The 60,948-nt window shown below is 60.6% G+C and overlaps 2 protein-coding genes across 2 annotated transcripts; both read left to right on the forward strand.

The window, feature by feature from the left end:
- The first annotated feature begins 15,468 nt into the window (after positions 1–15,468).
- On the forward strand, positions 15,469–27,489 carry AQP1 (aquaporin 1 (Colton blood group)). Its single transcript, XM_084897213.1, has 4 exons — positions 15,469–16,074; positions 24,113–24,277; positions 24,608–24,688; positions 25,657–27,489. Exons 1-4 carry the CDS (start codon positions 15,685–15,687, stop codon positions 25,834–25,836), a joined length of 816 nt encoding a protein of 271 aa, XP_084753339.1. The 5' UTR covers positions 15,469–15,684; the 3' UTR covers positions 25,837–27,489.
- A 7,273-nt stretch (positions 27,490–34,762) lies between these two features.
- GHRHR (growth hormone releasing hormone receptor) lies at positions 34,763–53,858 on the forward strand (the record flags this gene model as incomplete). Its single annotated transcript, XM_084897300.1, has 13 exons — positions 34,763–34,819; positions 43,890–43,992; positions 44,115–44,222; positions 44,851–44,948; positions 46,211–46,308; positions 47,014–47,146; positions 48,428–48,581; positions 48,790–48,850; positions 49,277–49,346; positions 50,026–50,117; positions 50,670–50,799; positions 51,502–51,543; positions 53,467–53,858. 13 exons carry the CDS (start codon positions 34,763–34,765, stop codon positions 53,590–53,592), a joined length of 1,272 nt encoding a protein of 423 aa, XP_084753426.1. The 3' UTR covers positions 53,593–53,858.
- Between the last annotated feature and the right edge of the window lie 7,090 nt (positions 53,859–60,948).

Raw genomic sequence — 60,948 nt, forward strand, 5'->3', positions numbered from 1 at the left:
CCACTGCTTCGGGGGCAGTGTGAGCAGTGAGACCATCTGACGGTAACACAACTCCATGCTCTCACCCATGGAAAGCTGGTATGGGGGACTCTTATGGTGCCTCCCCTTATGGGGCCTTTTTTTATGGGGCCTCTTCTTAACGGACCTCCTCTTAAGGGGCCTCTTCTTAAGGGACCTCCTCTTATGGGGCCTCCGCTTATGGGGCCTCCTCTTATGGGGCCTCCTCTTATGGGGCCTCCTCTTATGGGGCCTCCTCTTATGGGGCCCTCCCATTGCTGGGACCTCTCCTGAGCCAGATGATTCGTGCTGTGGCTGCTGCTTCTGGTGGGGTCCCCTGCCTGCTCCCCAGACAAGAAGACCCGAGCCTGCCTCTGCAGGATTCACGTTTGAGCCACGCAAAGCACCGACATGTCTTTGCCTCCCACTTCTGGAGGCCAGACCTTCCACCTCAGCCTGCCTGTCTGCTCAGCCACCCGTGGGGAGCAGCGGCGTCTCCTGGGAGAAGAGACCAGCCCTCCTCGCTCCACGGCTGAGGGAGAGAGACCCCGCACCCTGCCGCCTCTCCACTGCCTGCCAAGTGCTTCCTTCCCCTCGTCCGGGGGCCAGAGGGTGTGATGGGCCCATGTGGGCGGAGCCACGTGCACCCCTCTCTCTGGGAGTTCTACGGAGACAGTGCAGGTAAGAGCAATTTCCAGAACCGCAGGACTTTCCAGGGAGGGGATGTGCGGAGGCAGGGGTGCATCCAGACCCCACTCAACCCCCGGGGTCTCTGTGTCAGAGCCAGGAGGGAAGTCGGGCAGCAGAAGAGGGACCCCAGAGGAGAAGGGCCAGTCTTTGCCAGGCTCCTGGCAACAGGAGGCTTTTCCCGCCAACTAGACCCGAGTCCCGGCACAACATGCAGTCCTCAGACCAGCAGCGTCCACAAGGCCCGAGAACTTAGACTTGCAGAACCTCAGGTCCGGCCCAGCCAGACCCCCCGAGTCAGAAGCTGCTTTTAACAAGACCCTCAGGTGAGTGAGGTGACAGTTGGAGGAGCTCTGCTCCAGAGCTAGAGATGTGGGAGACAGTGGGGACGCGGACGCCGCCCCAGCGGGAGGAGATACGAAGGAGAGGCAGCGGGGCCGGAGGGCCGGGTTTGGTGCTGACCCACTGCTGCCTCCCTGGGCCTCAGTTTCCTCATCTGTAAGGTGGCCTCCTCGCAGGCTGGAGTGAGGGTTCAGTGCGTCCGTAGGTTGTGAAGTGCGTAGAGCAGGGCCTGGCCCTTCACAGGGACTCAAGTATTTGCCCTTAACCTTTGCAGGGGGCTCGGGAGGGGGGTCCCCGGGGGTGGCAGCATCTCCCCTGGGCCCGGGCGAGGGGCTGGGTTTGACAAGTGGAGAGTTGGATGGAAGCTCTTTCCAGGTAAAAAGAACGTTGAGAACCAAGAGACTGTGAACGCTCATGTCTGCAGGTGTCATGGGGGTGGTCTGGGACGGAGTCCCGGAAGGTTGGAAGAGGAGACAGCCAGTGGGCTGGGGATTGGGCGTTTTCCCCGGACAGGGGGACGGCTCAGAGCCCTGTCAGACCGCTCCCTCTGGCCCGGACCGGGAGTGGGCAGGGGGGGAGAGGGGTGGTGCACGTTGAGGCCCCCCCGCGGTGCTCCCAGTGAAGGCAGTGTGAGTGAGCGGTGAGGGGCGGATGGGGTGACAGACACAGATCCCCCCCCCCCCCCAGAGGCCCCGGGGACAATCCTCACCGGCCACCAAGCCCCTCTGGGACCCTGAAACCTGCAGGAGCGATCAGGCTGCCAAGCCCACGTGCAGGTCTCTCTCTGCCCCCACCAGAGTCCTCCCCGCTCCATAATCATGTCCTAATCCTCACGGGCTGTGGGAGCTGTAGTTACAAGGCAAAAATGCCAGGCATCTGCGATAAGGAGATTGCTTAATACAGGACGAGGGGTGGGCGGGTATGTGGGCGGGCGAGTGGACGGGTGGCTGCCTGGGGGTCGGCGGCACCCTGCCAGCGCCTGCCTGTAGCTCCGCAGACCCGCTCGGCGTGAGAGGGGTCTCTGCCCCTTGGCCGGGTGCTCCGGGCTGTGAAATCCCGAGGTGGGCCGCCCCTCTTTTCATGCATCTATGATTGCAGTGCTTCATCCCACTGTCCTGCCCAGATCCCCACAACATGCCATCCTATGTCCGCAGGAAGTCCCTGAAGGCCCTCTCCTTACAGATTGGGGAAACTGAGGCCCAGATGGTCATCCTTGGTTAAGAGCACTCCCGGGAGACTTCTCCTTCACAGGGGTCTCTTGGAGACAGACCATCAGGTGGTCTTGGGGCTAAAGGGGGTATGTCTGGTATCTGATGGGGGTGAGGCCAACCTGCCGCTCATCCCCCATCTCTCCTCCAGCTCCCCCACCCCACGCCACCGCAGCTGCTTCCTAAAGCCTTTGCTAGCGCTTTGTCGCTCCTGGTTCCTGCCCTTTGGCTCGCCCTGTCGTCTGTCCAAGTCTCCCCATCCCTCAAGGCCTGTCTCAAGGCCCCTCCCCTAGGAAGCCCTCCTGCATTGCCCAGCTGAAGGTGCGGGCCTTCCCTCTGAGTGTCCTCCAGCAGCTCCTCTTCCACGTTCCCTGTTACTGCCTGTGCCCGCACGCACACGCGCGCGTGCACACACACACACACACACACACACACACACACACCTCTACGTAGTGCTGTTTCCTTCTCCCTGGGCCTGGGTCTCCTCCTCTTCCCTTCTCTCTGTCCCATCCTGCGGGACGAAGCCCAAGGCTCCCTCCTCTCTTTGAAGAAGCCCCTCCCGAGCCCACACCTGTGCCCCCGCCGGCCCGCCCCAGGCAGAAAGCCCAGCGCTGGGTGTCGGGTGGGGAGGCCGCAGCTGCCTGTCTCTAGACCGTTGATTCCGGGTGTGGTTTTGAGATTAAACCTGGCGCCTTTCCTGTGCCCCGATAAGGGCAATCCTGGCGGCTTATCTGGCGGGCTCTGTTTTAAAGCCTGTTGACATCTGGGAGGTTGGCACAGTCCCGCCGGTCTTAGGAGTGGAGCTCAGGGTGATAAGCACCCCCTCCCTGTGCCCTGCTGGGCGCCAAGGGTAGGCACCCTGGGGCATCACCTCTGGACCCTACCCTCTGCCTCACCCCTCCCCTGTCCCAGCACAGCCACGGGGTGGGGGGGTGGTGTGTGTGCTATTAATAATGGTGTCAGGACAAGTGTGTAAACAGACTGTGCTGTGTATGGGAACCTCCATCCAAGGGAGGATTGTTCTATTATTGATTGATCTCCTGACACCATTCTGCCAACTCCTGGGCTCAGATCCTCCTTAGAATTTACTGGGGACACAGGGCTTTGAGGAGGGCAGCCTACGTAGGCTGGAGCAGCCAGGGAGGCTTCTTGGAGGAGGATTACAGCTGGATCCTGAGGGAGAGTTGGGGAGAAAGAGGGACGGAGGCATGCCAGGCAGGGTGGGCAGGGCAGAGCTGCCAGGGGAAGGGATCTGGGGGGTCTGGGGTGGTGGGAAGGTTAAAGGTATTAGGGCTGAACCCTGAGGGGCTTTGCATGGCAGGCGACGGAGCTGCCTTCTGTGAGCACTGGGGAGCCATTGGGGACAGTGGAGGTGGGGTGGGTTTGGAGCTAGGCGGTGTGGGATCCAACAGTTCTGAAAGACTGACACTCAGCAGTGTGGGCGGTGGTCTGAGGGAAGATGCCAGCTTCTGAGCTGGGCCTCGGAGAGGGGGAGGCGGGGGGAGATACCTTGTGTTGCAGTGATCTAGCCTGGGGAGCATGGTGGGGGCTGCGGGCCTGGAGTCCAGGCCCCTCTCACGTCTGCCCCCTCTGTCTGCTCCCTCTTCTGCTCCCTCTGCTCCCTCTGTCTGCCCCCTCTGTCTGCTCCCTCTGTCTGCTCCCTCTGCTCCCTCTGTCTGCTCCCTCTGCTCCCTCTGTCTGCTCCCTCTGCTCCCTCTGTCTGCTCCCCATTGGCACTGGGGCTGCCTCTCCCCCGGGCTCTGCAGAACCTCCCAGCTCCCGATGAGGCTTCCTCTGCCCCGGCCTTGGCAGACCATGAAGGAGGGGGCCTCAATGCGAGGAAGTGCCCAGTCCTTTGTTCTGGCTCCGGCCACGGCTGGACCCACTGCCCATTGTTTCAGAAGCTGGTGGTGACCTTGGGCCAGCTGGATGGAACCTGCGGGTTCCCCGGGGCCTGGCCCCCTCCAAGTGCACGTGGAGGACAGCGAGGCTGGCAGGATGGGTCTCCGTCCTCGGGGGCCCTGGGGAGGACCTCTGGCCCCAGCTGTGTTCTCAGAGTCTGGAACCCTCCCCTCTGGCCATTTGGGGGGGTCAGCGGGCATGACAGGGACTGCTCATCTGAGGGTGAGCAGACAGGCCTCCCCAGCTCTCTGGACCTGTAAGAGCAAGGTGGGGGCCGCCAAGTCTGTCTGCCGTCCTCTCGTTGGTTTTGGGGATCCTTTCTGCGTGGGGTGTGTGCGGGGAGGGGCCTGGGCAGCTCGGCAGGGTGGTGATGGGCTCAGACCTGGAGGTTGCTCCCAGGCTCTAGATCTCAGCTCTAACTTCTCCGTTGTGGAACCTAATTAAGTTACAAAACCAACAGACCAGGTAAAAACTTCTGAGGTCAGTGTCCCTGCCTGTAACACGGGAGTGATCACGTGCTGTCCCCGGTCAGGTGGGTGCGAGGGGGAAGGTGCAGGGCCTGGCACGGAGCATGCGCCCCGTCGGCACCAGGAGACAGATGTTGGCTGTTTTGCCGGGAGCCGGATGGAGGGTGCGGGATGGGGCGGACCTAAGGAGTGTGATCACGTGCAGTGCAGTGACACAGAGAAGCCATCTGGACCGTAGCCATGCCCCCTGACCTCTGACCCCTGACCCCTGTGATCGGGCCTACTTTTCAAGCCCACCTCAATGGCAGTGCGTCCTCTCTGTTCCTCTTCCCACTCTGGGCCCGGGCTGCTCCTGAGCCTTCTCCCGCTGTCCCCGCGGGGGCCCCCTCCACCCTGGGCTCCGGTCCCCGCTGGAAGGGAAGTGATTGGATGAGAGGCCCTTAGGCATCCTCATCAGTGAGCACCCCTGTGACAGACCCACAGCACAGTGGCTGGCACTGTGTGTGGCACCTGGCTAGCTAGTCACTCAAACTCCCACTTCCCAATGGGGAAACCGAGTCTCAGGCAGCAGGGCGCCCGCCTGGGGCCCGCAGGCTCCGAGATGGCCAATGCCAAGTTCTTCCTACTCGCTCCCCTGCCGCCTGGGAGCCCCCGAGCAGGACGGACAAGAGGGTGGGGCTTCCTGGAACCCCTCCTCTCCTATCTCCCCTTATTTCCTCCCGTCACAGCCCAGGCCCGAGACTTCGGGGCTCCGGGGCTCGGAGTGTCCTGGTTTCTACCCCGGGAGCTATTGTGTGGGAGCCCAGCCTTTCCTCCAATTCAGATCTCGCCTGCCAGCAGCCCGGAGAGGATGGGTCAGAGGCTGTCTGGCCAGCCCAGAGGAGCCGCTCAGCCATCCTCCCACGGCTCCGGCACCCGCTTCCAGCGCCCCCCGCCCCAGGGCCCCCCGCCCCAGCGCCCCTCCACCCCAGCGCCCCCCGCCCCAGCACCCCCCGCCCCAGCGCCCCCTGCCCCAGTGCCTCCCGCCCCAGCGCCCCCCGCCCCAGCACCCCCCGCCCCAGCGCCCCCTGCCCCAGGGCCCCCCGCCCCAGCGCCCCCCGCCTCAGCACCCTCCGCCCCAGAGGCTGTGGCAATCCCAGAAAGCACCACCCCGCAAATGCACACACACCTAGACTCATTCCTCTACTCGGATTTGGCATTTCCTCTTCTCAAAAGTCATCAGGGCCCTGTGTGTCCTTCATCAAGAAGGGGGCTGGGTCACCTGGGAAGGATGAGTGAGGGAGGCTGAGAGACCAGCACCTGAGCAACCGGCCATCTCGTCCTGCTGGGCCTGCCCCCCTTCAGGCTGGACGACTCCCCTGCCGGCCTGTCCTAGGCACGTGGCATTTAAGAGCAGTGAGTCCCAGGGTCTCTCGGCATGAGGTGGACTAAGTGTGTGCACTCTGTCCTGGCTGTGGCTGTGCTCCCGGTTCCATTCAGAGGCTTGATTGCCCGAACTCCCCTTTAACCCCAGTTCCACCCGCTGGTCCGGGCATGGAACTCCCTGAGGGCCAAGCCTCTGCACCCCCAGGCTTGTGCTCCCGGAGACGGGCCGGGCCCTGAAGGGGAGCAGAGGTTCAGGCTGTGAAGATGGTCACCCAGGGCATGCTGGGCGCGGGGAGGTAGGTGGGCAGTGTGCCATCCCATCTCCACCAGCCCTCTCTGAGGGGCTGGGCCAGCGTGGAGAGAGGGGGCGAGGGAAGCTCTCACTCCCACTCTCCTGCGTGGACCTTCCTCTCCCGCACGGCCTCCCTTCCTCCACGTAAACAAATCTGCCTGCCATGTCCCCTCCTCCAGGAAGCCTGTCCTGATTACTGGGAAGAGGTGGGGCTTTTCCGCTGCCCACAGATCCACCTCACCCCTTCCTGAGGCTCAGGCCTGGGCCTCAGCTGCCCTCCCCTGACACCCCGGGCCACGTGTGGCCCGTCAGAACTCCAGGCCTCCTTGGGTTATCAGCGGCCCTGAGCCAGCCGGTGTCTGGGCCAGTACGTGGTGGAAAAATGGGCGCTGGTGGGCGTTGGCCGCGGGGCTGGCCCAGGCTGGACACTGGGGCCCTGTGTGATACAAATGTGACTTTCCATCAGGGCTACACCCCACACAGGCCCGGCCCTCCCGGAGAAGGGCCTGCCGAGCCCCCGGAGCGGCCTGCCTCTCACAGCTCCTGTGAGTAACGTCTGCTTGACCGCCTCCCCGGCCACGGCCACGGGACTCTCTCCTGATCACAGGCAGCTGTCTGCCCTCCCGCGGAGGGAGAGCTGGTAAACACGCCTCCCTTCTCAGCACGGCTTCCCGCAAGCTCGAGGGAAAGGAGGCTCCGTCGCTCTCTCTCTGATGTCCCGAAGGCTCCTCTCTCTCGGTGTGTTCCTTTCAGTCACACGGTGACCGGTGCTTCTTCTTTAAGTTAATCTGGCCCCTGGCTGCTCATGGCCCTGAGACCAGCCCTGCGCACCGCCGGGGGCCAGTTAGAAACTCGGCGTCTAGCCTCTGCCCCAGACCCAGGAACCAGGCTCTGCAAAGTGGCGAGATCCTCGGGGATCACGTCCATCCACACCCCAGCTGAGAAGCGCTGGTGGAACCGTCTGGATAAAACAGGTACCTAAAGGGGGCCTGTAATAATTCTTCCCCTCCCGTGCCCCCCCTTCGCCCCCCTATTTCTCTACCTAAGGCCGCCGTCGGCAAACTGCGGCTCGAGAGCCACATGCGGCTCTTTGGCCCCTTGAGTGTGGCTCTTCCACAAAATACCACGGCCCGGGTGAGTCTGTTTTGAAGAAGTGGCGTTAGGAGAAGTTTAAGTTTAAAAAATGTGGCTCTCCAAAGAAATGTCAGTCGTTGTGCTGTTGATAGTTGGCTCTGTGGACTAATGAGTTTGCCGACCCCTGCCCTAAGGAACTTACTCGATGCTGCCTGCCTGGGCCTGACCCGCCCCTTCTCCCCCTTTACCCCCAGCTCTGGCTCTGCTTTGGGCGCTCGGGTCTGCTCGCCCACAGGGTCTGGTCCCCGAGGCTGGGTCACGAGAGAGCCTTCGTATGGGGATGAGGCGGGCGGTGGGCATGCGCCCAGGACAGGGGACGCTCAGGAGCCGGCTGTGTGTTCCCCCGGGGACAAGGCCATCTCCTCTGGTGCTGGGCTCTGGCCGTGGCTGCTGCTGCCCACTCCTGGAGCCCTAGGACTGCCCTGGTGTGATGGGGCTGGGCAGGGGCCTCCCACGGCCGCCAGGATGAGGTGGGAGCACAGAGGGTCTAGGAGACTTGGGGATAGTCCACCTGAGAGGTGGAAGGCCCCCAAAAAACAGGTCTTGTGTCCGTGCTTCTGCTCTGAAGAGCTGTCCCTTGGGGCTGGGGGAGGGTACACTTGGCCCTTGGCCTCCAAGGGCAGCCCTGGGGAAGGTGGCAGCATCATCGCTGAGAAGTGACAGGACGGAGCAGCTCTCTGCCCATCTGAGCTGTCCCATGGAGAGAAGATCTGAGGGCCCCCAGGGGGAGGGACTCACATCGGGGTCACGGCCCTCGGGAAGGAACAGTGCCAAGGAGATTCCTGGGTCTGATGAGGTAGAGTTTTAGACAGCCCTGTGATCCCTTCAGATCCTGAGATGATTCTATGATTCAGAGCCCTGCCTTCTCCAGGAAGGCCTCTATGACGTCTTCCACCCTCCCCGATCACACCCTCCCCCAGCTTATAGCCTTTCCCAGACATCTCTCTGAACGCCTCATCTTTGTCTGGGACCCCCAGCCAGCCTAGGAACCCAGGGCCGAGTCTCCTCCGCTTCCCACTTGTCCTCGGCCTGGTGGGTGGGTTGGGCCAGAGATGCAGGCAGGCAGCTGCTGCTCCAGGCCATTGAGTCCCCCTGTCCCCGCTGGCTCAGAAAACAGTCACTTCCAGGGCTTCTGGTCTCAGGTGCCTGCCCCTGGGCCACTGCCTGCACTATATTCATTCTCTTTCAGGCCTGGGCAGAGGCAAGATCAATGTGAGTTCCAGCCCCTCCAGCCCTGGATCTTCTGAAGTCCCAGTAGTGTCGGCCCCGGGGCGGGGGTAGTCTGCAGGGGGCGGTCCCTCCTTGCTCATGCAGTCAGTCCTTCCCTGCTGGGGGTAGTTGAGACTGGTTCACTGTGTAGGGCATTGAAGGAGCCATGTTAGCTCAGGGCCTCAGTTTACCTTTGTGCAATAGGGTCTTAAGGACGGGAGGCCTGCTGTGTTAATGCTCTGGCACCTGGGAGTCCAGAGGTGCTCAAACCTGGTGACAGGAGGCCCTGGAGGAGGTGGCGTGGGCCTGGGAGCTGACTCCCAGGACTGGTGAGCAGACCTGCAGAGCGATAGCACAGAGCAGGCGGTGTGCGGGGCTGAGCTGCTGGTGCTGGAGTCTGGGCATGGGGGCCACCAGGCCATGTCATCATCTTCTCATCAGGCAGGACAGCCATCGCTTGGGCCGTGATCTCGCACCCCGTGGACCCCAGGAATGTTGGCTTCACATGAATAGAATCCCCAGAGCGAGCCACGGAGGAGGGGTCTCTGGGGGGAGGGGGGGACCAGGGCAGTGCTGCCCACTCTTCCTCTCACCCTCCGGACTCACCCCACCAGCCGCTGTGCATGGCCTGGCGACATCCAAGGATCCATCACAGGTGGCCTCGCTGTCCCTGCTCCGTGGATGCCCGGCATACCCTCCTGACACTGGTGGGCGGGCCGGCAGGTGGCTCATTCGGCTCACCTTTGACCTTTCCTGAGCGTCCGCACACTGAGCCTGCTCCCCCTGCTGTGATCAGAGCGGGGCCAGCCCCGTCCCCAACCCCACCCATCCCTGCCTCCACCCTGACCCCTTAAAGACCCCGGGCATGTCACCTGGCCTCTCTGAGCCTCAGTTTCCCCATGAGCCAATGCTATCTGACCCCTTTCTCCAGGGCAATGTTTTGTGACCTAACAAGGCAGACTGGAGACTTTTGAGGGCCCAGGGTGGGAGGGGCTGGGGGGTGGAGAGCAGAGTGAGCAGCTATGTGGCAGCCAGGTGGGAGCAGGGGAAGTGCTGTGTGCGTGTGTGCGCGCCCACGTGCGCGCCCGGGGTGAGGAAATGATCCGAAATCACTTACACGCACAATGACTTCCCTTCCAGGGACCTGCAGCACAGAGGCCGTTGCCACCCACCCCACCCCCGGCCCCCAAGGGTGTGGCTGGCAGCCCTGCACAAATGCCACCACCAGCCGTTTCTGGAAGGGAGGGATGCCGCCTTCCTGGCCAGGCACCCTCCTCACGGGCAGGGCGGGGCTGGGAAACCGTGACCTCACTCCCCCTTGGCGTACCTCCTCTGAGCAGGCAGAGCAGCGGGAGGACAGGGCGGCCCTGAGCTCCTCATGCAGACAGAGCGGGGGAGGGGGGTGGGGGGCCTGAGCTCCCGGTGCCTGCGTGCAGGGCCAGTGCCCAGCCTGACTGTCCACCCTGTGGACACAGTGGCCAAACTCCCATAGTCCCAGCTGAGCAGGGACAAAGTTTTCCTGTTCCCTCTTTCCGGCTTCTCTTCTCGGGGCATCAGGTGGGGGTCCATTGCTGGAGAGTTGCCAAACCTCGGAATAGAAAACCCTGCCTCTCAGACGTAGGTTTGACCTCGTGTGTGTGTAGTCCCCCCCCCCCCCCCCCCCCCCGTAAGCCTCGACGTTGCTCAGGGCAGGCAGGGGGGGTGGGGAGGGCTCGGGACAAGGGAACCTGAGGCCGTGGCTTAGAAGATGACTAAGTTGTTCCCCTGGCCAATCACCGGGGGCCCACTAAATCCGGTTTTGATTGATTTAGGGGGGATCGTGTGACGCCTAAATGGCCAGGAGGTATCTGTCAGGCAGGGAGGAATGCACAGGCTTTGAGAGGTGGGTGCTGTGGCCTTGGGGGAGTCAGATGGAGAACAGATGCTTCCCAGATCGGCCCCTGCCCCCCCCCCCCCCCCACACACAGACACACACATACACACACACTCCGCCCAGCCCTGCGCTCCGCGCTGCTGGGTGCACAGCCTCGCCCCGAGGGGCCCTGAAGGGACAGCCCAGGCCTGGGTGAACTCACCCTCATGCCTGCGGTGCCCGGGAGCCTGGGGCAGGAGGACAGGAGGAGGGAGGGGCCTGGGCTGAGGAGTTGGAGGGGACATCCTGTCTCCCTCTTGGTCTCTGCTCCGGCCTGTGTCCCCCCCCCCCCCCCCGGAAGGGGTGGCCATGCCAAAGCCCCAGGTGGATCCATGCCTCCCATGGGGTTGAGGAGGGAGACGGAGCCATCTGAGCGGCCCAGAGCCAGGGCCCCTGGGTCCTAGGTCTGGGTCAGGGGAGGGGTGGCCGTGAGTGCCCTGGGCAGGGGCCGGGCTGGGAGGTGTCCCCTGATGCCCACGTCCTCTCCAGGACTGACCCTCCACCAGCGCTCTCTGCCTCCACTCAGGGAAGCCTGAGAGCCTCTGGAAAAGTCATCCGAGCTGCTGGTGAGCTGACGGTGCCCCAGTGGTCATGGCAATTAACGTCTCCTCCCGCCCCAAACGCCGTCTTCCTGGTGGGCCCCTGGAGGCGGTGAGGTCACTGTTTCCATGGCCCAGCCTGCGGCGGGCAGCCCTGCCTGGCCATGGGAGGGTGAGTGCCCTCTGCCCTGTGACCCCAGGCCACCCCGTGGGCGCCTCCTCCCCACACAGCCCAGGTCCAGCTCCTCAGCCAGCAGCTGAGGCTCGTGCACCCCACTCAGCCCCAGCCCGAGGCGCCCCCACAGGCCCCGGGGGGACAGCGCCCAGACTGTGGTGGGAACAGCCAGCTCTGACGGGAACTTGGGTCTTGCTGGAGCGTCAGGAATAAGACACATCTGGAAAAGCGTTTGTTGCTAGAATGTTGCTCTAGCAGGGCCCCGAGGTGCCCTCAAGCCTGAGTGGCCTCAAGCCCCGCCCTGGGGTGAGGGGCAGCCCCCCTTATTTAGCCTGGCTCGGCCCCGGGGGCTCTGGAGGCTGGGCCTGTGCCGGGTCCATGGGAGGGACAGGGAGCTGCCGACTCAGACGGGGCGGGAGGAGGAGCCGGGGTGAAGGCTGGGCCCTGCTCGGAGCCCAGCTCCCAGGCCAACAGGTCTGCTGGGCTGACTGGGCTTCTCCCAGCTTCTCGGTGTCCACTCTTAGCCCCCTGCTTCCTTCCCACCCATCCCTGCCATACAGCCATCATTCAGGGAAGTGGAGGTGGTCCCATCACTCACCCCTCACCTATCCTGCTGCCTCTGGGGCCCGGGTCCCCCAGCCGTGTTCTTGTTCCTGGGGTTCCCTCCAGTAAGCAGGCCCACCGGGGCCCTTCCCACAGGCAGGCGGAGACCATTCGGGCAAGTCACTGGGCACCTGAGCCTCCCAGGACCGTGGAGACGGCCCTCAGCCCGACGCCACTTTCCTCCCTCCCTCCCTCCCTCCCTCCCTCCCTGGTTGGCCCAGGGGTGTGGCGAGGAGATGGGGGAGGGGTGCGGGGCCTTCCTGGGTCTGGGGCTCCAGTGGGAGACCTCCCTCCTTTCCCGTGGAAGGTGGTCACGGCCACAGGGGCCCCCGTGCATTGTGGGAGAGGAGGTGGGCTTTATGCGGGAGAGGCTGGGGTTTTAATGGCACTTTCGGGAGGTGTCAATGCCTCGCCCAGAGGAAGGGTTTCACGGTGGCCTTTAGGGTGGAAAGCATGCTGGTTGGAGGGATGGGGGGAGGGGGGGAGAGATGCAGGGTGGCTGGGCATTGCCCTGAGTACCTCCGTTTACCATCCAGGATTGGTGGGTACCTAATGGGCCCGGACAAAAGTGCTTTGCCTGCCTGCTCCGGGACCCCGGGTCCCCGGCTCCTGCCCGGCTCCAGAGGACACGGCCTCTGACAAGTGTGCACTCACATGGGAGCCCTCCAGGCACACGCTCTGTCATCCAGGTGCCCACACGGGGCCTGCGGGCTCATGGGCAGGAAGGCAGGCCTTGGGGGCACGGCGCTGGGCTGTGTGGTCCGGAGCCGCCACCCAGTGCCCAGGACTGCGCCGGGCATGTGGCGTGCGCCCAGGAAAGGTTTGGTGGGTAAATGAGTAAGTCCCAGGAGACTCTCACCGCCTGTGTCCTCAGCTGCCCGGATCCGGCCCGGCCCGTGGCCACTGTCACAGAACCCGGGACAGGCCCAGGCCGCGAGGTGAGGGGCTGTTTCTCTGTTTTCTGTGACCCGCGTGGAAAGCGGCAGGTTCCCGAGTGGAGCAGCTGGGGGATTAAGAAGTTAAAGAAAAAAAAAAGAGACCAAGAGGCAGAAATGGATTCATCAAGCTGGGACCCGGGGAAGGGGCTGTCACTCTGATGGAGAGACAGTCCACACCCACCACAGACAACACAGCGCATTTATTGATTTCCAGAGGGGGTTTTAAGGTCAAAGAAGTTTTGGGTGTGCCCAGGTCCTATTCATTCCCTCATTCCTGGGGTCCTAATTGTTCCTCATTCCAAGCACGTGGATAAAGATAAGAAATCTGTACTGATAACGGTCTCCAACATTTTGGGGAAACTTGTTCCCAGGGCGTGGCTCTGCCTACCCCTTGGATCCGCTGGTGATAATTAAAGGTCATCCACGTGCATTCCTGGAGGCCCTCTATACCCCGAGGCTCTGAGTCCGTCCCTGCTGTGCTGCCCCCGCACTCCAGCGGGTCCGGTGGCTCCTGCAGGCCCAGTGCCCGCTCTCCAGGCCACCTTCCCGCCCTCCTGGCCGGGCCCTGGACCTGCAGTGTCAGAACTCACCCTGCACCGTGGCAGGGCGGGGACAGATGGGACCTGTTGGGACTGGGAAGCAGGAGGAAGAGGAGGACGGATATCTCTTAGAGGACATGAGGGGAGGGGGTCCCGCTCCAGGCCCGGTCTGAGGGGGAGCAGGGCCAGCGCCTGGAGCCGGTGCTAGGATCTCAGGCCTGTGGATGGAGCCCTGGACCCGGCCATGGCGAGAGGGAGCCTCCGGGCAGCGGAGAGCCGAGCCAGCGCTGCCGGAGGGACGGATGTGGAGGAGGTTCTGGAAGTGGCCCCAGTAGGCCGGCACTCTCTCTCCTCTCCTTTCTCTCCTCTCTACCTCTCTCTCTCTCCTCTCTACAGCTCTCTCTCTCTCCCCTCTTTCTCCTCTCTCTCTCTCTCTCTCTCTTTTCTCTGTCTTTCTCCATTCTCTCCTTTCTACCTCTCTCTCTCCTCTCTACATCTCTCTCCTCTCTGCCTCTCTCTCCCCTCTCTCTCCTCTCTCTCTCTCCTTCTCTCTCCTCTCCTTTCTCTCCTCTCTACCTCTCTCTCTCTTCTCTACCTCTCTCTCTCCCCCCTCTTTCTCCCCTCTCTCTCTTTTCTCTGTCTTTCTCCATTCTCTCCTTTCTATCTCTCTCTCTCCTCTCTGCCTCTCTCTCCTCTCTCTCTCTCTCTCTCTCTCTCTCTCTCTCTCTCTCTCTCTCTCTCTCTCTCTTGCAGTTAATAGGGTACAGATTACCTCTGGCCACAGCTGCTGGGTCTCTCTGAGCAGACAGGACCTGCCGGCCACCATGAGACTTCTGCTTGTGTCTCAGGCACTTGGTGCATTGGGGTAGGCACTCCCCCATCTCCTCCCCCAGCGGGCTTCCTCCCGGCAAACGCCAGCCTGACCCCTGGTGGCTCCTTGCAGATGGCCCCAGACAGGCGGCCCCAGCCCACACGCTCACCCCTGTCCGCCCCGGTACCTGCAGAACGCGGAAATCCTTCTCTGCACCGGGCCTCAGTTTCCCACGTATAAAATGGGGACAAGCCACCACTCACACACAGGGTTGCGTGGGGCAGACAGGAGGCGGGAGAGGCCGGGGGGGGGGGGGGGGGGCCTCTCTCTCTTGGGCCAGGCCTCAGGGCTTGGGCCCAGGGATACAGTTTCTCATTCAGTGTGTTGTCTGGTTCCTCCTCGCGCCTCCCACTCCTCCTATATCTTCCCCTTTTCGCTCTGCTCTGTGGGCCCAGTCGGGTCTCCCCTCTTTCAGCCAGTCTCACCCCTGGGCACGTTCTTCGTCTCTCCTTCTCCTCCCTGGCCCACGTCACTGTCTCTGCCTGGGGATCTCTCTCTCACTTCCTTCCACTCTTCTGATGACTCTACTTCCCTCTTTGTCTGTCTTCCTCTCCCTGCAGGGCTGTGTCTGCTCCCCTTCCCTCCCCGTCTGTCTGTCCTCACTCCTCACTCTCCCTCCCTCCCCTTTCCCTCCTGGCGTCCAGTCTGGCCTCTGTCTCCTGTGGTTCTGCCCCTGAATCGCCGCTGGGAATTGCCCCAGAGGCTTGAGGTTTCCTGGGGTGGGGCTCCCAGCCCCCTCCCCTCGCTCGGGCCTGTCCTCGGTCCCAGAGCCGGACTGGTCTGCAGACCAGCTCTCAGACTCCTGATGCCTCGGCGACCCCTTGGCTGAGGCCTGGCGATGTGCTCGGGACTCTGGGACATCCCTGGGGTGACATCCAGTGGCCCTGGGGTGCAGGAGGCCCGGGCTGCCCCTCTGATGCCTGGACGCATGGATTCCAGACTAAACGCCAGTCTGGGGTGGGATGGGGATGCCAGACCAGCAAAGTCATGGTGCCCGCCTCCAAGGAGGGCAATGTCCACCCTCTGGGCCCAGCCTGCCCAGTCCCCCCCCCCCTCTACCCCCTTTCTGGAGTGCCTGGCTCTGCCCCAGGGCACCCCCTAAGCTATGCACACAGGGCAGGACACCTGGATTTCTGCAGCCCCCTGAGCGGGGCCCACTCGGAGGAATTTCCCAAAGCCTATTAGAGCAGCAGCAGCCTCCCGCCTGCCTCCTGGGCTGGGCAGGGCGGAGGGCGGAGGGAGAGCGGCAGGGAGGGGTGAGAGGAGGAAGGGAAAAAAGTTGGCAGGCCAACAGCAGCGCTGTGTCTACATCCATCGCCCAGAGGAGGCCCGTGCGGTGTGGGGCGGGCCAGGAGCAGGAGAGGCCTTCCTCCCTTTGTGCTCCCCCCTCCCCTCCTCCCCCGGGGGCCCTATAAATAGGCCCAGCCCGGGCTGTGGCTCAGCTCTCCGAGGGAGTCAGGCACCAGGCAGAGGTCTCCAGCCAATCCCCCGCCAGCCAGCCAGCATGGCCAGCGAGTTCAAGAAGAAGCTCTTCTGGAGGGCCGTGGTGGCCGAGTTCCTGGCCATGACCCTCTTCATCGTCATCAGCATCGGGTCCGCCCTGGGCTTCAACTTCCCCCTGAAGAACAACCAGACGTCAGGTGCGGCCCAGGACAACGTGAAGGTGTCCCTGGCCTTCGGGCTGAGCATCGCCACCATGGCCCAGAGCGTGGGCCACATCAGCGGCGCCCACCTCAACCCGGCCGTCACGCTGGGGCTGCTGCTCAGCTGCCAGATCAGCGTGCTCCGCGCCGTCCTGTACATCATCGCCCAGTGCGTGGGGGCCATCGTGGCCACGGCCATCCTCTCGGGCATCACCTCCTCCCTGCCCGGCAACTCCCTGGGCAGCAATGCGGTGAGTAGGGTGGGCTTGCGGGTGGTGCTGACAGGGGCCTCGGTCTCCTCCTCCACCCGCTGAGTGGATGGGGACACCGAGGGGCAGAGAGGACAAGAGGTTGCCACGGGGAGGGTCACGCGGAGTTGGGGCTGGAACCGGGCTCTGCACGCAGCAGCCCGGAGCCTGCTTCCTGCCGAGCACTAGGAAGCTGAGGTCCCGAGAATAACAGTCTGGCCAACGTCCCCTGAGGTCATCTATTGTGGGGACTAAGCCCTGGAGGCAGCCAGCATTGGGCCAGCAGCTCCTCACCTCTCAGCCCTGCCTGTGCACTCAGCTCCCTGCTCTTGCAGCCTGGACCCTGGGAAACTCAGCCCCAATGTGCCCAGCTCCCCCAAACCAGGTGCCCGGCAGCCAGGTCTGCAGGGCTGTGGGCAGTTGAGGACTGATCTCCTCCCACTGATCTCCAGGGAGCCCCACAGGTCCCCTCTTCCAGCCGGAGGGGGGCATTGCCCTCCCTGGAGGCGGACACCAGACTTTGCTGGTCTGGCACCCCCACCCCACCCCAGACGGGCGTTAGGAGACCCCCTTCAGGGAAACCCCTTCCCGCCCCTCTGGCCCCAGGAATGGGAGAGACGGGGGCCGGGAAGGCTCTTCGGGCGGCTGGCAGGTGGTTTTCCTGGATTGCAGGGCGGGACAGGCAGGGACCTCTTGCCCGGGTCTGGGCTTCCCTCTGCGGCTGGGCACGGGAGGTGTGGCCCGGGTGTCTGTGTGTGGACGGGGATCCACGTGGACGGCGGCATGGGGCTCCGGTGAGCGTAAGCCGCGCGCTCCCGAGCCGTCCGATTCCGCCAGCGTGTGTGTGTGTGTGTGTGTGTGTGTGTGTGTGTGTGTGTGAGCATGTTAGTGGGCTGGGTGAGCCTGGGTGGGGGAGAGGGGGTCCCCGCCTGTGCCTACTGCTCCTGGCTGGAGAGGGGCCTGGGCTAGGGGCACTAACGACAAGCAGATGTTGGCAATGGGTGGCAGCCGCTGAAAAGAATTCCTCGCGGGCCGCTTAGCACAGCTAATTGGCCTCTGGCTGCCGCCGCCCGCTGTCGCAGACCCAGGCTTTTCCAGACCCCAGGCCAAGTGCATGCCCCGCCCCCTGCTTGGGCCACAGCAGGGGGGCTTTTGGCCCAGAGGCTGACTGAGGCTTGCAGGATGTGGAGAAGCACCTGGTGGGGGTGCTCTCCCGGGGAGGGGAGAGGCCAGGGAGCCGAGAGGAGGACTTAGGACTCCTGTGGAGAGAGAGGCTGGCGGGCCCTGGGCAGGGCGGCGGGGTGGGGACCGGGCGGGAGATGGCACTGGGTGGTGACTGGGACTGTCCTCCGGCTTCCCCGCCAAGGCTCAGGCCGGGCGGCAGGATCTGTGCAGAGGGCAGGGGATCAGCGTTCGTGTCACAGTGACACCTCGCCCAGCTCTGGGGAGAGCCAGCGCCGCTCGGCCCACGGTTAACGATTAGCCGCGCTGCTGGAGTTTAGACTTTAGTCAGGAAGGCAATGCCCGGAGGGTGGAAGGGGCACGGCCCTCCCGCCTCAGCCTCTTGGTGGGGGCAGAGCCAGGCCACCTCAGGGAGTGCCCCTCTGGGCAGGGAGGCTGCCCCTGGAGCTCAGCCGGCTTGATGGGCTGGGAGGTGGTCCTGCGAGGGGAGGAGCTGGGCCCCCAGGCTTTCCGGGCCCCTCCTGACCCTCCCTCTCCAGGGACAGGCCTCTGCCGGGGAGCTCGGTCCCCTCCACCACCGTGCACCAGGCTAATGCCGTCTGACCTGGCCACACCCTGCTCCAGGGTCTCGTCCCCTTTCTGGCCTCCACTTTCCAGAGTCGCCCTCATCCCTGGGCTGGGCAGGCTGGAGGCAGGAGGGGGAGGGGGCAGCCTCCTGGGGGGCCAGGCCTGGCTGGGGGCAGTCCTATCGGCTGCTAACTCGCTGCGGTTCCGTGGAGCCCAGGGCCCGAGGCTGCACATGGGCACCTAGGTGTCTGATAGCTCTTGGCCACACCCGCGCTCTCAGCAGGCGCCGGGGGCTGACGGTTATCACCCTGCCCAGGGCTGGGCTGAGGCCCAGGGGCCGAGCTGGACAGGAGTGAGCTGAGCTCTGTGCTGGGGCCCAGCGCTGCCCTGTCCACCTGCGGCACAGTCTCCCGCCCGCCCCGGGGGCCGGCCTGTCAGACCCTGGACCTCAAGAGGCACAGAGACCAGTTTACAAAGCTGGTAGCTTACTCTTTCCTCCAGACCCTAGTGTGTTGGGGGGGGTGGGGGAGGCGGGGGAGGGGGTTCCCCTTGGGCCCCGGGCCCCACCCTAACCAAGTCTGGGTGGAGCCAGGCATTGGCATGGAGATTTCCAAGGAAAATAGGGGGAAAAGTGGCAGGAAGTGGTTGGGGTGAGTCAGGGATGGCCCCCGGGGAACTTTCTCCCCACTGAGTCAGGGCTCAGGGTGCGCCCTGGAGGGACCCCGGGCCTGTCCAGCCTGCAGGACTCCCGGCTGGTCCTAAGGGTCAAACTCCAATTTTGGCCAAGGTGAGAGGCTGGGGGGCGGGGGCAGTGCCCCGCCCGCTCCTGCCAGAGCTCAGCCACTGCTGCCCGGTGTGACTCCCTGCAACGGCCTTGCCTGGACGGCCCTGGGTCCGGCCTGTGAGATGGGGACACAGCGGGGCGGGGCTGCGCTCTGGGTGTAGAGGATGCCGTCCTGAGCACCCGGCTCCTCCGCCTCTCCCCTCGCTGTCTCCCCTCGGCCCTCTCCCCTCGCTGTCTCCCCCTGGCCGCCCGCTCTCAGGGCCATGGCCGCTGCAGGCTCAGTGCGGGCTGAGCCAGCCGCTCCCTGCCCCGGGGAAGCCCACGGTCTGGGTCTGGGCGAGATAAGCCCTGTGCACAGCTGCCCGTGATAGGAGGCAGGAGGCAGATGTGATAAGAGGTGTCAGGGTGGCCAGGCGACTTCTGACCTGCGGGGAGGGGAGGGCCAGGAAGGCTTCCGGGAGGACGTGTCACATGAGCCTCAGTGAGGAGACCCGCGAGGGAAGGGCTGTCAGCGAAGGCGAGGGGCCAGTGAGAGGCCGTGGCCTGGGCGTTGTGGGTTGTGGCCGGACGGGGATCATGGCAGGAGGGTGGGTTCTGGAGGACGGTGAGGGCTCAGGACCAGGCCAGGGTCTGACTGTGCCCCTGAGGGATTGGCCATCCCAGTGCCTGCCGTGCCAGCGCCTCAGGGGGCTCAGGCAGAGCACAAACTCCCCTCTTCGGGGCTCTTTCTTAGCCCTGCCGACTCAGGGCCCGACTGCCTTTGCCTGCTGCCTCCGAGGCCTGACCTCAGCCCTAAACCTGCCTCTTCTCCGGTTTCCCGGGCCTCAGTTTCCCCAACCAGAGTGAGAGGCCCCCATGCCACCACCCCTTCCAGAGTTGGGGACCCCTCCTGCCTCCTCCAGAGCTGGCCGTGGGCTGGGGAAAGGGAGGCCAGAATTTCCCAAGGACCCTGTCCGCCAGGCCTGCTGGGGCGGGGCTGGGCGGGGCTGGTGGGGCGGCGGGCTGGGGTGCCCAGCTGGGCCTGTAATTATGGTTTCCAGCCTGGCTCAGAGGAGGGGGCGGCACAGAGAGCAGGCCTGCGGTGGAGACTTGCCTCCCCATGGACCTCTGAGGCCGCTCACCCCCGAGCCCTCTCAGCGGCCCGCTGGCCCCTGGCTGCCCCACCCCTGCCCGGGCCAGGCCCGCGGGGGAACCCGCATCAGAAGGGGTGCCGCTCTGAGACGGCGCCTCGGTCTGAGGGGACACACCTTGCCCTGCTTCCTCAGCCACAGCCCCCCTCCCACCGCGGAGGCCTCCCAGCCGGCGGCCTCTCCTCAGGGCCCCGCCAGGAGGATCTGGGCCGCAGAGGTCCTGTGACGCGCTCTGCACCGGAGGAGGTGATCCTAGGTCTCAGAGGTGGGGGTCCAGGTCGGGAAGGGAGGGGTCCTGGAGCGTCCAATCCAAGGCCCCCGTTTTCCTAAGTGGACACACTTAAGCTGCACCAACACACGCACTCATACACACTCACCCCCATGCACACACTCACACACACGTACACGTATACACGCACACATATACACAGGCACACACACACTCACCTCCCTACACACACATACATGCACATGCACTCACACACACTCACCCCCATGCACACACTCACACACACGTACACGTATACACGCACACATATACACAGGCACACACACACTCACCTCCCTACACACACATACATGCACATGCACTCACACACACTCACCCCCATGCACACACTCACACACACGTACACGTATACACGCACACATATACACAGGCACACACACACTCACCTCCCTACACACACATACATGCACATGCACACACACACTGGTCCATGGTACGGGGGGGAACACGCATGTGGGTGTGGGGCAATTCTCAAGTCTGGGAGGCTCCACTCAGGCCTTGGCACGCGGAGGGTGGGGCGGGGGCTCCTCAGTGCAGCCTCTTCCTCTCCGGCCGCAGGGCAGGGGCTGCTGGGGGCGGGGGAGGGAGGCTGGAGGAAGCCATTGCTTTGTGTATTGTTTCTTGTCAGGAAGATGGAATGGCTTCTGCGAGCAAATAAAGGGCCTTCTGAGACCTGCTCTCCCTCACTCGAGGGGCCTCCTTCCCGCCTCCTCCCCCTCCCAGCCAGCAGGGGCACCTTTGTGGGGGTGTGCGACACACAGGAACACACACGCCTGCACCCCCGGCCATGCCACCCAGCACGGCCATCCAGGGCCACGCGCCTCAGGGACCCGGGACCCATGTGGTGGGGGTTCTCGGAGTCAGTGGACCCACCGGCCAGTGCACAGCAGGTGTGTCTGAATGTCTCGAGTGGGCTGAAGATATTCTCAGATTTGGAGGTGCAGAGTTGACCTATCCTCCTTAAATCAAGCACATGCCCCCAGTGAGAGTGCTGTGCCTTGGGTGGCAGCAGCCTCGCTGTCTCCCGTCCCCTGCTCTTCTAGAGAAGGTGCTCGGCAGGCCTGGCACTCTCTCGGCAGGCCTCACCCGTGGGGTGCCAGCGTCCAGGCCAACCAGGGGGCCCGGGCCTCGGAATTACCTTGGCCAGCTTGCCCACAGGCAGGAGAGCGGGTTTGAGGCTTATTGCCTGGAGAGGTCGGCCCTGTGCCACTCTGGTGCCAGGACACACTGGCAGCTAAAGAGCCGTCTCCTGCCGGCTGCCCAGTCCACGCTGGGAGCAGCCGGGTCCCCGGGCCTGGCCTGTGGCCCCCAGTGCCGTGGCCTGGGCGTGTGGGAGGCACAGACCCGGGGCCAGGATCCTGGCTGTGCTGCCTCCTCCCTGAGCCTCCACCCCCCACCCACCGTCACACAGGGCCCTGGCACCGGCCGCCCGCCCGCAGGGACCACGGAAGCTGACGACTGGCCTGTGGTCCCCCAGCGAGAAAGCAAATGAACCTTCCTTGGGGGCCAGAGAGCTTCCCGGATCCGGCTGCCTCCGGGAGGGGGCAGTTCTAGATAATTATCATCCTCACCACTTACGTAAACCGTAAACCGCACCGCGAGTGTCCCTCCAGGGGCTGGGCCGGGAGCTGGGGAGCCTCCTGCCCTCCCTCACTGAGCTCTCAGCCCCGGGGGGAGGGGGCGGTGGCGGGTGGGTGAGCACCCCCATAGGAGACAGAAGATTCGGGCAGTTCAGGGAGGGCTGGCGGGGTAACCACAGGAGCTGCTCCTGGCCAGGGACCTGGGAAGGCTTCTTGGAGCTGAGGGGAGGGAGGGGGGAAATGGGAGGGAGAGGAGCCTGAATGCGCCATGAGAGCCGGCTTCCGTGGGCTTGGTTCGCACACGCGTGCCTTTCAGGGGCGTCACAGGGGACGCGTGGACTTTCCTGTTATTCCCACCTGCACGCACAAAGCTGTTCCTTTCCTCATCAGCGAACGATCGGCCCCGGGCTGGGCGGGAGGGCCCCGGGGTGGGTGTGCAAACGTGTACTTTTCTCCATGGCGAGTGACCGCAGCTGGGACTGGCTGCGTGTTTAATTGTTTCCAGTTTAATGGGTTGCAAATAGTAACATATGTTTAGAACTTTTACCCGCTCTTTCCTGGACATCGGGTTTCACTACCCCTTTCCAGTTCTGAATCATCAAGTTTTTCCAGATGTCAGTGACGCCGGCGCCGTGGCCGTCCAAGGAGAGGCGGTCGGTAGCCAGGGGAGCAATCAGGGGGGCTTCCTGAGGGTGGTGGTGGAGGTACCAGGTTCTGGGAGCGGAGGATTCTCAGCCGGGGTGGCTCTGGCTGTCAGGCTCTGAGGGGTCTGGGCAGCCAGGAAGGGCCAGCCTGGAGACGCCAGGGCGGGCGGCCCGTTCCTGTGGACTCCGAGGGCAGGGCAGGGCACCGGTCCCTGCTCCCCTCTCATGGAAAGCGGTGCCCTGGGGAGAGCCGGGGCCGGGATGCTCAGACCTGGTGGAGAGCCGGGGGAGGAGATGAGCTCATCCAGGCCACATCTGTGAGCGCGGCGGGCGGGGATGGGGGAGTACGAGGCGGGAGCCACTTAGAGCGAGGGCTCCATTAATCAGCGTGCAAGGGCTGGGTTCGGGCCTCCCGCCAGCCGGCAATTAGGCCGACCCTGGGGAGCGGGGGAGCGGCGGGAGGGGGGCCTGAGCTTCCAGGGCGTGCAGGCACGGAGGGCAGCGGCAGGTGTGAGTGTGACGGGCCCCGCCTCACCGGCCGGGCCTCCGCGGAGCCTGTTTGGGACCGGGCAGGCCACCCCCCTGTCTCCACACCCCTCACAGCCAGGCCCTCCCCTCCTGCCTGTCCAGTCCCTGGATAAGAGGGACAAGAACCAGAACAAAGCCACAGCTCTCCGGATCCAAACGCCCCGGGACCGTCCCGTCCCCCCTCCCCCCCGCCCCCTGGGATCTAGTTTATAGACGGGGACACCGAGGGCCAGCGAGGCGAGGAGCCGAGGGCTGGCCGAGCCGGGGCTCAGACGCAGGGCAGGGATGTGAGTCACTTTCCCTGTGACCCAGGGCTGCAGACAAAGGCGGGAAGAGGATTGTTCTGTGAGCCGCCCTCCCTGGGTGGCTGGGAAAGCCTCCGGAGGGAGAAGGGCCCCCCACCTGGGATTCTGCAGAGCCCCCACTACCCTGGAGACACAGCCCCTGCCCTGGGGACGGGACTCCTTCACGTGTAGGCTTCCTGGGACACCCCGGCCCTGCCTGGGAGAAGGCAGCCCATGGGGCCACATCCGGGCATCTTTGGGGGCGGGCCTGTGCTGATGGGGCCCAGGCCCTCTGTGTGGGCACCTGGTCCTGAGAGACAGCCCCCAGCGGGCGGGGCAGGGGCTCCTGAGGAAGGGTCTCCCTGGTGCAGCCGCAGGGGGTGGGCTCCGGGGACCTCACAGCAGCTCCCATTCCCTTCCTTTTCCATGAGTCATGCCACTGAAAGCGGCCCGGGGGCAAGTGACCGCTAGATGTGGTGCAGGGGCCTGTGTGGCCAGAGAGAGGGAGGAGGCTGGACAGGGAGGGAGGGGGGGGGCAGGCAGGGAAGGTGCTGCCCGGAAGTGGGAGAGGTTCCGGATCCGGGGAGCCAGACAGAGGTGGGGAGGAGGCAGGCCCGAAGGAGAGAGGCACCAAGGGAGCTGGGCCGGCTGAGGAGGACCTCCCAGCTTGGGGAGGTTAGATGCAGCCAGGGAAGGGGTAGAAAGTCCTGGACTTTTGGGAAAAAGCAATGTCTCCAGCGGGGCCCTCCCACCCATTTGCTTCCTCCCATGCCTATCACTGAGTGTCCCTTACCATCTCTTCCCCTGCCGGGCCTCGCCTATGGCCTCGGTCCCAGTAGACCAAGGCCTCTGGGCAGGTACCAGGGCCCAGCTGGTGCTCCCTCAGCCGGTGTGAGACGGACAGGCCTGGTGCCACCACCCGCTGTGTGTGCTTGGGGAGGGCCCAGCCCCTCCGGGCACAGCCACGGGTGCTGTGGTGGGCTCTCAGGGCACAGAGGGTCTGGCCCATGGTGCCCGGGCCTCATGGAGCCTCGCTGTCCCTGTCCCCTACAGCTGGCCTCCGGCGTGAACGCGGGCCAGGGCCTGGGCATCGAGATCATCGCCACCCTGCAGCTGGTGCTGTGCGTGCTGGCCACCACCGACCGGAGGCGCCGGGACCTGGGGGGCTCAGCCCCGCTTGCCATAGGCCTCTCCGTGGCCTTGGGACACCTGCTGGCGGTGAGTGGAGTGGGGGTGGGGGTGGGGTGGAGAGGGCAAGGCCAGGCAGGGGCTGCGGGGGTATCCTGCCATGGGCAGGGGAAGGGACCCAGACTGGGCTATTCTGTGGGGCTATCAGCTCTTTGGGCCTCGGCGGGAGGGGGGAGGGAAGGAGGGACGGAGGGAGGATGGTGGGGAGGCAGGTTCTGCCTACGAGAGGGAAGGGCAGGGGCCTCCTGACCATCTTTCTGGTGCTGATTGCCACCTGTCTGCTTTTCTCTGTCTTTTTCTTCCTCTCCCCCTGTGTGTTTCTCTGTCTCCCCTCCCTCTGCCACGTGCTTCCCTTCACAGATCGACTACACGGGCTGCAGCATCAACCCTGCCCGGTCCTTCGGCTCGTCTGTGATCAGTAACAACTTCAAGGACCACTGGGTAAGCGCTGAGGGCTGCCCTGGCGGTGGGTGGGAGGCCATGGCGCCGCGGGAGCCCCCCCCCCCCCCCCCCCCGTGGCAGAGGCCCTGGGAGGAGCCGGGGCAGGGGGTCTGGACACAGAGCTGCGGTGGAGCGCCGTGGGCCAGGCCTGGAACAGCGAGGGCTATGGTCCCCTCCCAGCTCGGCCAGCAGCAAGGTCGGGAGTCAGGCCCGAGTCCCGGCTCTGCCACTTTCCACCTGGGCATGACCTGGGCAGGCTGCTGGCCTCTCCAGCCTACTTCCTGAGCTGTGAAGCTGGGGTGCAGCGGCACCCCCTGCCCGCCAGGGGGGACAGCCGGCCTCACTGCCCCCAAGCTGAGCTCAGCACGGGGTCAGGGCTCCATGGATTTCGCTGCTCTTGCTGTTGGTGTGCTTCAAAAAAATATGTTTTTATTGCTTTTTAGAGAGGAAGGGAGAGGAAGAGAGAGAGAGAGAAACATTGATGAGAGAGAAGCAATGATTGACTGCCTCCTGCACGCCCCCTACTCCTACTGGGGATGGAGCTCATAACCCAGGTGTGTGCTCTGACCGGGAATCGATCCGTGACTTCCCGGTCCATACATCAACGCTCAACCACTGAGCCACACCGGCTGGGCACTGTTGGTGTGTCTGTTCCAGGCCAGCCTGTTACCCATCTGGCCTCTGTGACCCTCTCTCTGCAGCGGGGCGGGACAGTGGCCAGCCTCAGGAAGGGGCCGAGCGGGGCCACACGGGGGCAGGGAGATGCCCACTCCCACTGTCCGGGCTTGGGCCAGACGTGGGGGGCACTGGCGTCAGGAAGCTGGGGTGCAGCGCTGGCACAGGTGGGAGAGAACCCCTCGGGGGGTGGTGGGGCGGGGAGCGCAGGGACAGCCCCCCCCCCCGGGGGCGGGGACCGTCCATGGCCGGAGGGAGGCTGGCCCTGCCCGCTGAGCACGCTCTCCGCCCAGGTCTTCTGGGTGGGGCCGTTCATCGGGGCCGCCCTGGCCGTGCTCATCTACGACTTCATCCTGGCGCCGCGCAGCAGCGACCTCTCGGACCGCATGAAGGTGTGCACCAGCGGCCAGGCCGAGGAGTACGACCTGGACGGCGACGACCTCCACTCCCGGGTGGAGATGAAGCCCAAGTAGAGGGCCTGGCCCCGCGATCGCCGGGGGAGGGGGCAGGGGCGGGCGGCGGGAGGGGCGGGTGGAACCCACATTGTAGACACTCTGACGAGCTGGCCGAAGTCTCTCGCCGAAGATCCGAGGGACGTGCGTGGCCACGCCTGATTTGGGCTCTTCCTATCACTTTCTTTCTCTTTCTCTGCTGCCTGGCCTTGGGGCTTCCTGGAGACCCAGACTGCCCACTCGCCCACTCCCTGGAGGTCCCAGAGGAGCTGAAAGAGAGGCACCCGCCCTCAGAGTGTGCCAGAAAGCCCCTCACCCCAACGCAGCTCCCCAGCTCACTGGCCGCAGGTGCCTGGGGCCCCGCTGTCATCGCTCTGCGCCTCTGGTGCAGCCTTCTCCTGTCACTTGCACTTTGCCCCCAGGGGTGCTTCTCGGGAAAAGAGACCCCGGGAGGGGCGGCTTAGGAGCGAGCGGTGACCAGCTTGGCCCGCGCCGTGTGCCTTGCTTCCGTGCCCCCGTCTGAGAGGGGCAGGGACAGAGAACGCCCCGGGGCCCGAGGTCCCCCTCTGGGGTTCTGTGAGTGTAGGCGCACTGTGGGCTCCGGAAGATGCTGTCTGCATCCGCGTCTTCCACTCTCGCCGGGGGGTTCTTTCCCCCAGCACAGATGCAGCGAGCAGTGGCCAGGCCAGCCGCTGGAACCAGACAGGGCCTGCTGCTGCCCAGGGAAGGCACTTAGAGGTCAAAGGAGGAACGCTGAGTGTTAGTTGGTCTTTTCTGCCTATCGCTGCATCACCTGGACCATTACCCGGTTCTCCGCTTCCTCCCTCCTGCCAGAGGAGACACAGGTCCCTGTGACGCAAGCATGTGTTTATGAAAGGACAGTGGGGACAGATGTGGCTCGGCCCACGGCAGCAGATGCCCTGGCTGGACCTCAGGGGTTTCCAAGGCCCCAGCTGATGGTGAGGGGCGAGGAGCAGCTTGCCCCCTTGCTGCTGAGCTCCTGGCTGGAGGCATTCAGGCCCCCGTGTGACCCAGGCCACAGCCTTCCCTCCTCACTTACCTGGAGGGAGAGTCTGCCGTGGCCTTGGCCTTGTCCTGATGAAGGACCTGCGGCTGCAGCCCAAGTACCTATAGTTCAGAGCACAAGGTTGGTTTCAAGGGCAGCCATCTACAGTCCATTCAATCCCATCAGAGCCAGAGCAGGTCCCCTACGTGCCCACAGCCGCGATGGTGACAAAACCGGGACACCATACCCAGGTACCCAGAAGCAGGAGGCCCTAACAGTCCCCGAGCCCATCTGCACACGCTCTTTCCCATTCCCTTGCAGGGACTTCCAGCCCACCTTACAGATAAGGAAACTGAGGCCCAAGGGCCCACAGCTAGGTCATGATTTGGCCAGGCCTATCAGCCAAGGCCATGTCTCTGGCTACTACCTGGCCCATGAGACTGGCCCCTCTCACCCTAGCTTCTCTGTTTCGGCCTGGGCAGGGGCCACAGGCCCGGGGGCCGAGGGTTGTGCCGGAGGGGAGTAGGGGCAGGCCTACGCCCCTGCCTGTTCGTGCTGTTGTTCACCAGGCCCTGCTTCTGCCTGCTCTGCACATGTCTCTTGGGAATTGGAATTTCATTGTATGTTAAAAAAAATAAATAAATAAAGGAAAATGACTTTTAATGTCACCCAGGCTTCCTGTGGCTTTCTTTCATCACCGGGTTTCCATGGAAGACCTCCGGGTCTGGGAGGAGGGAGGGATGCACCCACGGAGGCCCTGCCCGCCCTCCTGCCCCAGGACCTCTGGTCTCGGCCTGAGGGGTACAGGGTCCTGTCCCTGGTGGGGCCTGTTTTTTATTCCAGCACACGAAGGGGTGGGGAGCAGCAGGTCTGAAGTGTGACAGTCCCATTAGACCCTCTGCCCTCCTCCTAGGAGGACCTAGGGATGGCCCAGGTGTCCCTCCTTGTCCCTTCCCTCCTATTTCTGACCCCACCCACCCCTGGGCTGGGTACTGGGGCCCAAGGCTCAGTCCCCTGGGGGAGGCAGGCTCACGCAGCTGAGCTGAGTGGAGTGAGCACCAGGCAGAGGCCATGACCTGCAGAAGCTCAGAGGGAGACAGCTCAGGCCCGGAGCTCTGTGGGCACCTCCACCCCGAGTGGGCATTTTCCCTGGAGGGTCTGTGGCTTTGGTCAGAAAAGAGAGGTCAGAGTGGGCTGGCCTCTATCTGGAGGGGACCAGGAGCCAGGAAAGGACCCCTCTGCCTGGCCCTTTCCCTGTCCTCCTGCAGTCCAAGGCCAGTGTGGGCTGAAAAAGGCCCTGTCTCCCACCCCAGGCCCCTTGAACTGACAAAATGTGGACTAGTCACTCGCCCATGGCAGCCCAGGCCGGATTGGGAGGGTGTGCGAGGCTCTCTCTCACAGCCCTGCTTGGCTTGTCTTCTTATGGCGTCCTATCCTTGCAGGCGCGAAGCCCTCTCAGTCCCCACCATGGGCCCTGGCCACCCCCACCTCAACCCCTACTCTTCCTGGACCGGCCCTGGCCACTCCAGGGCAGAGCCTTTCTTATTGATGGCTTAGTTATAACTTCTAGTGCCAGGCGGGAGCTTACTGTTTGTGAGAAACTCCCCTGGGACTTTGCATGCAGTCTTTCTAATCTTTATGGCATTCTTGGAAGGCAGAGATGACTGCCCCCATTTACGGAGGACGCTGAGGCCCCTGAAGATGAAATGATGGGCCCACGCTCTCACAAAAGGCTGGGGCCAGAATCGGGACTTGAACCTGCCCCCGGTCTGGCTTCAGCAATGGGGCTCTTTCCATTCTGTGGTGCTCCCCTGTTTTGTCACGACCTCCGTTAAGTTTAGCTCTGGGCCAGCTGGGCTGCCAGGCTTCCCCTGCCTGGAAGGTGTGAAGAGGGAAGAGGAAGGGAAAAGACCACCTGGCTGGAGGGGATTCTAGCACCAGGAGAAGCACTTCCTTCCGGGGCCAGCTGGACACAGAGTCTGCCTGAGACACACTGGCACCACCTGGCCCCAGGCTGCTCTCCTGGCACTGGCACCATCACAGCCTCCCCAGTGCCCTCTAGTCTGACTGACCCTCTATCTGGAAGGAAAATGTCTGCTAAACCTGCTCATTCAGAGGTTGTTCTTTCCCAGGAGAGTACATGGGGAAGGGAAGGGCAGTGCTGCAAGCTGAGGACTATTAGTGCACTACGAAGGGGCCTCAGAATCCATGCAAGTCTAGGAGCAAGAGCTTTGTGGCCAGGCTATCCCAGACTCCCTGTCATCTTCCAGCCTGTGCGTTCAGTGCTTCAGATACCCCCACTCTCAAGGGTCATGCCTGACTCCACTCTGCTCATGTTCTGTCCAGCCTAGCACAGAAGAGAGGTTTTGGGGGAATAACTAGAACTGGCATGGGGCTTCTAGAACAACCAGAGCCCTTGTCAGTTTTGTTCATCAAACTTTAATGGAGAGAGTAAATTTCCTGGAAGATTCCATGACTCAACCGTTGTCCCCCAGCTGCCAAGCATCGAGCCACTGCACACATGAGGTGCTTTGGTGGGTGGGTGGGGCACCTACCACCCCATCCGCTGAGTCTCTGCGGAGACCAGCCAGCAGGTCCCTTCCCCACTGGACTCCCTGTGGTCCCGAGATATGCACACGGAGGTGGCTCAGCCGGCCCAGAAGGCCATGCCCTCTGCACTTGGCCCAGCAGGAAGCATGATGCCATCCAGCAGTGCCTCAATCCTAGAATATTTGTCTCTCCATTAAACTCTCAAGAGCAAAGAGTCGCCCTTCCACAATCGCCCCACCTGCTGCGAGGCCTCGGAGGAAGCTGGCCCAGATCACACCATTTTCCAAAGCCCTTTGGAGGGAACAACCTGAAGCTCCCTCTGTGGTCACTGTGCAGATCTGCCTGAAGCTGCTTTTCAGGTGCACATATGCATGACCTCAAGCCTTGGGTCAGCCAGTCCTGGGTTTCTAAGCATCCAGCAACTCGTATTTCCCTTCCTCCTCCAGGATCAAGGGGGTTCCTCCCTCCAGGCCCCGAGAGGTGCTGAGGGGTCCGCCGGAGAAGAATGGACCTGTGAAGCTACCTGCACGGGGGTCAGTCAACCGGCCAGACAGAGACAGAGACGCCATCCAGCCTCAGTGGTCCCCAGCCTCTTGAGTTGCCTCAAAAGCTTGTGCGGGCTCAAAGAGGGACACAGGACATCTGTGGATGGCTCAAGGAAGCCATTTGCCACTTGGTCCCAAGGGCCACATCGCCTTTGGGGGGGACTTGGTAGCTGCCGAGACGGTTCTCTTCCTTTCGGGGTTCCAGGCTGGGGACCAGTATCCTTGGAGCCAGAGCCAGGAGCTGGTCTGGAAAAGCACTGGAGGGACAAGTGCCAGGGCCCCTGCCCTTGGCGTGGCCGGCCGCGTGCAGCCCATTAGGGTTTTTCCATCTCTCCCGTGGGGCACACCTTCCCTGGTCAGGGGCCTCTCCAGAAGGAGGACAGTGATTAATGTTTTATGGACGAGCTGCTGGGCATGACACCTTGTTTGCTTTAGGTTTAGCATACAATGAGGGCGATGATCGGAATGTGCTGCCAGCTGAGGGCCGGCGCAGGGCCACCGTTGGGGGCTGAGGACCCACAGGCAGCGAGGTTCCCTGTCCCGGCGGCTGGAAAGGGGGCGCTTCTGGAGGTGGGAAGGCAGGCAAGGCCTGGGCTTGCAGGACCTTCCTCCTCCCAGCTCTCAGGAGCTGGTCCCCGCCAGTGCCCCTGGCCCTGGGGTGCAGAGGCCACCGGCGAAGGGCACCCAGAAATGAATGCACTCGTTCCGCTGGGCGGCTCTCCCTCATTCCAACAAAATCCCACTCTCCGCATCTGGGGTTTTGCTTATTTGTCTGTTCGTCCCAGTGTATTGGTGGGGAACGAGCTGCAGGCATAACTGACCTTCAGCCTTATGGGTCGGTGCGGCCTCACCGGGTTCCAAACATGAAATACTTCCATCTGGCCCTGACCGGTTTGGCTCAGTGGGTAGAGCGTAGGCCTGCAGGCTGAAGGGCCCCAGGTTCGATTCCAGTCAAGGGCATGTACCTTGGTTGTGGGCACATCCCCAGTAGAGGGTGTACAGGAGGCAGCTGATCGATATTTCTCTCTCGTCGATGTTTCTAGCTCTCTATCCCTCTCCCTTCCTCTCTGTAAAAAATCAATAAAATATATATATTTTTTAAAAATGAAATAAATACTTCCATCTGGTGTGAGCTCCTCAAGTGTCCCCGCTGCAGTAGTCTCCCTGGCCACCCTGGTTTCTCCCCAGCCTCTGGTCACCTCTGGGCCTCTCCATGCCCAGGACTTGACGGGTCAACCCGTCATCAGCAGGGGGGCCCTGGGGACCCTGTCCCGCCTGTACCATCCCCTGGGGAAGTTCTGGGGACTGGTGCCACTGACACACGTGGCTGTTCTGAATGTGGCCTGTCACCTCTGGGTGGGCACCAAAGCTTCCAATCCATGTCTACACCAGAGGTGTCCACCCGGTGAGATCCAAGTTAGAAAAAGTGTGAAAAAGAAGCTCGTGTTGTGTCTCCATCACAGTGCCGCCCGAAGCTGGCTCCGGAGGCAGCATCACCCAGGGTCCCAGGCACAGACCCTTTCATTTCCGCAGGCCCCTGGCGCGGGCCCTCGGCGGTGAGCACGCACCTGCGGCTCTGAAATACGTGCACGTGACTCTGATCTTACACCTGTGCTTCCGCCCCGGGCCTGGGTCTCAGCAGCGAAGATAGGGACACGCTTCCCCCTGTCTCCTTCCTGCTTCTCTGCAGATCCCGGGAGGCCTCTGCTCCGCGCCCAGGATCCCAGGGCCCCCAGGTGAGAACGGGGGAGTGGGGGTGGGAGGGGGGTTAAACTGGGTGACGTTCCAGGTGTCTCAGATGCCCCTGGATCGTGACTGCGGCTCCTTCCATCTGAGACGAACTCCAAGAATGTCCGCGGCCAGGCGTCGGTGGGGCCTTCCTGGGCTGGGAGGTCCCGTGGCATTTGCCTCCAGGAATGTGGGGCCTAGCGACACCAAGGCCAGGAATGCCTCCGTGGGGCCCACGCCTTCAGTTCCAGAAAGTTCCGAGGGCTCCCAGCTCCCTGCCCGTGTCCCTCCTCCCCCCTGAGTGTGAAGCCACCCCAGGCCGCCCTTCGGGAGTTTTCCCTGGGAGGAAATCCTGGAGAGCTGGGTCTGAAGGGGAGCTCAGCAGCCTGCGGCTCCCAGCAGCAGGTGTGACTCATGGGCCTGGGCTCAGGCCGGGCACCTGGGCTCCCGTGTGTCACCGCCCTCCTGGTCCTCGCAGAGGGAGAGCCCGGCTCTGTCCGGGGATGAGGTACGTTGGGAAACCACGTTGCTCTCCGGCCCTCAGACCACGGGAAAGGCTCTGACAAGTCCTGCGATAAAAGCCCTCCCTCTCTAAGCCAGGGCCCGCCGCCCTTCTGTGTCCGCAGACCCCTCTCGGGAGCAGCTGGTGTTGCCGTGTCAGAGCATTGCTTTCTGCGGCACACGGCCTGGACATGGCGCCCGGGTGTGGTCTCAGGGGGGCCCTTAGCCCTCCGAGTCCTGGCTTCGAACCCAGGTGGCTTGCTTTCTCTCTTGAGGGCAGTGAGAGAGGTTCTGAGCTCAGAGTGAGGGTGCCCGGGGTGCAGGGGGCAAGGGAGGCAGCGAGGGTGTGCACACGTGTGCCCGAGAGAGACGGAAGGAAGGAGTGGGGAGGTGGCGGGGAGAGATAGAAACAGCCCGTTTCTAAGGGAAAGCAAGAGATTACAAAGGTTAGGAGGTACAAACAGGGAGGGAGGGAGCGGGAGGCCCCCCCTCCGCACAGTGACTTCCTCTGGGCCGTCACTGATTAACCCTCGGGCTCTGTCCTGACACCCCGGGAGCCTGTCCCGCAGCCAGCGGCAGGGCCCGGAGCGCCCGGAGCGGCCCCCGGAGAGGAGCTTGGTGAATCATTGACCGGCTTCCGTTGTGTGGGAAGCCGCTGGGGCTGGCGTCCCTGCCAAGCTCCCGGGCTGTGGGCAAAGGTGGTGCAGGTCGGGGCTGAGCCGAGCCGGCAGGTGCTCCTCTGGAGCTGCCAGAGCCAGGGCCCCGAGGTGGCCAGGCCGGCCGGCCCGCACACCGGCTCTCTCACCGCCGAGCGGGGGTGTGAGTGCGCACTGGGCTAGGCGTTGCCTGGACCTGTCCCTTGTGCTCCTGCGCCTCCCCTCCGGCTGCCTGTTTTGGGGCCACTCCTTGTCGCCGGGGGGCAGCCCCAACCCGCCCTGCAATGGCCTCGCAGTCCCCAGAGCTCCCTGGCACAGCAAGTGTCCAGGGCATGGTGGCCAGGCTGCTCTGGCCACAGGCTCTCAGCTGCCCGCCCCGCGCCTCACCCCGACAGGGGGAGAGAAACGTCCGCTGAACAAGAGCAGGGAGCAAAGGAGTGCCCAGGTCTGGCAGGCTGGACCCCCAGGGTGGCCAGGGCCACTGTTTCTCCACATCCTACCCAGAGGGAACACGGGTGGGCAGGAGATGGGGTCACGGGGTGGGCAGGAGATGGGGTCACGGGGTGGCAGGGAGATGGGGTCACAGGGTGGGCGGGGAGATGGGGTCACAGGGTGGGCAGGAGATGGGGTCTCGGGGTGGGCGGGGAGATGGGGTCACAGGGTGGCAGGGAGATGGGGTCACGGGGTGGGCGGGGAGATGGGGTCACGGGGTGGCAGGGAGATGGGGTCACGGGGTGGGCAGGAGATGGGGTCACGGGGTGGGCAGGGAGATGGGGTCTCGGGGTGGGCGGGGAGATGGGGTCAGGGGGTGGCAGGGAGATGGGGTCACGGGGTGGCAGGGAGATGGGGTCACGGGGTGGGCAGGAGATGGGGTCACGGGTGGGCGGGGAGATGGGGTCACGGGGTGGGCGGGGAGATGGGGTCACGGGGTGGCAGGGAGATGGGGTCACGGGGTGGCAGGGAGATGGGGTCACAGGGTGGGCGGGGAGATAGGGTCATCAGGTGGGCAGGAGATGGGGTCACAGGATGGCAGGGAGATGGGATCATCAGGTGGGCAGGAAATGGGGTCACAGGGTGGGCGGGGAGATGGGGTCATCGGGTGGGCAGGAGATGGGGGTCACAGGGTGGCAGGGAGATGGGGTCACAGGGTGGGCAGGAAATGGGGTCACAAGGTGGGCAGGGAGAGGGGTCACAGGGTGGGCGGGGAGATGGGGTCACGGGGTGGGCGGGGAGATGGGGTCACGGGGTGGGCAGGAAATGGGGTCACAGGGTGGGCAGGGAGAGGGGTCACGGGGTGGGCGGGGAGATGGGGTCACGGGGTGGCAGGGAGATGGGGTCACAGGGTGGGCAGGAAATGGGGTCACGGGGTGGGCAGGAAATGGGGTCACAGGCAGGAGGCACTGCTGGGGAGGAGGCAGCTGGGTGTTCTCAGCAGATTCCTTGGGCTCTGGGCTCCCGGCTGGGTTCAGAGGGAGGCTGGGCCCCTGAGTGGTCAGTGAAGAGGCAACTTGCCACTTGCAATGTCCCTGCCATGCGTGGCCTGGGCAGGGCTCCACCTGCACTGCTCCGCCGGATTCTCAGATGGGAGCTGAGAGGCAGGGGTTCCCTCCGCCATCCGCCTGGGAAACATACTGAGATCCTACTGGGTGCCAGGCACTGTTCTGGGTGCTGGCTTTGAAACAACAACAACAAACAGACAAGGCTGACACTTCATAGCCGGAGAAACTATGAATCTGAGAGGTTAGGCAGCCGATGCAGAGTTCCACAGCGAGGAGGGCGGAGCAGGGGTCAGAGCCAAGGTCCCCCCTCCTCCCTCTCCCTTGCTCCTGCCCCTCGGTGGAGGGACAGGGGTGCATTAGAGAGACCAGCTGCCTCTCAGGGAGGAGGGTACGTCCTCTCCCGGCTCTGCCGTCTCCTCTCTGAATTCCCGCGCTGACTGAGGGGCCGGCCAGGCAGTCGGAATGGCTCCCGGGGGCAGGACAGAAATTCGGGTTTTAGATGGGGACAACTACCGATTTGTGAGCGCGTGCAACGCACCAGGCCCTGCAGCTGCGTCCAGGGGAGGGGGAGGCAGAGCACCCCAGAACTCCGCTGGCCCGGAGCCCCTCCCGGCTCCCGGGACCTCTGCCCTCGGGTTATCAGGGGAAGCAGCTGAGGCTTTGCACAAACAGTCGGGGCAGGCAGGGACACGGGCCAGATGGTTTATAAATAAGGGGGCTGGGAGGGGCTGAGCTGGGGTGGGAGGGGAGGGCAAGCTGCAGGAGCGGCCAGGAGGAGGCCTCGGTGGGGTGGCGGGAGGAGGGGTGTGGCCACCCAGCCCCTCCCTGCACTCAGCTCCCCCTTCCACCCCAGGGGCAGGGCGGGCCCCCCCCCCCCCCCCCCCCCCGCCCAGGCTCAGCAGGGTTGCTTCCCAGGGGGGCAGGGTAGCTTCCTGCCACCCAGTGTGCCCACAAAAGCAATGTCTCCAATGTGGGATGCCAGAGAAGACACGGTGGGCAGGTGGGTAGGTAGATGGGAGGGGGAGGGAAAGCAGGGATCCGGAGGCGAAGGGAGAGGGTCCCTCTGGGGGAGGGAGCAGGTGCGGGACGTCTGTATCTCATCGGGAACAAAGGGGCAGCTTCCTTCCTTCCTTTCTTCCCATTTTCTATCGAATTAAAAAAAAAAACACAGCACTCGTCTACAATAATGCACGTCGCTGATAGAGCGGCTGAGACCCTGGACTCCGAAATCAGACTGCGCAGGTGAGAACCAGGGCCTGGATTCTCCAACAAAGCACGCACCTCAGTTTCCTCACCTGTGAAGTGGGGATTCCCCCCCCCCGCCCTCCCGCCCACCCGCTTCCCAGAGCTGCTGCGAGGATTGAAGGAGCTGAGGATGGAGCAGTGTGCTTATAAAGGGCCTGTAAGAACTGCGTTCGCAGTGAAGACGATAGAGAGTTTAATAATATCTTAAACAGCTGTAAGCTCATCGCTCATCTCAGGAGCCACACCCTTCCCAGCCACCTGCGTCCACTCCCTGAGCCCTGGAGGCACCCCTGTCCCCAGTGCTGTGTTTGCCGCTCTTGGGCTTAAAAAAAAGGTGTGTTTCCTGCAGATGTGCACACCTACTCACTCTGCTGTCTGCTGCCCCTCCTTTGCACTTGGTAAAAGCGGTGGCATATTATAGATGGTTTTCTGGGATGGGCCCCCCCCCCTGAGGTTTATCCATGTGAACCTGGCCTCGGGCAGGAGGCCATTTGCTGGGGGGCACCTGCCACCTCTGGTTTTTCTCCGGCCCCTCTTGCCCCCTCCTGACCTCTGGCCGCACCGCAGGCAGTCAGAGCTTCATGCCTCGCAGGTCCCTCCCACCCACCGTCCGGGAGCCTCTGGCAGTACTGCCCTCACCTCTCCTCAGCCCCCAGCCCTGGCCCTGGCTCCCTCCTCTGGCTCCAGGGCCACTTTTCATAGGCACCGCCCCTTCTTCTGGGAGCAGGCCAAGCCAGGTAGCACCCCAGCTTTGCTTCTGACCGGCTGGGGGACCCTGGGGAGGTCTCCCGCCCTCGTTGGACTCGGTTTCCCCACCTGCGAGGAGAGGAGGCAATGCGGTCTAGTATTCCTCTGCAGCCAGGTTCTTCCTCTGCCTGGAGGGGGTGCTCTGCCTCCTCCGGGAAGTCTCGGGGGCAGGGGCAGGGGCAGGTGGGACGGTGTGTGGGTGGTACCACCCGCTCTCTCCTCTGTCTGGGGCTCGGGGGCATGTGCACCCCCAGACGTGCTCCCGCCCCTTGAGTTGGTGTGTAAAACCTCTCCAAGACCAAAGAAGCCCCTGACACTTGGAATGAAAACCTTTCGGTGAGGGACAGCGTGCATCGGGCCCAGGCAGCACCCTGCGTGCTTGGGTCCCCAGTTTCTTCTCCTGCAAAATAAGGACCGCTGTCATCGCTGGGCGCATGCCAGGGATGGCTGGTCTGTCTCCTGGGCAGAGCCCGCCCTCCCCCCCCCCCCCAAACCCCCGCACGCCTGATGAGAGAAAGCGTGCTCTAGAGGGCAAAGTCTGGGGCCAAGATTCAAGTTTATAAGAGATGAGTTATCCATGCACAAATCAAAGCACCTTCTCCCGTCAGAGGGAAACAGTGTCACGTTGTTCTCACATTGCCTGGGGAAGGCCAGGCCCTCCCACACCCGGCAGTCCCACCCGCCCGCCTCAGCAGGTGCTCCTGCGGGAGCCATGGCTTCTGTGCGGCAGGAAACTCACTTCGCCGCTGTGATCTGGCAGCCTTAAGGCAGAGCCCGGGCTGCCGTGTGGAGGCTAAGAAGTCATAGCGGCCTTAGGAGTGGCACCCAGAGGCCGCTCGGCCCTGCTTCTCTTCCTGAGCCCCGACTCCGCCCCAAATGTGGCCCTGACCTTGACCTCCCAGTCCGAGTTTCAAGCCTGGTCCACCTCAGACCCCAAATAGATGGCAGGCTGAGCTGCAGCCCTGAAGAGAAATTGGACTCGGACCGTGGCCCCATGCAGAGTTGGTCACAGGGCCCGTGTGACAGTGGCTGATGGCTCTGACAGCAGGTGCCCCTGCAGAGCCCCAGCTAAGGGGGTGCCCTCTCAGAGGGCTTCTGTCTGCAGGGATCCTGATCCTGATCCTGTGCTAGGCTGTTCCTACTCCTAAGGAAAGGACAGAGTTGGGGAGCAGGGTGAAGAGCTAAAACTCAGCCAGGGATTGGGGTCCCTCTGGCCTTACCCTGAGTACCCTCTGCCTCCAGTTCAGCCCAGCAAGGGGCATCTGGCAAAGTATCCAGAAATAGCAGCTCCCCAAGGGCTGTTACCAGTTTCAGGACCCTGACCCCAGCCCCAGCCTCAGCCCCAGCTCCAGCCCCAGCCCCAGCCCCAGCACCAGCACCAGCACCAGCACCAGCACCAGCACCAGCACCAGCACCAGCACCAGCACCAGCCTTGGGCAAGCTGGGAGCCACCCTGAGACAGGGCTGCTGCCCTATCAGCCATCAGGAGGGGCTGCGTTTACGCATCTTGACCACTGGGGGCACCAGATACAGGCAGGACGGAAGCTTCTGTGGCCCGTGCCCTGGGGATTGTGCTGCGGGTGGCGCTCTGAGAACTGTCCTCTGGGAGCCCACCTGCTTTGGGACAGACGGACTGGACCTGAGGTCTCCGATACCCACCCTGTGACGGGGGAAAACGAAACACCAGGGACTGCGACCTTTTAATTGAACACGTATAGCACTACTTTTTCTGAAAACGAGTTTCTCGCAGGGAGCGTGAAGTTGGGCTTTGGTTTTTCTTTCAACCCGACCATTTCCTTCTTTGGGGCGATGAGCCCATTTACGTGTAATTTTTTAATTAACACTGCCGGGTTCCCCTCCAGCTTTGCTCTTTTCTCTCCGTCTGTCCCATCTGCTCTTTGTACCATTTTCATTCCCTTTCTCCTTTGATTAATCAGTTTTCATAAGATTCATTTCATCTCCAGGCTAACTAGCCATATCCCTCTATTTTATTTATTTATTTATTTATTTATTTATTTATTTATTTATTTATTTATTTTTGCTGTGGGAGATCAAGAATTTCCTATCCACATCTTCAACTTATTACACCCTGCCCTCACATTCCATTATACCGTTTCATGTGAAACAAGAACTTCACAACCACACGCTTTCATTGTCCTGCTCTACTCCATTTCTGCTATTATTTCACACTTTTTGCTTCTCATATATGCCACAAACCCCATAAGATATTAATTGTACCTTTACCTTAAGTAATCGATTATTTTTCCCCTTAAAAACTGTGGAGATATATATATATATATAATAAAATTACCACTTAAAGCATTTTAAGTATACAATTCTGTGACCTTCAGTACATTCACAAGGTCATGTGACCATCATCACTACCCACTGTTTTCCCAGGACTTTTCATTTCCCAGGAGCTCACACCCATGAAATAACAATGCCTCACCCCCCCCATCGCTCCAGGCCGTGGTAACCTCTGTGTCTGTGACTTCGATGACTCTCAATACCTCATATAAGTAGAATCACGCCATCCTGTCTTTTTTGTGTCATGGCTTATTTTACTCAGCATAATATGTCCAAGGTTCACCCACGTTACGGCATGTGTCAGCGTCATTCGTGTCTATGGCTGAGTAACACTCTATGGCAGGTATACACCACATTTTGCTTATCCAGGCACCTGCTGATGGCCCCTTGGGTGGTTCCCCCCTTTTGACCTTTGTGAATAATGTCGCTATAAACTTTGTGTCGGTACCAGCACTGCCGGAGTTCCTGCTCTCCATCCTCTTGTATGTACCCAGGGGTGAAATTGCTGAGATGAGTGGCAATTCTATGTTGAACCCTTTGCCAAACTGTCGCCCACGGCAGCTGTGCCCTTTACATCCCACCAGCTTGCATGAAGGCTCCGGTTTCTCCCCATCCTCATGGACACATGCTATTTTCCTTTAAAACAAGAAAGGCGTCCTGATGGGGGTGATGTATGTCGAGGAGGTTTTGACGCATATTTCCCAAATGACCAATGGCACTGGGCTTGTTCTCATGTGTTTGTCATTTTGGGAGAAACGTATGTTCAAGTCTTTTGCCCGTTTTTAAACTGGCTGGCTTATTTTGTTGCTATTGTTGAGTTGTAAGAGCTCTTTACATGTTCTGAATCCTAATTCTTTGTCAGATGTAGGATTGGCAAGCACTTCCCCCATTCCATGGTTGTCTTTTGTCTCTCTTGATAGTGTCTTTGCCTGCACAAACGTTTTTAATTTTTATAGCATCTGATTTATCTCCTTTTCTTTGTTTCCCGTGCTTTGGGTGCCATTGTGAAATCTAAAGTAATGAGGATTTCCCCATGTGTTTCCATAAGAATTTGAGTCGTAGCTCTTGAATGTAGGTCTATATCCATTTCGAGTTAATTTTGGTGTTTGGTATAAGGTAAGGGAGGGTCCAACGTCATTTTTGCACATGGTCTCCGGTTTGTCCAGCTCCGTTTGTTGAAAAGACTATTCTTTCCCCCATTGAATGATCCTGGTAGCCTTGTCAAAAAAGTCAGTTGACTGTATTGGCAAGGGTTTATTTTGGGTTCTTGATTCTATTGGTTTTCATCTTTCTGCCAGTACCTCACTGCTTTGACTTCTGTAGCTTTGTAGTAAGTTTTGAAATCAGGAAGTATGAGGCTTCTCACTTTGTTTTGTTTTTGTTTTGTTTTTTTTTTTACTTTTCAGCGTCCCTTGAAACTCCATGTGAATTTTAGTATGGGTTTTTCTATTCTGAAAGAAATGCCTTTCGAATTTCTATGAGGATTGCGCATTGAACCTATATATCAGTTTGGGAAGTACTGTCATCTTAGCAATATTATCTCACAATTCCTGACTTGTGAGAAATTTTTCTCCAACTTGGATATTTTTATTTCTTGTTCTTGCCCAATTATTCTGGCTAGAACTTCTAGTACTATGTTGACTAGAAGTGGAGAAACGAAACATCCTTCTGTGTTCCTCAGCTGAGGGAAAAGCTTTCGGTCATTCATCATGGGATGTGCTGTGCTGTGGGAGTTCATATATGGCCTCTCTCATGTCAGGGAGGCTCACTCTATGCTCAGCAGATTGAATGTTTTTACCTTGAAAGGGTGTTACATGTCAAATGTGCTTTCTGCATCAGTTGAGATGCTCATATGTGCTCTTTTTCTTCATCTATTAAAGCCAATATTTTGTGTGTTTGGTTTGGATCGCTTGTTGTTACAGCAGGAGGAGGGTAAATCAGTCCCAGTTACTCTGTCTTGGCAGGAAGCAGAAGCTCTTCAAATGTGTTATTTTGAACTCTCTCCATGTTGATATAACTAGATTTAGTTCACCCTTTTAATGTCCTATAAGGTCTCATTGTGGGAATATATTACATCTTACTTAGCTATTCCTTTGCTGTTGGAAATTTGTGTTGTTTTCTGTTGTTTTTTTCTTTTCCTTTTTTCTTTTCTTCTATGTATTATAAACAATGCTGCCCTCTGGAGTGAAGATCCAGCAGTGGAACTTCTGGGGTGTAGGATGTGTTCAATTATCGATTCAATAGATCATGTCACGGTGCTTTGCAAAGTGGGTCTATCAATCAGGGTTCACTCTGATCTGCACAGCAGAGAAGTACCTTTTCCCCACATTATTTCCAAATATCACATCATCAGACATGGCAGTTTTATGCAGTGTGATAGGTGAAAAGGGTAGTCATTATTACTTCAATTATTTTTTTGTTGTATATTGGTAATGTTGAGCATCTCTTTCTGTTTATTGGTCTGCATTTTACTGTTCTTTTTTTTTTTTTTTTTAATTGTCTGTTTATAACCTTTGCTCACTTTTCTATTGGGTTATTTTTCTCTTTATTATTGATTTGTATGTATTTTAAAAGTATTTTTTATATTATCTCTTTGTTATTGGTCTCAAATATTCTTTCAGTCTGTGGCTTGCTTATAGTCTTACCTATTTGTCCATTCTTGAGTATACATTTTTTTAAAAATAAAATGTTGATGTGGTCAAACTTATTAATCTATAATTTTCATTTTTTTATTTAGAAAGGTCTTCCTTCTTCTACGGTCATAAAAACAAATTTCCATCATTGGGAAGACAATCTTATTTTGTTGCTTTATAGTTAGGCCTTTAAAGCGTCTAGAATTTATATTTCGCAAATATGAGCTGGAGACTTAACCTTGTTTTGTCCTTACAAAGCCTCATTGTTCTAACCTCACTTGCTGAGAGTTCATCCTTGTTCTGTGCTGCCGTTAGTGACTGTCCCCTGTGGGCCAGGCTTTGTACGAGGTACTTCATATGTCTTTCCTTGACTACTCATCCAATCAACCCTACTCGCAAGGTATCGTCCCATTTTCCAGGTGGGGAAACTGAGTCTCAGAAAGGTGAAATAATGTGCCCAAGGTCACCCAGGGAGCAAGTGGTGGGGGCAGAATTTGAACCCTGAGGAGATTCAGAGATAAGATGGGAATTCAGTGACCCGGCCTGTTCAGCAGGGTCATGGGCTTGGGGGTCCTTGGGGAGCAGGAACGGCTCTCAACCCGAATCCCACTGTCTCTGGGAACCAGATAACTCCTGCTACCGTGCGAGGCCCATCCTGTCCGTGGTAGGACGCTCACCTGCATCCCTCCTTCCTGTCCTTTCCAGTCAGGAGCACCTTCCTGCTTCTCCCTCCTCCTTACCCTTGACCTTGACCCTGGGCTGTGATCAAGAAAACCGTCAAATATCAAGGAATAGTCCTTGGGGGATAAATTGTACCCTGTTAAGTACCACTAATTCAGATAATTATAATGCCTATTAAGTATCAATATCAATTACTAATCATCATTAATCTAACGACACAGACACTAACGATCAATAGGGATTACTGGTAACATTTGTCCTTGGGCTCTTGCCTCTTTGTAGCTGAAGGACAGAGGTTTTAGCTTTCCCTTTGAGTCACCTTCTCAGGGCTCTGCCCTCCCCGCCTGTGAGTCCCCCGCCACCCCCTCCCTGTCTGTGGCAGAGGCCCTCTCTGCAGGGACCTGGACCCGTGCCTGGCGCCCCCCTGCGCCTTGTTCACGGGGAAGCACATGTGAATGTTCGTGTGAAGGTGGGAGCTCAGGGGCTCTGGGTGGCTCGTGTTTTCTTTTTAATATACTTCCCTCAACACCTTGTTGCCAACGAAGACAGATGGAAAAGAAACATAAAACCCCGTTGATGCAAACCATCCCTCAGCCCAGAGGTGGCGGGCGAGGGGCCTCCATCATTCATGATTCACTCCAGCTGTAAACACGTCTGGGGTCACCGGCGTCCAGCCGGCCGGCTCCGAGGACGCCACTGTCAGCACCTCCCACGCTGGGACCACGGGACCCGGGGAAAGTGCGTTCAGATCCCAAATGCCGCGCGCACCAGGGCCATTCGGAGCCCTGCCTTCAGCGTGGCCACCGGGCTTCCCCGCTGTGAGGTCTAACGGATCAGAGCCATGAGGGCACCAGGTGTAAGGAATGACTGAGGGCTGTGGACGTCTTCCGTTTCTGTTGCTAACAGTCTTGCCCCGTTCCGCTTGGCCAGTGCCTGAAGGCTGTGCAGGCCCCATTCCCTGTTGCCCCGAGGGGCCCTGGACTCCCCCTCTGCATTGGCTCTCCATCCCCAAGCCCAGGGCCTGGTTGCCCGCGGGCTTCCCCTCACCACACAGGCTGGCACCCTTGTGAAATGAGGTCCTGCCAGCTTCTGCAGGGGCGTGATCACCCCCCACCACCACCACCACCATCACCATTCTCCATCCAGACCCAATGACTCCTTGCCCTGACCCCGCTGGGTCCTGCAGCCCTGAGCCCACCCTCCAGGCCTGGCTGAGGCTAGGAGCTCCCTGAGGACTTCTCTGAGCCTCCCTCATGGGGGATGGGGAGGGGGTGAGGACCCTCCCCAGAACGGTCCAGCAGGGTCGCAAAGAATATCCACTTTCTGGGGCAAGATGAGGCCTGTTGTCACCTCCCCGGGCGCTTGCTGCCAGGACAGACGCCGAGGGGACATACAGGCGGAGGGGCAGGGCTCGGCCCCTCCCAGCTGGGGACACGGAGTCCCATGCCAGCCGGCAGAGCTGGGCACGGCGTCCTGCAGTCCCGCTGAATATTCAGCTGGCTGTCCCCTCTGCGGCTGCTCCTGTGCGGGCGGCCCCCGGAGGGGAGGGACCAGGGCCAGGCTCAGAGGCTGGCGGAGGGGACCCTACCAGCTCCCAGCATGGACAGCAGGGCCTGGGGGGCTGGCACCCTCTGCTTGCTGAGCCCATTTCCAGCCGTGAGTAGCCAGCCAGCCCCTCCTGCCTCTGGCTGCGCTCCAGAGCCTCGGGGGCACAGGGGGTTGAGCTGGAGCCCAGGGGGTCCCTACTGCCCTTCCCAGGGCGGGAGTCTCTCCCCACCAAGCAGGCAGCACCATGGCTTGGAGAACTCCTGACCCCCATGCTCCCTCCTTCCCTTCCCTCCCTTCCCTTCCCTTCCCTTCCCTTCCCTTCCCTTCCCTTCCCTTCCCTTCCCTTCCCTTCCCTTCCCTTCCCTTCCCTTCCCTTCCCATAAGGGCACCCCGTGAGCTCAGCCCACCCCACTGACTCCTTGCTGCAGGTGCTGGGCCATGTGCACCCCGAGTGTGACCTCATTGCCCAGCTGAGAGAGGATGAGAGTGCGTGTCTGCAGGCAGCAGAGGGGGAGTCCAACACCACCTGGGGTATGGGATACGGGCTGGAGGGTGGTGGGGGTGGCTTCTTTGATTCCTCTGTCGCCCCCAGCCTCACGCTCAGGGTGTTGCAGGCTTTCCCCTGGGCTGATCCACGCTGCCCACCCCTCTAGGCTGCCCCGTGACCTGGGACGGGCTGCTGTGCTGGCCCAAGGCGGGCTCTGGCGAGTGGGTGAGCCTGCCCTGCCCGGCCTTCTTCTCTCACTTCAGCTCAGAGCCAGGTGAGGGGCTGGGGGTGGGACTGGGGTCAGTGTTTTCCTCTGCTGGTGCCAGAGGAATGTGGCAGACACTCCCTGGTGAGGGCTGGCAGACCTGCCTTTCAATAGCTTCCTCTTCCTGAGTGTGACCTTGAGCAAGTCAGGCTGCTCCCCCCCCCCCCCCCAGCTTCCTGGCCTGTGACCTCGCAGGGGTGAGGGCTCCTGAGCGGAGCACTGGAGGTGCTAGACCAGGGCCTGGCACCAATCGATCATTCCCTGCATGTGAGCAGGGGGGCTGGCTGTAGGATGCAGTGGGCAGAGCCTGCCTGCCGGCCAAGATGCCACCAGCTGCCTAATGGGGTGGGGGCCCCCACTGCTCTGCCTCCACTCCCTGGCCTGGGTGTCCGGGGGGCCAGTCCCTCCTTCTCCCCCTGCCCTTAGGGCCCTGGGCGCACAGCTCAGGACTCTGCCTCCCGAGGGAATGACACTCCATCTGACCCGTGGTGACTCCAGGCCAGAGAGGAAGCCCGGATGTGTCCCGGGCAGGACCTCTCACTGCCGCCTCCAGGGTCGTTCGGTGACCGAGGCGCCCCATCCCTCCCAGGAGAAGGTGTGACCAGGCCTCTGTTTCGCCCCGTCTGCCCGCCCCCAGGCGCCGTGCAGCGCGATTGCACCATCACTGGCTGGTCCGAGCCCTTCCCGCCATACCCGGTGGCCTGCCCCGTGCCCCTTGAGCTGCCCACAGAGGAGGTAAGAAGCCTCTAGCAGGAAAGATGGCCATGGATGCCTGTGTGGGTGCCGGACGCTGTGCCTGGAGGGGCCGCCTTTCCATTGCAGCCAGAGGGCTGGGATGGTAGTTGCAGCAGGTGTCCAGAAGGAGGCAGTGTCTGCAAGCCAGGTGGTTTGCAGGCCTGACCAAGGGTGGCAGGCGGGCCACGTTATAGGAGGGGGGAGACACGGAGGACAGGCAGGAGATGTGCTGGCCACCACCTCCTTGGCCACCCTCCCTGTGCCCAAGCCCCTGGGGCAGGGGGTCTCTGGTGATTCCTGTCACAGTCCTGGAACAGCTCCTGCCCCGTCTGGTCCTCAGCTGTGGGCAGCGTGCTGGGCTGTGGTGTGGGTAAGAGGGAAACCATGCACTCTAAGGCAGTTGGCACACCCACACCTCCGAATGGAGCAAGTCTTTTTGTTTTTTAATATTTTTTTTATTGAATTTTTTTTTTTTTTTTTTTTTTTTTTTTACAGAGAGGAAGGGAGAGGGATAGAGAGCTAGAAACATCGATGAGAGAGAAACATCAATCAGCTGCCTCCCGCACACCCCCCACTGGGGATGTGCCCGCAGCCAAGGTACATGCCCTTGACCGGAATCGAATCTGGGACCCTTCAGTCCACAGGCCGACGCTCTATCCACTGAGCCACACCGGTTTCGGCGGGGCAAGGCTTTTTGAGGTGCTTCCACGCCCGTCACCCCACAGGCCTGCCCTCAGCCCTGCAGGGGAAAGCATGCGTCTGACCATTTCTCTGGTGAAAAGGCTGAGTCAGAGGGGCCATGATTGCCTGCCCCCCTCCTCCCCCCAAGGGGCCGAGCCCTGGCTCCATCCTCTGCCTGCGCCCCTGTCTCTGCCCCCAGGGTCCACACTGGACGTGGACAACACACTCAGTCGGGAGTGAGTTTTTCCCTGTGATTGAGGACATGGTGTTCCCGAGCCGACAGCGAGCGGGATGTCCATAAACAAGCCGAGGCCCTCCTGGGCCTCCTCGCTGCCCAGGAATGCGGAGTTTCCGCAGCCGCCGACCCAGCCGGGGAGCAGAGAGCAGCGCGAGCGAGCATCCCTGCCCCGCCCGCTGTCACCGCAGAGGGTCAGGCAGAGGACACACGCCGTTAGTCCACGGGGAGCTTGCTGAGGCCCCACGGACACCCCTGGCCCCAGACGGGCGCTCCCGGGGAGAGCTGAGAGCTCCCCTCCCCCACAGACACAGTGTCTGCCTCTCTCTGTCTCTGCTCTCCCCAGGAATCGTACTTCTCCACGGTGAAGGCCATCTACACCCTGGGCCACAGCGTCTCCACCGCGGCCCTCCTGCTGGCCATCGCCATCCTGGTGGCCCTCAGGTTCGCCCTCTGCGTCGTCACCTGCTCGGAAACCTGGGCTGCCTCCCCGTTGTCCACGGAGCCCGGCTCTGCGCCTGGTCACGTGGATGTCTAACTCTCCCTCCTTTTCCCCACGCGCAGACCCCTCCCGGCATGCCCTCCCTGCGCTCAGCTTTGCTCACGGGGAGCGGGTTCTATTTGCTGTGAATGTAGAAGCCTGCCTCCTTTCTCCTCCGTGTGTTTACAGCAAAGCCCAGTTGTAATTCCCTCTCTTTGGAATCTTCCCTGCCTCCTCCTTGCACCCCTTCTTGATTGTTTCAACCCTTTGACTACTGACCTTTTTAAGTTCCACCCCCCCCACCCCCCTCCACCCCCCCCCCCCCCACGCATCAGGCTATAGGGTCTGAGCCCCATGACCTGGCCTGTGCTGTTCCCCATAGTTCCCCTGGGCAGGGTCCTGCCACTTGCGCCCCTGTCCCCAGACTACGAGCTCCCTGAAGGCAGAAACTGGGGGTGCCTGTCCCCTCACCTCCCCTGAGCCCCGGCCAGGGGTTAGTCAGCTGTCCTGCCCGGCTAACACGCAAGGTCAGCCCAGCCCAATGGCAAGCAATCCAGCCAAGCCCACTCAGCTCCTCCCTCCCCTCCTCCGCCCTGCTCAGCCTCCTCCCGCCTGCCCTGCTGCCCTCTCCCATCGCCATCGGCTGCTCACCCCTCCCGCCCCTGCAGGAGGCTCCGCTGCCCGCGGAACTACATCCACACCCAGCTGTTCGCCACCTTTATCCTCAAGGCGGGCGCCGTGTTCCTGAGGGACACCGCCCTCTTCCACGGCGAGGACACGGACCACTGCAGCGTCTCCACCGTAACCGCCGCTGGGGCGCCGGGCTGGTGGATGGGGCGCCGGGCGGCGGGGGCTAGGAGCCTGCCCAGGCCCGCTGGCTAAGCTGGGCTGGGCCTTGCCCACTAGGGAACAGGAACCGCTCCACCTCCCCACCCCAAAGCCTTGTGCCCTTTCCCGGACCAGGGTGCCCGTCATGCTATTTCCACTCATATCCCATCCTAGACCATGCCACTCCGCCAGCCGTTTCATTTCACCCTGCCCCTGAGTGTCCGTCCATCCGTCCATCCGTGGTGAGGGGCTGGGCTGAGTGGGTGCCTCCCTCCGAGGGCACAGAATGGACCAGGTTATGGGGGCACCGGCTGGAGGGAGCTGAGAGCTGGGGGAGAGTGAGGGAGGACCTCTGGGAGGGACGGCTCGGAGCTGGGTGGGCAGCAGTGATGGGGGAGGGGAGGGAGGACCTGTGACCTGGGAGGACCAGGGAGAGCATCGCACACACAGGAGAACCTGTATGTTCAAGAAGCAGGGAGGTCATCATGGAGAGGGGAGGTGGGAGAGTGCGGGGAGACGGAAAGCAAAGGCAGTAGGGCTGAGCGTGCAGGCCCAGCCCTTAGAAGGCTCCGGAAGACGGTGCTGGAAATGGATGGATAAGTGAACGAGCGAACCAGCGATGACTGGAGTCAGTGGGAGAAATGATAATGACAGTGTGTGTGGAGCGCTCCTGTGCTGGCATTTACACTGAGTGCTTTGCATGTATCATCACCTTTCCCGCACGTATTTCCATTTTGGTTCCTTTGTGGGTGACAATTGGCAATGCCGTTGGCTGCTCAGTGGTGGGACTGGGGCCAAGCCTGGCCACCTGAGCTCAGAGGTGGCGCTTGCCCTGGCAGCTGAGGGGTCCTGCAGGGTCGGAGGCCGGGATGGAGGTGTGGGCGCATGCACCCATGTTGGCAGGACAGAGCTGTGCATGAATACATGGAGTTCCCGGCGCTCAGCTATGGGGACTGACGGGGCTCAGGAGAGATGGGGTGAGAGTGAAGGTAGCAGCAGTCATATCTAGTTTCCACCCGGTGCCACGTGGCCACGAGAGAGCTGCTGGACATTCTCCTTTGACAGACGCAAGGCCAAGGCCTGGGGAGGTGACCGGCTAGTAGGGGTCAACGTGAGCCCAGGCGGTCGGGTCCCACGTCTGTGCTCTCAGCCACCACGTGCCAGCCCCGCATCCCCTCTGGGGCAGCCAGGGGAAGGGGCCCGGGGGTGGGGAGGGAGCCGTGGGCGGGCTCCCATGGGTGCTCCGGCCCGCAGGCTCTGTGCAAGGCCTCGGTGGCCGGCTCCCACTTCGCCACCATGACCAACTTCAGCTGGCTGTCGGCGGAAGCCATCTACCTGACCTGCCTCCTGGCCTCCACATCGCCCAGCACCAAGAGGGCCTTCTGGCGGCTGGTGCTCGCCGGCTGGGGTGGGTGGGTCCCCAGGGCTGGTGGGTGAGGTGGAGGGTGGGGATTCCCAGCAGCCACTCAGGAGCTCTGGAGAGATTGCTGGGAAAAGGCCCCTGGGCTCTGCCCTGGTCCCGCCTCCATTGTACCCTGTGTGGTGTGGGCCCTGGTGGTGGGAGGCGGGGGCAGATCTCCAGGCCGAGATGCAGACTCTCCCTCTGCGCCCCACAGGGCTGCCCCTGCTCTTCACTGGCACGTGGGTGGGCTGCAAGCTGGCCTTCGAGGACACTGCGTGAGTCCGGGGGACCTCCTTGTCACCCCTGTGGTAGCACCAAAAGAATGGGAGCCTGGGGGGGAAGGGGCCTCAGATTCTTAGGGTTTGGGGTTCAGGGAGAGCTGAGGGTAGGGGTGGGTGTACGTGGGGGCCTCCTGGAACAGGAAGTGCTGGCAGCAGCAAGAGTGTCAGCAAACAGACTGACTTTCCAGGAGTTTATCCTTCTGGAGACAGTGGGTGAGCCTGGCATGGATTGGGGCGCCCCTCTGAAAGGGGTCCAACTCTGAGAAACAAGATAGTCTGTGGTGGGGAGGGAGCACCGGGAGGCCCCAGAGCCAGAACCAGAAGCCAGGAGGCCAGCAGGCAGAGGGTGGGGAGGAGGGAGGCGCATGGGTTGCCATGGCAAAGGCCACCAGCCTCAGCCCTGGCCTGTCCTCTCCACAGGTGCTGGGACCTGAACGACAGCTCCCCCTACTGGTGGATCATCAAAGGGCCCATCGTCCTCTCTGTTGGGGTTGGTTTCTGGGGCCAGTGTCCTCTTGCTTTAGCCAGTCAAACCCCCTTCTTCCCCCCCGGTCCACCGAGGGGCCCTACATAGTGGGAAATAGGACTCCAGCTGTGAGGCCCTCTCTGGACCCAGTCCCATTGGGAAAACCAGGGGGTGGTCTCGGCCAGCACTCAGACCCCTTCTGGCTCAGACTCAGGACAGGGCTGGTGCCTGGTTGCACCTACATCTGCAATGAGAGGGGGGGTGGTCAGGGGGGCACCGCTAGGGTTGACACCTCCCGCCTGCTCCCCAAAGGAACCAGGGCAGCCAGGACTGGTGGGCGTGGCCTTGGCCAATGTGCCCATTCCCCCAACTCAGCAACTGTGCGAGGTGAAGGCCGGTGCTTTGGCCGGAGGAGCCCCTGGAGGAGCTGAACACAGATGGCAAGGCCTGACCTCCCACCTTGGCCCAGGGTGGAGACAGGGGTCCTGAGCCCCCTCCCTCAGAAGTGGGCACCTGGACCTCCCGGGCTCCAGGCTCCACGTTCCAGGGCAATGACCTGTGCACCCGCCCTCCTGCACAGCTCTGTAATCTGGCCACTCATCTCCAGGACTCGGGGTTTCTGGTTCCCCAAAGAGACTCCACCCAGGGTCCCCGGGGCCACCCCTGACCTTCGCCTTCCACCTTCCCGCACCTCTGCTTCCAGGTGAACTTTGGGCTTTTCCTCAATATTATTCGCATCCTGCTGAGGAAGCTGGAGCCAGCTCAGGGCAGCCTCCACGCCCCGTCTCAGTACTGGTAACGTGCACGCACGTAATGGGGGATCCCCGGGCATACCTGGGGCATGAGTCAGGGTGGTTCTGTTCTACCCACGATGAGCCATTCGCGGTCCTGGCCTGTGCTCCTCCCCAGACTAGCTCTGGTCCCTGCCTCCCAGGAGATCGTAGGGTGAGAAGGACAGAGGCTCCAAACAGCCAGTTTCCAGGCCAGATAGGCTGATGAGTGCTGGGATCAATGTCTCCGAGAGCCTGCAGAAGGAGATCCTTTCTAGAGGGGCTGGAGGTGGTCAGGGAAGACTTCCTGGAGGAGGTGGTCTTCGAGCTGGACTTTGAAAGATGCTTGGACTTTGGCTGGAATAAATGGAGACGAGCATTTGGCACAGGGAGTGGCAGGATCCAGGGGCCCAAAGCAAGGAGGTCCAGGGTGCATGTGGGGGGCATGGTGTTCCCCAAGGTGTAGCGTTGATATGCGGAACTGGGGGGGCGGGGTGGAGAGAAGAGAGAGTGGGCAGGGGCAGGTGGGAGTTTGGAGTTCTAGCCTCGGGAGCCTGAGGCTTGTCCTCTCCTGCAGGCGTCTCTCTAAGTCCACCCTTCTCCTCATCCCGCTGTTTGGAATTCACTACATCATCTTCAACTTTCTGCCGGACAGCGCAGGCCTGGGCCTCCGCCTCCCGCTGGAGCTGGGGCTGGGCTCCTTTCAGGTGAGGCCCCACGGGCACTCTGCCTCTTTGGTGCGAGGAAGAGGCTGCTGCCAGGGCAGCGAGGCTGGCTGTTCTTCCTTCCAGCCACTCATCTATTTATTCAACCACCAGTATCTGCCCACTTTTCTATCCGTCCATCTCCCTATTCATTCAGCCACCCCTGTACCTATCTACCCACCCATCTACCATTTATCCATCCATCTATCCATCCATCCATCCATTTATCCATCCATCCATCCATTTATCCATCCATCCATCCATCCATCCATCCATCCATCCATCCATCCATTTATCCATCCATCCATCCATCCATCCATCCATCCATCCATTTATCCATCCATCCATCCATCCACCCATCCATCCATCCACCCATCCATCCAATCTATTCAGCACTCGCTCAGCACCCATCATATGCCAGGCTCTGCATTCAACACTAGGGGATGCTCAGATAAGAAAGTCTGAGAAATTAGACAACAGTACAGAATCGGCAGGCTTGCTAGAACGATTACATGAGGCTATGGCCTGGCACATAGTAAGTGACGCAGCTGCCCTCCCTTTTCCTCAAAGACCCGGCTCACACCACTGCCTGGGAGGTTGGGGGGGGGCGGGAGGAGGGGGCTGGGAGAAGGGAGTAGAAAGACCACAAACACCTTGAGGCCAGGCCGAGGTATTCTGACGGGTCCTTTCTCTTTGGCCCCACAGGGCTTCATTGTGGCCGTCCTGTATTGCTTCCTCAATCAAGAGGTAGGTGACTCTCCGGGCTGTTCTCACTCACTGATCCTTCCCTGCCACCGTCCTAAGACCCCTGTCTCCTGTTCAGACCCTGCCCATCCCGGCTCAGGCCAAACCTTGACTCCTGTGATCCTCGGTAGGAATCTGTCCTGAGCTGGATCCAGTTGAATCTGAATGCTTCCCGTTAACATCGTTTACCCATCTTTCTTCCGGGCTGGGCCACCTCTACTCTCCATCCAGCAGGGGGCGGGGCAGGCCTTTTAGGATCAGAAGAGGGATCAGGGGTGGGCTCTGTGTTCCTAAAAACCGAATAAAAGGAGAGTGGGAGAGGGAATAAGCCAGATCCAGAGGGGAGAAAGAGAAAAGAGACACAGGAACCAAGACAGTCAGAGGTAGACATACAGGGACCTAGGGAAAAAGGAATGGATGCAGAATCAGGTGGGATGATGGAGAGCAGAGCCAGGGGCATGGGGAGAGAACAGCCGAGACAGAGGTGGATACGCTCAGCACAGACGGAATAGATGGTGTCTCTGCCACGTAGACACACGGAGAGATGGCAGAGGAGCCAACGAAACATCCCATGCAGAAGACGCGGGCATAGTTTCCTTAGGACAGACCTGCTCTGTGGGGAGAGGTGGGAGGATTGAACTCAGGGCTCCAGATGGCCAGGCCTGGCGCTGTGGTCACAGGCAGAGCTGGGGGCTCCCTCTAGTGGCCATGCGTTTGTAGTGGGCTCTGCTTTCTGCTGGAGACCTGGGTGCATGTGCCTGACAACCCCCCCTTTACCCCTCCAACACCCCCCTCCATCCTCACAACCCCCGTCCCCTGCTGGGGGCACTGCCCTCTCCTCACTGCCACCCTGTGTCTGACTGGCCCCCTCTCCTCTGATCCTCTCTGCTCACACTCCAGGCCCTGGCGATGGGCTGGGGCTGCAGGGAGAGGAACGGCTCTGGCTGAGCCAGCGGGGCCTGGGGAAGGGGGATTCCACAGAGACTTGTAAAGGGGATTCCACCGATTCCCAGGAAGCAGTGGTGAGAACCAGATGGTTACATACTTCTGGTGACGGGGAGCTTGCTCCCTCTGAATAGCCCTTTCTGCGGCCGGACAGCTCACCTTGATGTTGAACAGAAATCTGTGGCCCTTTGGCCCTCACCGCAGCCTCAGTTCCCTCTGCCCAGACAGCCCCGTGAGAAGTGAGGATGCAGACCTTTCCCTACCCCCCTCTCCTCCCCTCCCCTCCCCTCCCAGGCCACTTAGCTTTCTGTGACTGTCAGTCTCCACATGGCAGGTCCTCAGGCGGCGGGCGGGGCCCCCTCTCCCTTGAGGCCGTGTTCTCTGGGCAGGTTTCCCAGCGGCCACAGTTCAGCTCCATGGGCAATGGCGGGGCTGAACCCCAGCACGGGGGATGGTCTAAGCCCGTGGTCGGCAAACTGCGGCTCTCTAGCCCCTTGAGTGTGGCTCTTCCACAAAATACCCCGGCCTGGGCGAGTCTGCTTTGAAGAAGTGGGGTTAGAAGAAGTTTAAGTTAAAAAAAAATTAGGCTCTCAAAAGAAATTTCTATCGTCATACTGTTGATATTTGGTTCTGTGGACTGATAAGTTTGCCGACCATGGGTCCAAGCTATTCAGGGAGGACAGAGTAGTTACCTGGCCAGAAACTCGAGAAAGCACCCATCAGTGTCTTTATCCGGGCCCGGACAAAGGCAGTGCTAAAAGTAGAGACAAGAGCTAAAGGGCATGGCCAGAAATACATCCAGGAAGGAGGAAGGAGTACCCATCAGGGGCAGTACTTAGCCGTGGCTGTGCCAACCGTGGCTTCTCCCATCGGGAGCCTGCCTGTCTCTCCTGCGTGGCCTCTCCCGCACTCACAGGCCCCCTGGGGTGGAGTCGAGGAGCGGCGGTGGGAGCTTTCTCACGTCCCCCCTTGTCCCTGGAGGTGAGGACCGAGCTTTCACGGCGATGGCACGGCCACAACCCCGAGCTCCTGCCGGCCCGGAGGACCCATGCCCAGTGGACAGTGCCTTTCCGCCCGAGGACCAAGGTGGTGACCTCCGTATGCTAGGCTGGCCCACATCACGTGCCTACAGTCCGCACCTGACCTTGGGCAGCTACTGTGGGTCCGCCACATCCAGAAGGAGTGGGACCTCCTGGGAACCCCAAGTTCACAGCCCCACCCCCGCCGCTGCCCAGCCCTGGCTCTTTCCCCCGGGTCCCTGTGTGTCTGACTCTGGTGTCCCGGGTTCCTCTGTCTCTGTTCTTGTCATGGGCCTCCTCCCAGCGCCCGAGCTGTAGCTCGAGGCCGGAGGAGCCAATAAACGTGTGATGCATAGACCCGTGTGCGTGAATGCCTGAGCCTGGCAGTGCCTGCACCGCTCCTCGGTCCACGCCACGCACCCCCGTGGCCGGTCTGCAGGGACCGCCTTGTTCAATCCCCTGGGACACGGACTCGCCCTGCTTTCCCGCTCCACTCCCCTTCCCTCCTCCTGCGGGCAAACATCCCCGCGTGTTTATGTGAACATTTGTGTTTCTGCGTGTTCTTTCGAAACAGGGAGCGTTTTGTGTGTCTGTCCTTTTAGCTCACACACCCGCGGCCGGCTGTGTGCCTGACCTCTGGCGCCCACGCCTCTCCCCGCCGCCCTGGGTTTTAAGAGACCCCTCCCCCCAGGGGTGCCGTGGGCACATCTGGTCCCGTGTTTGGGCAGCTGTCCGGTGCCACGCGGTGTCGCCCCCTCCCTCCGGGTGAACACTCAGGGGCCAGGGAGCAGCCGTGCCCCGGTCATCAGTGAGGGCTCCTCTGAGAGTGACGGCAGTGACAGATGGTGCTGCAGGGCGCCTGCGGAGTCTGGGCTCCCACCAGCCACTCCAAACGCTTGGCAGGACCCAGCTTTCTAACGTTTGCAAGTCAGATGGGCGTGAAGTGAGATCTCCGTGGCTTGAATTTGCATTTCTCCGATGACTAGGGAGTGAGCATCTCTCCTTGCGCCCGTTAGCCTTTTGGGCTGTTCCTCTGGGGATGGCCTGGCTTCCCGGGGGAGGTTTTCCTCGAGGGTGACACTTCCTCCAGTCCAGGTCGCCTTCCTGTGACCCCAGCCTGCTGTCACCCATCGTCATGGCCCATCCCTCCCCACCCGAGTCCGTGGCAGGAGGGAGGAAAAGGAGGCCTGAGCGCTGTCCATGGGGTTCTGTCAGCTGGTGGCGGAGGAGGGAGATTTCGGGACAGAGATCAGGCAGGAGCGGGCACTGCGGGCCTGAGCGAAACCTCTCCCTGTCTTGGTCACCCAGAGCAGATGGGCCCTCAGACTCGGCCCTTCCCCGGCCGCCAGGGAGCCTTCCCACCACCCTCCTCTGCAGGACACCCTCTGTCCTAGTCTCAGGGCTTCCAGAGAAAGGAGATGCGGCCACAGAAAGCCAGGGTCACACCAAGGTCAAGGTGCAGCCCCCGTCTGACGCCCTACCATGCATTCCTTTCCTCAGTCTCAGGTCATGGAAGTAATTCAGACTCAGTGCATGGTGTTGGGAGCTAGGAAAGGGATTAAAAAAGAAAATAAAAACCAGCCATCACCTCATTACCAAAGGAGTCACCATGGATATTTGTGTGTGTTTTCTGAAAAAAAGTTTTTTATACATTTTCAAAACATCCTGAGGTCATATTATATTTATACATTTGTATCTTGTTTCTTATGCTTAAGATTAAGATACACAATTTTTTTTTTTTATCCTTATCTGAGGGCATTTTTTTTTCCTATTGATTTTTTAGAGTAAGTGGAGGCTAGAGAGAGGGGGGTGAGAAAGAGAGAGAGAAAGAGAGAGGAAAAACGTTGTCGATGTGAGAGAGACACATCAATTGGTTGCTTCCTGTACAGGCCCTCACCAGCACCAGGGATGGAGCCTGAAACTGAGGTACATGCCCTTGACCAGGAATCGAACCTTCGACTCTTCAATCCTTGGGCTGACACTCTGATCACTGAGCCAAACTGGCCAAGGCAACAGATACATTTAAAAATGGCCAATGAGCCCAGAGAGTGTAGCTCAGTGGTTGAGCATTGACCTATGAACCAGGAGGCCACAGTTCGATTCCTGGTCAGGGCACAGGCCCATGCTGTGGGCTCAGTCCCCAGTGAGGGGAATTGAGGAGGCAGCCAATCAGTGATTCTCTCTCATTATTGAAGTTTCTATCTCTCTCTCCCTCTTCCTTCCTCTCTGAAATCAATAAAAATACATGTTTTTAAAAAATGGCCAATGAGCCCATGAAAAGATGCTCAGTATCTTTAGTCACTGGGAAAATGCAAAAGAAAACCACAATGACATACCATTTCACACCCACGAGGATGGATGGCTAAAATGAAGAGAAAAAAAATTGGCAAAAACAAGTGTCCATGAGGATGTGGGGAATTGGAACCCGGATATTGCTGGTGGGAGGGTCACAGGGTGCCGGTGCTTGGGCGAAAAGTCTGGCAGTTCTTCCAAGAGTCCAACAATGAGTTGCCATAGGACCCGGCCGACCCACTCCTAGGCGTGTAGGCAGGAGAACTGAAGCCACATGTCTATGCAAAGACTTGTACATGGGTATTCATAGCCGCATTACTCATATTTGCCAGATGTCCATCACTTGGCGAATCGGTAAACAAAATGAGGCACATTAACACAATGGAATATTATAGTTAAAAAAAAATGAAACACCGATACAAAATACAATAGGGATGAAGCCTGAAAACAGTATGCCAGTGAGAGAAGGTAGTCATAAAGGGCCACACAGTGTGTGATTCTACTTATGTGCAATGTCCAGAATAGGCAAATCTACGGAGATAGACAGTAGTTGATAAGTTTCCAGGGGCGGGAGGAAGGACAGTGGGGACTGATTGCTGAAGGCTGTGGGTTTCTTTTAGGGGTGATGGAGCGGCCTACAATTAGGTGGTGGAGATGGTTGCCCATTGCGGTGAATATACTGAAAACCACTGATACGTTAAGTGGATGAAATTTATGACATGTGGATTATGTCTCAATGAAATTATTAAAAAGAGCAAATGGGTGGTTGCAGCAGAATTTTAATTTAAATTCTTTATTGTTTTGAAGTATTACATATGCCCCCCCCCCCCCCCACTGAAGTCTAATATTTATTTAGCCGATCATTATGCAACCAATCTATTACTGGAGGGTGCTCCCAATTTTTTAAATAAATAGTTGTGATAAATTTTCTTGCATACAATTCTTCATGCACATCTCAAAAAAGTAAAAACGTTTGAGCGAATGTCATTCACATAGCAAGTCTTTTAATTCCAGTTTGCAAATTTCCTCCGGGAAAAGTTGGCCCAAGGATCTATACTAATAAAAGGGTAATATGCTAATTAGACCCGGTTGACCAGACATCTTCCAGTCATCCAGCCTTCTTTCCGGACAAAGACACAATGGCAGGGGCTGAGGTAGAGGTGGTTGGAGCAATCATGTCGGCAGGGGGAGCCATTAGGGGTGATCAGGCCAGCTGGGGAGAGCAGTTAGGGGCAGTCAGGCTGGCAGGGGACGGCAGTTAGGGCTGATCAGGCGGGCAGGCAGCTGAGGAGTTAGGAGCCAGCAGTCCCAGATTGCAAGAGGGATGTCGGAGGGGTCCCAGATTGGAGAGGGTGCAGGCGGGGCTGGGGGACCCCCTCCTTCTGTGCCCAAATTTAATCCACCAGGCCTCTAATTGTTGTACAAGCCAAGTAAGAAAGCTAGTTTCTACATCGCTAGTATCATTAATGTCTTTGTCTGCCTGATAGAGTGGTCTCTCAGAGTTTAACTGCTACTGGTACTCATGTTAGCAGTCAGTAGGGGTTAGTGTTAGTGGGTAGTTAGCCTGGGATTAGTGTTAGTTAGCAGTCAGGGGTTAGTATTTGTGGGTAGTTAGCTGTCAAGGGTTAGTGTTAGCAGTCAGTAGGGGTTAGTGTTAGTGGGAAGTTAGCAGTCAGGGGTTAGTGTTAGTTAGCAGTCAGTAGGGGTTAGTCTTAGTGGGAAGTTAGCAGTCAGGGGTTAGTGTTAGTTAGCAGTCAGTAGGGGTTAGTGTTAGTGGGAAGTTAGCGGTCAGTGTTAGCAGTGAGTTGGTGGTGGTGGCAGTGGTGGGAGTTCACTCATGTGACTGTCCCTTCTCTAGAAGCTTGACCCGTGGCTTGGGGTTGGCTCCTTGTTTCTTTCTGGTTCAACTGGAGCCGCAAATTCCTGCACTTTCTAGTCTCTTCCACCATGGGGATCCGTGGACTGAGGCTACAGTGAGAGTTTCTGGACTGATCCCTTTACTGGCAATCTCTCCCCTCTTTGGAGAATCAGCACCCCCTTTGTGCGGTAAGGAGTCAGTCATTAGGTGATTCTGAGGACTCCAGAAGGGACATTGGACTGCAGGCAGTGGGGGGAGTTGAGATGAGCAATGCCCTACTTAGCCACCAGGTGGCAGAATGAGCTGGCCAAGGACCCTGGCGGGGATGAATCGGCTCCGGGGGTGAGGCCCTAGTCTACGCAGGGTTCAGAGCAGAAGCAGGTTTCCCTGGGCCCCTGGTTTTGTTCCAGGAAAGCAGGGCTTCCCATCATCCACTGCAGCTTCTTCCTGCCAGGTTCTACTCGGGTCCTGAAAGGAGTTTCCTAGGGGAAGGCAGAAGCCTCCCTCCTGCTATGGACAGCCCGGGATCCTCCACACCGTGGGGAGGAGAGGAGGCAAGAATAACAATAAGGGGCCCATTTCCTGTCCCTGGAGGACCCCCCAGAGATGTTGGGGAGATCCCCAATGAGCTATAACCTGGGTGTGAATAAGAACAGGTGTGTGGGGCTCAGACTCTCTGGGCGGTGGAAGCTCAGAGGACAGGGTGTGGGTGAGGGCAGGAGCAGCCAGGGAAGGCTCCCTAGAGGTGGGGGCCCAGGATGGTTTAATAGACCCTAAATTCCCCCTTCTCCCCCAGGCCAAGCACCACCATCTGCTGGGCAGGGAGCAAGAGTGTAGCTCATCTCAGCTTGGGGAGCAGTGCTTCTAGGAAGGGTGTGCAGGAGAGGGTGGTGGGCTTGCAAGTCAGATGGGCCTAAAGTGAGATCTCCTTTGTTTGAATTTGCCAGTGGCCCGTTCACCCCCTTGGTAAGTATTTGCTCAGTAGCTGCTGGAGCCACAAGCACAGCTGCAAACAAACACGCAGGATATTCGCACTCAAGAGGCGTCAGGTGTGGGAGAGGGCAGGCGAGGAAGCCAGGACCAGTGGCAGTGTTGGCGGGGAAGGGGTTTGGCTCTCAGGACCACCGTGCAGAGTGTCTGGTGCTCCGTCCTCAGCCTCACGGTGTGAGCAGTTGTGTCTCCGGCCGAAGGTAGCAGAGTGAGTAACCGCACAGCGGTCCCTGGAGGGGTGGGTGCTCCCCTGGCAGGTGAGCCGCCTGAGGTCCTGGTGCGCTGTGCTGCTGCCTCGCCGACCGAGGGCCTGACTCCTCCCCGCTGCCGGCTGCCGCCCTCCAAGGGCAGGCTGGTCTTTGGGGGCGCAGGGGGGTGGGGGTCCCCGACAGGAACGAGGAGGGTGGGAAAGCGAAATCACAGTGGGACCATTAGGAACTGGGCTGTCTTCACAGGGGGAGTCAGGCTTTGGAAACCAGCAAGGAGCTGCAATGTTTGGGTTTTTTTTATTTTTATTTTTTGACAGTCTGTTCTCTCCCTTCTGTGTGAGTCTGTGTGTGGACACTTCTCTTCTGGTGCTCTCCCTGCTCTGTGTCTCTCCGTGTCTCTCCGTGTCTCTGTGTATCTGTGTGTATGTCTGTGTCTGTGTGTCTCAGATTCTGTCTCCCTCTCCCTGTCTCTGTGCCCCTGTCTCTCTCACTCCCTACCTCTCTGCTCCTGTCTCTGACTGTCTTTCTCTTTCCAGGGCCCCGCTTCCAGCTGTGGGAAGTGACAGCAGCCTGTTGGGCAGCTGGCCTGTCTCTCTGAGTGGACGTCTGGTCCTAGGGCTGGCGGGAGGTGGCTTCTCACATGGCCAGCTCCCCATCTGTCAGAATCCTCCCCTAGTTCCCTCTGCCCACCCCCACAACCACCTCTTCCCCCGGACCCATAGGGCCATCCTAGCCCCGACATCCCTTCCAGAGAAAGGGTGTGTGTGTGTGTGTGTGTGTGTGTGTGTGTGTGTGTATCCTGGGATGTCAGGTGGGTTGACACCCTCCCTCCCCTGTTCACAGACCTCCCTGCAGGCGTCCCCAGGAGCAGGCGGGCGGGCGGGCAGAGGGCTGGTGTTGATGGCCAGGCTGTTCCCCTGCCTCGAGGTGTTGCATAAGCCTCCGCAGCCCTGCGCGCATTCCCATGGTTACCGGATGGGAAAGGCTGGCTGTGGTGGCGTCACCACGCACCGCTGTGGCCCACAGCTCGGGCCGGCCTGGCGCTGGCACGGAGCAGCTCTGGGCTCTCGCCGGACAGCTCTCTGCCAGGCAGGGCCCCTCCTGGTGTCCGTGGGCCTGTGGCGTCAGGCGGAGGCGAAGGGCCCTGGGCCAGCCGCTCAGCCCGGCAGCCATGGGAACAAACTTGCCTCCAACACCGGCTGACTCAGCACAGGCCGACCTGGCGCTCCATCCTGGCCTCGACCCCGGGCCAAGCCCAAGCCCCACCCACAACCCCAGCTCTTTCTGCAGCCCCTTCCTCCGACTGAACTTGGGCCCAACTGGACTCCTCACCGAGCACAGCCTCCAGCCCTCACCTCGGGCTCTGGCCTCAGCCTCTGGTCCCCTGCATGGCCTCTGGCTGGCCTGGGCCCAGGACCACGGGGTACATGACAGCCAGGAGGCCTAGGCCCTGCCTGGGTGCCTGTGCGCGGCTGAGCACGGAGGCTGTGGGCCTCAGGCCAGCGGGGCTGTGGGGTTCAAATGTCAGGGGTCAGCTGTGGGGCAGAGCAGTCAGGGAAGTCCCCTGGCAGAGGCAGCGGGTGTTGGGCCGAAAGGGATGAGTAGTGTTGGAAGAAAGAAAAGATCTGGCGGAGGAGCAGCTGCCAGAGCACACACTGCTGGGCTGAGGTCAGGCTTTGGAGGAGCAGCTGTGTGCAAAGGGGTTTCTTGGGGTTTGGCTCTGGGTCGCTGGGGCACAGGAAGTGGCCTGGAGGACAGGGCTGAGGAGGTGGGCAGGACCCCGTGGAATCCCTTAGAGGGTAGGGGGATCTTCACACAGGGCACACAGGAGACTCCCCATGTGTGCCCCCCACCAAGCCTGAGCTCAGGCCAGCGGGGCTGTGGGGTTCAAATGTCAGGGGTCAGCTGTGGGGCAGAGCAGTCAGGGAAGTCCCCTGGCAGAGGCAGCGGGTGTTGGACACATTTAATCTACTGAATGTCACAGCTTAGCCTCGCCTCCTTTATTTGTTTATTTGTTTCTTTTTATATTTTCACTAGAGGCCTGGTTCACAAAATTTGTGCACTTCAGGGAGGGGATCCCTCAGCCTGGATTGGG

Source organism: Pipistrellus hanaki, assembly GCF_964339955.1.
Source record: "Pipistrellus hanaki genome assembly, chromosome: 10".
Lineage (NCBI taxonomy): Eukaryota > Metazoa > Chordata > Mammalia > Chiroptera > Vespertilionidae > Pipistrellus > Pipistrellus hanaki.

Excerpts from the sequence above, each read along its gene's own strand:
- AQP1 (XM_084897213.1), top strand. The coding sequence starts at position 15,685 with ATGGCCAGCGAGTTCAAGAAGAAGCTCTTCTGGAGGGCCGTGGTGGCC. Across the intron at positions 16,075-24,112 it reads ACTCCCTGGGCAGCAATGCG|CTGGCCTCCGGCGTGAACGC; the intron begins GTGAGTAGGGTG and ends TGTCCCCTACAG. Across the intron at positions 24,689-25,656 it reads ACAACTTCAAGGACCACTGG|GTCTTCTGGGTGGGGCCGTT; the intron begins GTAAGCGCTGAG and ends CTCTCCGCCCAG.